The 72,089-nt window shown below is 33.9% G+C and overlaps 3 protein-coding genes across 17 annotated transcripts; 1 reads left to right on the plus strand and 2 right to left on the minus strand.

Annotated features, from left to right (window-relative positions):
• Positions 1 to 8,891: 8,891 nt before the first annotated feature.
• LOC112273935 (uridine/cytidine kinase UKL1, chloroplastic) lies at positions 8,892 to 13,818 on the minus strand. Of its 5 annotated transcripts, XM_090245804.1 has the most exons (15): positions 13,674 to 13,818; positions 13,268 to 13,473; positions 13,005 to 13,150; positions 12,820 to 12,889; positions 12,576 to 12,694; positions 12,363 to 12,459; positions 12,136 to 12,215; positions 11,541 to 11,735; positions 10,922 to 11,005; positions 10,708 to 10,768; positions 10,499 to 10,559; positions 10,178 to 10,271; positions 9,934 to 10,006; positions 9,527 to 9,609; positions 8,892 to 9,416 (listed from the first exon to the last, which is right to left on the minus strand). In XM_090245804.1, the coding sequence occupies exons 2-15, from the start codon at positions 13,392 to 13,394 to the stop codon at positions 9,144 to 9,146; spliced, it is 1,563 nt and encodes a 520-aa protein (XP_090101930.1). In that variant the 5' UTR covers positions 13,395 to 13,473; positions 13,674 to 13,818; the 3' UTR covers positions 8,892 to 9,143. The 5 variants fall into 5 exon arrangements, with proteins under 5 accessions (XP_090101930.1, XP_024358775.1, XP_024358777.1 ...); XM_024503007.3 differs by having other exon boundaries at positions 9,934 to 10,271; positions 13,674 to 13,806; XM_024503009.3 differs by having other exon boundaries at positions 8,892 to 9,437; positions 13,268 to 13,737.
• A 1,040-nt stretch (positions 13,819 to 14,858) lies between these two features.
• On the minus strand, positions 14,859 to 18,669 carry LOC112273964 (SAGA-associated factor 29 homolog A). 2 transcript variants are annotated; one of them, XM_024503070.3, is made up of 9 exons: positions 18,333 to 18,669; positions 17,705 to 17,798; positions 17,481 to 17,554; positions 17,162 to 17,274; positions 16,789 to 16,874; positions 16,481 to 16,528; positions 16,070 to 16,223; positions 15,696 to 15,709; positions 14,859 to 15,335 (listed from the first exon to the last, which is right to left on the minus strand). In XM_024503070.3, the coding sequence occupies exons 1-9, from the start codon at positions 18,493 to 18,495 to the stop codon at positions 15,227 to 15,229; spliced, it is 855 nt and encodes a 284-aa protein (XP_024358838.1). In that variant the 5' UTR covers positions 18,496 to 18,669; the 3' UTR covers positions 14,859 to 15,226. The 2 variants fall into 2 exon arrangements, with proteins under 2 accessions (XP_024358838.1, XP_024358837.1); XM_024503069.3 differs by having other exon boundaries at positions 16,070 to 16,232; positions 18,333 to 18,645.
• Positions 18,670 to 21,118: 2,449 nt separating this feature from the next.
• On the plus strand, positions 21,119 to 27,241 carry LOC141044692 (uncharacterized). 10 transcript variants are annotated; one of them, XM_073529883.2, is made up of 8 exons: positions 21,281 to 21,633; positions 22,678 to 22,761; positions 23,150 to 23,233; positions 23,830 to 24,122; positions 24,370 to 24,515; positions 24,781 to 24,891; positions 25,063 to 25,147; positions 25,412 to 27,241. In XM_073529883.2, the coding sequence occupies exon 8, from the start codon at positions 26,039 to 26,041 to the stop codon at positions 26,747 to 26,749; it is 711 nt and encodes a 236-aa protein (XP_073385984.2). In that variant the 5' UTR covers positions 21,281 to 21,633; positions 22,678 to 22,761; positions 23,150 to 23,233; positions 23,830 to 24,122; positions 24,370 to 24,515; positions 24,781 to 24,891; positions 25,063 to 25,147; positions 25,412 to 26,038; the 3' UTR covers positions 26,750 to 27,241. The 10 variants fall into 9 exon arrangements, with proteins under 10 accessions (XP_090101816.1, XP_073385984.2, XP_090101818.1 ...); XM_090245692.1 differs by having other exon boundaries at positions 21,281 to 22,761; XM_090245690.1 differs by lacking the exon at positions 23,150 to 23,233 and adding an exon at positions 21,119 to 21,274 and having other exon boundaries at positions 21,460 to 22,761.
• The last annotated feature ends 44,848 nt before the right edge of the window (positions 27,242 to 72,089 follow it).

Genomic DNA, 72,089 nt, shown 5'->3' on the forward strand with positions numbered 1-72,089 from the left:
TTTAGCTTTTGCTTCTTGTTGCCTTGCTAAAACAACCACTACTTCCTTCAACCTCTCCCAATTATTAATATAATCACTCTCCGTAGACTCATCTTCAAGAAGCATGAAAACCTCATCTTCCCATGCATCATCAAGACCATTTAAAAACAAATCTACCTTTAAAGCACCTAATGATCATCTCTCTAAGGATGAGAGTTGATAAAATCTCCTATCAAATTCTTCTAAGAATTCATAAAGATCCATATGCTTGCCTGATTGAAACTCTATCCAATTCAAAAACGTTCGCTTGATAATCCTATCTTCATATCCATCAATAAATTCTTTCTTAAAAAACTCTTGAAATTTTGACCAGGTTTCTATACCCCCTTCAAGCAATCCCTTCACCTTTATCTGAAATCTAAGTTCAATAGCCAAATGTAAGCTTGAAATCATCTTTGCCTCAGGGATTTGGCATGTCTCTATCTCACATTTATAAACTTACAAAACTTAGTGATGTTGCATCCTTCAAACCTTCCAAATATTTTGATGACTCCTTGCAATGCCCTTGTGATATCTTCTTCAATTGCTTGCATTCTTTCTTGCTCCTCCATGAATATATAGAAAGCCTTACAAAACTCACTAATATTTGATCCATCCATAATATTTAACATATCCAAAAACCTTGATGACACATCTTCCATTTTATTCTACAATGATCAAAAATGTTCCTTGGAATACTCCAATAAATACCTTATGATACTTCAAAATGCTCCAACATATCTATAAAGCCTTATAATACTCTATGATAATCCAAATATTGCCATTGTATATTAAGATAGTTTCCAAAGCTCCAAGAATTCAAAAGCTCCAATTCACATATCATCCAAAGCTCTTCTTCCAACTTTCTTGTATTTCTTCTCAAAAATTCAAATAATCCAAGAAAACTAAATTACTTCCACCTTAAGCGTTTTACCTCGGGTTCACCATATATGTCGTAATACGTGAAGTCTTGCTTAACAATGCACCGAGTACTTGGCTGTGGAAGGTAAAAGAAAATTACAACAAAAGATCCTAACAATCCAATAGGATTATAGAAAAATTACAATTAAACGTTAAAAATCATAATCAAACATTAAGCAAGCTCAATTAAATTTTATTAAAGTTATAAAAGAAACACAAGGAAATCCTAAAGAAATAAAAAAGAATATTAAAAAAAACTTAGTCAAATCCTAACAAAAATCTAAATAAATCTTAAATTCTAATCAAATCCTAATTCTAATTCAACCTTAATCAAACCCTAGATAAATCCTAAATCTTGAACATACACTAGTCAAATCTTAGACAAATCATAACCCTAATAAATCCTAATCAATTCCAAACCCTAGACAAATCTTAGTCAAATTCTAAATAAATCCTAGTCAAATTCTAATTCTAAATCCTAACCAAATCCTAACCCTAACCAAACCCTAAACCCTAAATCAAATCCTAATCAAATCCTAATCCTAAACTCTAATCAAATCCTAATCCAAACCAAACCCTAATCACATAATTGAAATTTAAATAACTAAAGATTGAACCGTTGATTCTAATTCAAAATTTGAACACTTCTTGAAATTTAAGTTAGCAACTAGCACACAAATTTTGAAGAAAATCGCACTTACTAATAAATTTATGACCTCAAAATTACGCTCAAATATCAGTCGGCCTCTCCTTTTCTAATCTAATGCTAAACTTCCAGTACCAATATCTCCTTTTTTCACCATTCGATTGCTTCCAAATTTTACTTACACATAGGAAATCAAGTCTTCTACTGATAAAACCAAAAATCTCTCCAATCCAACTAGCAAATTGCTAGATATCTAAGAAAACCTTACTGATCCTCAAAACCCTAAATCTTGAGACCTTAGCCCATAAAAACCTTCATATGTATCAATCTAGCCATTCGATTGACCTCAAATCTCTTGTACACATTTACAACAAGCATACCAATAAGTTTCTAAATTTTCATCTATAAAAATGCTACAAAAGTCACGAAATCCAAAAATTTGTAATCCAAATATATTTCTCAAAGATCTAAATTCATAGAAAACATCACTCGCTTTGAAAATCCCTCAAAAATCCAATACTAATTCAAACACACGAAATTACCTTTAAAAAATCCTTCTACAAGTTTGCTCCCTAATTCAGCTCTCCGATCTCCTAAAGAACCCTTGAGTCGCCGTCAGAGCGCAGTTTTGTGCCTAAGGGTCTGATTTCGACCCAGGTTCATAACCGGTCTTCTTCGGATATCAACTTTCGTCTTCTTGAGGTAATTTTTATTAATTTGCACTCCTAACTCCTCCCTACATATGTCTATATCCTTTATTTTTCTAATCTACCTTGTTTTGCCTTATTTATGGCCTTATAAAGTAAATAGAAGCATAATTTGCAAATAGGCAGCATTAGCACCTTTAATTTTTTTATCCTTTGACTAATATCTATTTTTCCAAGATAATTTGCTATAATATTTTTGAAGTGAGATTCTCAAAACATGATATTTTCTTCACTCTTTTACTTGTTATTTGTGTTACATCACAACAACGTAGAAATCATAGATGGTCATCAGTTATCATCTGGAGATGTTACTGATGAAACACTTTCTATAGATGTAGTAATAAATGGTTATAATAGTTGCATAATTTTTAATATAATTAAATCTCCTTCTAAACCAATCATTTTAGGTTTGTTGTGGTTAGAAAAATATAATCCTGTGATAGATTGGATTTTTTGTAAACTTCACTTTTCTTTGAACATTATTAAGAGTTTTTCTAATCCAGTAAAAAGCCATGAGTCTAGTATAGCCAAACTTGTACTTATAGGTGCAAAAGCTTTTTTGCATGCTACAAAAAAAGGATTGTCTTTTGTTATTTTTGCCACACCTACTTTAAATAATGAAAAGATTTCAAGTAAAATTCCAAGTCAATATCAAGATTTTCAAGATATTTTTGAGAAGAAAAATGCAGTTATTCACCCGGAGCATCTCTATATGATTGCTCAATTGATCTTAAAGAAGGAACTCAATAGCTACTTGGTCTAATCTATAGTTTATCACAAAATGAGTTGGCTGAACTCAAGAAATACATTGATGAGAACTTAGCCAAGAATTTCATATGTCATTCAAAATCTCCTACATGAGCTCTTATCTTATTTGTGAAGAAAAAGGATGTATTATTGCGAATGTGCATAGATTATCAAGGACTCAACAAGATTACCATTAAGAATAAATATCCTCCACCTTTAATATTTGGACTTCTTAATCAATTAAATCAAGCTAAAATCTATACAAAAATAGATCTACGAGGAACGTATAATTTGATGTACATTAAGAAGGAGATGAATAAAAGACTGCATTTCAAACAAGGTATGGACACTTTGAATATAACATCATGCCTTTTAGACTCATGAATGCACCAACTACTTTCTAACATCTTATGAATGATGTTTTTCATGAGTTTTTAGATGATTTTGTTGTCTGTTACTTAGATGACATTTTAATCTACTCTAAGAATACAAAACAACATGAAGTTTATTTTTGTTGAGTATTACAAAAACTTAGAGATGCGAGATTATATGCCAAGATGAAAAAGTGTGTATTCTATAATATCCAAGTTGATTTTTTAGGATATATCATTTCAAACAATGGTCTAATGATGGATCCTAAAAAAATTCAGACAATCGTGGATTAAAAGATTTTAAAAACAGTAAAAGATATACAATGATTTTTAGAATTTATTAATTACTATTGGATCTTCATTAAGAATTTTTCTCAAGTTGCAGTGCCACTTACATGCTTAATTTGTAAAGAAAAGCTCGAGTGGAGTAAAGAAGTAGAAGCATGATTTGAAGTTTTGAAGAAAGCTTTTATTCTTGCACCAATCTTATATTGCGTCGACTTCTTCAAAGCATTTTTTATGGAAACAGATGCATCTGACTTTGCCTTGTGTATAGTCTTATTTTAAATAAGAGTAGATCGCAAACTTCATCCAGTAGCTTTTTATCCAAGAAATTTTTTAGTAACCGAGATTAATTATGACATCCATAACAAGGAACTTCTTGCAATTGTGGATTCTTTTCAAGAATAGTATCATTATTTAGAAGGCACTTCAAGTCTAGTCACCATTTATACGGATCATAAGAATCTTAAATATTTTATGTCAACATGTATTTTGAATTGTCGTTGTCATATTGTAAAAGCTTACAGTATGTAAAAATTAGTTAAAATATATTATATGTTAATAAATCTAGATGTATATTAGAATGATTAATAGATTAATTTAAAGAGAGAAGATTTAAGAAACTTTATTTTTAATTTTATCTTTTTTGATTATAACATTATAAACAATCGTAAGACCTAAATATTTAGTATAAAGCCTTGAGAGGAGATTAGAGCCTAAAGAAGAAAATCTTAACTAATACGGGACTTATTAGGAGGGATGAAAGTAAGGCATGGTTGGATGAAGGCAAGGAATGGGAATTTTCATTCCTATTGGCCGAAGGCCATGCCCAATGGGCTTCAAGGAGGCTACTTGAGGCCTTATTAAGGATTAAGATTTCTCTTTTGAAGTCATTCGAGCTTTAGAGGCTAAGATCAAGAAGTTCAAGGTTTTGGGTATAATTTGGGTGAAGAGTTTGTGTGATTTCAAGTTTTTGTGAAGGAGATATAGATGTTCAAAGTTAAGGTGTTAAATTTGTACCTACTTTCACTCTTTGAAGCATAACATATGCGTACAGAGAGCAATGAAAGATCAGCGATTAAAGTTGAAGAGGACACTTTTTTAGCTACACTTTACATATATTTTTTGACAAATTCTAAATTTGGATGAAGGAATTATAGGACATTGAAGACAGCACATATAATTCAAAGGCAATAAGTGAGTCATTTTGTTGATAGTAATGGTTGGCGCCATATCTTGAGTTTCTCGACGAATTTTTAGCTCAAATTTCTTTAAGTGAAAGTTATTAAGTTAAAAAGCTATAGATCAAAGTTTCATGGTATTTGAATACTTATTTTGTGAGATATGAAGAAATTAGCATACATGTATATGTAAGCTAGGATTTAAAGCTACTATTAGAGTTTTGGCAATATCTCAAGTTTTGTAACGAATTTACAATTGAATTTTTTTGCGGATGTTTTTGAAAGTATATTAATACTTTGTATAAATTTTTAGGTTGTTTGGATGGTCCGATCATGAGATATGAGCTATTGAAGTTCGGAAAACATTTATCATAAGAATATATAAGGTTTTAAGATATTTTATCATACATTTGGATGTTTTCTTGGTACTTGGACTTATATTTTTATGTAATTGCCTAAAAAAAGAAATATTATATATATAAACTTGATATTTTTATTTCTTAGACTTGATTGAGTATTTAGTGGCATCCAAAAGCCCAACGCTTTCTTGAGGCAAAACCTCTCTACCACAACATCGTCAAGCTCGTTAGAGTATATCTTTGTCAAGATTTGAGTTTAATATTATTTATCAGCCAAAAAAACAACAAGGTTTCTCTGATGCCTTTTCTAAATGTTCTTATTTTATACCAAAAGAAAGAAAAGTAGCTTTTAATCAACAAAAGATAATTTTATTGAAGCCAAAACAATTTCATCTCTAAGCAACCAAATCAACATTGGTTGTTGATTTGACTTTTTTCAAGCAGATCCAAGCAAGTATGTTCTTAGACCTTCTTATTCATGATATTAAAAATAATTCTTCTTAATCTCAAGATACTTTCAAATATGAGTTTAAGGAGAATCTATTCTATTTTGAAGGATGCTTATATGTTCCAAAAGAAGTAGCATAATTATGTGCTCTTGAAGCTCATCATAATTTCCCTACATTAGGATATTTTGGATATAATAAGACTTTAGGGCTTATTTCTTGAAATTTTTGGTGGCCTCAAATGTGGAAGGTTGTTAAAGAATTTGTACAGACATGTGATGTTTGTTCAAGACTAAAAACTCCTCGTCATTGACCTTATGGACTCCTCCAACCATTACCTATACCAGAACAACCATAGTCTTCTGTCTCTATGGATTTTATCGTAGATCTTTTAAATAGATCTATTAATAGTAAAAAAGTTGTCCAATCATCTTATTGATAGTTGATAGTATACCTCAAATACTGTTCTAAAACTTAATTTACTTATTCTGTTTGTCCATCAATTTGAGGGTGAAAAGTTGAAGATAGTTTTATATCTATCTTTAATTTCTTGAAAAGAGTTTTCCAAAAACTTGATAAAAATTGTGTTCCTTTGTCTGATATAATATTTCTTGTCAGAGCTACATACAACAATGAAGGCATAATTAAAAGAAGTTCAAGAACGACAAAAAGCCAACACAGTTGTCTATCACAAGGAACAACATCAATTCCATGTAGGGGATAAGGTATGGTTACTTGTCATAATATTAAAAATATATATCCTTGTGATAAGCTGGATTATCATAGGCTTGGACCATTTTCCATTTGTAAAAATATTAATCCAGTTGCTTATCAATCATACCTATTGGAGTCTATGAAAATCCATCTTGTATTCCATGTATCTTTACTTAAGTCATACAAGACAATGGATATACAAAGAATAACACAAAATGCCACCACCTCTTATAGAAGTGGACAATAATGAAGAATTTGAAGTAGAAGAAGCCTTAGATTCAAGGTGGCATCAAAATAGATTAGAATATCTAGTATATTGGCATGGATATGACATTAATGAACGCACATGGGAGTCATCTAAAAATCTAATAAATACATCAACCAAAATTAAAACTTTTCATCAATGACATCCATCAAAAGCAAGATGAAGAGTTAAGAAATTCTTTGCTATTAAACAAAGCAAGTTCAATGAAGATTTCATTCTATCTAATATGATTATTTCTTTGGATTTTTTAGTGCTTAGGAGATGGAGAATCAACAACTAGCAGATTCAATTCAAGAGCTATCATTTGCTGAGCTATCAGATAAGACATTGTGACTATCACAACCTTCAAGATGGCAAAATCGAGATGAAGACCCTCAAGAATGTCATGTTCTTCCTGGAATAGATGGCGAGATACAATGCGTTTGGTACCACGACCTTGGAAGGAACTCTCAGTGTTTAGTGATACTTTTGGAGATATAAACCACTCTTGATGGTATTACTAATGTTTTGTTTGAAGAAAGTTGTGAAGGCCTCAATAATGATCAAATATCAAGGTGGTCTTTTTGCCCTAGTATGGAACATTATTAATGGTTGAAGGGACCAATCAACTACCTTTGAAGAAAATAAAGATCAAAGTATGTAGCAAATATAGTTCAATGCATCTTAGACTTCATCTACATATAATCATTGCTCCTTATGGAACTCGTCCCTAAAAGAGGGGATAATGTCACAGACATACATATTTATCCTGATAATTATCTAGATAATAAAAATAGGTAGAATTAAGTCAAAGTAGATAAATATGATAATATCTTATGGAAAGCTTCCTAGAAGCTTTATAGATGCTGTTTTGCCTTTATACATGTCTATAGGTGATTGGTAGATTGAAAACTTGGCCAACAAGGAGGCCACGTGTCGACATATTTTCACTTGTAGTACAAGTTGGACATATGGCACACACCTAGGAAACTTGCCTTGCAAATTAGACATATGTCTTGTAAGTTGGACGTATATTAGAGGTCCTATAGCATGTTGCCACGTATTTCTTAGTTAAATAGTATATATAGAAGCAAGAGCAAGGCCTTCTTCACTCTTATCAATTCATTTTTTTCTTTTTAGTCTAATTTCAAGAGTCTTATGTTTTCTAGTATTTGGCAATAGCTATTCTAGTTCTTCCTTGAATATACATACTTTCTTCTATTTTGTCACTTTCCTTTTGACACAGATACTATGACTTTATGCATCTTCTTCGAATTTGTGTCCTTGACAAATAAATATAAAGTTAAAATACTAAAACATGGAAATTATAAAAAAAAAGACAACAATTTATTATTTGAAAAATTGTAGACTTTTTTATCCAATCTAAAAATATTTAAAAAATTTAGACAAATATAAGCTTGTATTTAGTAGATATTCAAATATTAGATTAATAAAGTAAAAATAGAATATATTATAAATTAATGATTGCCTTAGATTAGGATTTTTTTACTTATCAATCAAGATTTATAAAATACCACAATTAATATTATATTATATATTATATTATAACAAGGATTAGAAAACAAATAATAGTTATATAGAAATAGTACCATTTGTATTTGTCTTTAATATTGTTCATAGTAAATTATGTAATTAGAATATTTAAAGATGTCAATTACATCATTATATTTTAATAAATTATGAAGAAAAAAGAGATGGTCATATTTTTTTAAAAAATGTGTAAAAGATAATACAACTTATATACTTAGATTACAAATATATCTACTAAAAATTTAAAATTTGACCTTTACAAATAATTTTTTCTATATTAATTTTTTTTTATTATCTTAAGTATTACAAACCATTCTATAATCTTAAAATAACAATCAATTTTTTTTATAGCATTTCATTAACCAATCAAAAAAAGACTTTAATCTTTTATTTTCATCACTCTTTAGTATTTTAATATAATAAACTATATTATAGTAATAATAATGATAAATTCAAATTAAAAATTAAAAACTTATTAACAGCATTTAATTTTTTAAATTCAACAACAAAAAAATACAAAGAATTTATGAGTTTTCTTCAAATATGATTATTATGTAATTATTATGCTTAAATTATCATCATAAAAAAAATGTGTTATATATATATATATATATGTTTTGCATTATGGTGTATTGAATTCTCTTCTTGAAAAAAATATTAATTTTAAAGAACAAACAGAACCTTGCTAACTTGAATATACTCCGTAGTGAAATGGGTTTGCTTTCAAGCATGCAATGGAATTGAAGATGATGCTTAAATTAGCTTTAGACCTTCGTGTGAGCTTCTCAAACAGAAATAGAGTTCCTGGAGGTGATCAGAATTTGAAGGTGGGCAGTTCTCTACAAACTGGTCAGAGGAAAGGCAGGTGAATCAAAGGCCCAGAGAAACAACAGGAAACTGAAACCCACCCAGTGAAACATGTGAGTGAGTGACTGACCTTGTCTGTGAGACTCATCCTAAGCAATAGAAGAGGGAAAAGGACCATCTTGGGCATCACCAACATGACTAAGTCTCTTAAAAGGCGTGTAAAGGCCTTGCTGAAGTTTGGGTTCTATGGGAGCCTTGAACACCTGTTCAGGCCCATCATCATCTGTTCCAAAGTAACGGTCTCCGAACTCACCCATCCCGGGAACAACACGGTACTCCTCGTTCAGTCCTGCGTCGATCTCGGATGTCACAATCTTCAAAAGTGGGAAGCGCTTGCAGACTTTGTGAATACCCTCAGGCGCCTGGATGTACGTTCACCAGCACTATCGTCACGAATCAGCAATGCAAAGTGAAGCACCATTGAAGTTGAAACTGACGTTGTTGAATCGGCTTTGACAATGATAACACTTACCGAGATAAGATTTAAGAATATGATGTGAGACTCTGGGACTCCTTTTCGAATTAACAATTCAATAGCCTGGACAGCAGAATTTCCTGCAATAATTCAAGGACACATATCTCTGTCACTCCACGGGAATCGACCTCTTCTTAACCTCCAGGGTTGAATAGGGTTGTCGTCCATGTACAAGAGCAGGAACTTTGTCATGCGCAGTAGTAACATTCGCAAATAATTACATTCAAGGTACGTCTGGCAAGATGATTCGATAACTTAATATAATTCAAAAGTAAGTGGAAAATATGTCCAACCACAGAGAAATGGAGTAGATACATAAACAGACAGCTAACGTAATTCGGGTTCCCGAAGCTACATTTATCGCAAATGTAGATCAGCAAAGTGAACAAAAGACTGATGGATACCTGTCCCAAGGATGGGATCCATCAGCAAAACGTGTCCGTCTGCGATGTTAATAGGCAACTTCTCATATATCAGCTGCATTATAATCAACCACATTTTATAGATGAGCACAAACACTATCAACCTCTTTGACATTGTGCAGCCTTGAATTAACTCAACACCTCGGGACAGAGATTCATTGAAAACAACTAGAAGATAAAGAGAAATAAGCGTGACATTTAACCAAGGGCATCTCACAAGTAGTACCTGCTTTCCATCATCTCCCTCCCTATGAATCAAAATTTTTCCAACCTTAATGCCTTTGCAACACGCACGCAAAGCATTCTCCATGCTCTCTCCACTGGGAAACATTTGCTTAACGAATAAGTTTACCCATCTTTTTTAACTGAAAGCTTTCAGAAAACCTCCAGACACACATGGAGGTAAAATGCAAACCTCACATAATGGTACTATATTTTGCGCTAAAATCTGCTACGTGAATACCAACACACCAAAAGACTAATGATTTCATGGCTCTCCAAATAAACTATAAAAAAATAAAAAATAAAAATAAAAATGAAAAATTACCTGCGGATGATGGAAACTCCACAAAGCTGCTTACAGAAGTCCACTCCAACATATATTGAACCTGCATGAAAATTCCTTTCGATGTGGAAAAGGGAAAAAGTAACTTCCTAAGAGACCAGGACTAAGATAGATATGTACATACCAACAGCAGGATTCCTGTATAGATCACAAGCTAGCGATGAAAAAGCCTAAATCATTCTTAATCATACCTGTCGGTGTGATAACCTGCTTCTCAGTGAAGGGCATATGTCCTAGTCCATTTTCCACAATCTGCACAATGACACCTGCTACGTTATTCCTCTGCTATTCCACTTCCACAAAGTCATTCCCTCACAACTGGTTTCAATACTACAACTCAACAATAACAAGTGTCTCAGACCGTTAACACTTTTACCCGTACTGCCTAGGATGACGCTAGCTCACCAAGCGGATAAGACGGTCGGCATAAAAGACGAAGTCATGCTTGTTAGTTTCTTGATCGCGAATAAGAGTATGCATTCCACGAATCTGCAATCATCAGCGGGTATGTCGCATGTGTCAATGTAAAAGTATTATTAATATTCAAGGGTGGATTCTAACTATACACTCAATGAAGAGCTGTGCCACTTGTGATATTTAGCATTAAAAGAGTACTGAAATCATGTACACTTAACTTCAATCATGACACGACATAGCGGCCCAACCTAATTATTCTAAACTTATTTACTAAAAGAACTTGAAGGCCACTTGGTAGCGGAAGAGAGAGGTGTTGAAAAGGGAAAAGAAGAGAGAGACCATAACATGCATTAATGCTACCATCCCAATGATGGACATAATTATTGAGCGGCCTACATCTTTCTGAGGTAAATGTTCTCGTTCATTCACACAATTCACCTCAAGCAATTTAAATGATTGAGGAATCCGCGTCCACGCCAACTTCGTTGATCAACGAAGTATTGCGGACACATGAACATGACTTACAACAATGACAAACAATAACTGCAGAATTTTGTATGCCTAAAGAGATTCAGATGAAATTGTTAATACAAAGACTAGACTATACCTGAAATGTAGATTGTATGACAAAAACATTCGGATATATCGTGCGGAGATCATGTTGACCAAGTTTCATACGAATGTGCTGGACCATAAGATCAATTGCCACATGATTGTCTCCACCACGGGGTAAGATGACATCCGCATACTTCTTTGTTGGCAAAATAAAATCATCAAATGCTGGCTTCACAAACTTTGCATACTGCACAAATCCAAAATACAATTCGTTTCTCTTCAATATGCGACAACGCTACATGATCCAAAAGTACTCATTACGCTGCCACGGATAGGATTCAGATGGCAAAATGCTATTACTCCGACCACACGAGATTAAATCAAAGGAAATCTACGGAAATATCGTGATTATCTAGAACCTACTCGAAGACCCTGCACTTCACTTAAAACAGAATTGCACATCACTGCATACGACAAACAGAAATAACTAAATAATTAAATAATCGAAATTTCTCAAAAACGAAGCTTACATTAAAATAAAGCAACCGCAAAAGATATTGCAGAAACAATCCCACATCACTTTTGCCCATTTTATTTTTAGAAGCGCTTCTATTCCAAAACCAATCAAACTACCTCTAAGAACTCACCTGATCAATCACACCGTTAACGTCTCTGCCTCTCTCCAGAGTGTCCCTCGTTATCCGTCGTGCTAACCTGACATCCGCATCTGTATTGCAAAGAAAAATATGAGTCCCTATGAAGGAGGTCTGACCTTTGAACATATCCAGAATGAATATATCTACATTCACGAGTTGGGTGCTAATTGATAACAAAAGCCAAAGGGCGGCAAGCGAAATGCATAGAGAGGGCTAACCTGTATCAACAAAGATTTTCATGTTCATAAGCTCCCGAACACGAGCATCATGGAAGACCAAAATGCCCTCCAAGATGACCACGTCAGATGCATTCACCTACACAGACATCAACTTATTCCATAAAAATGCCAACCGAACACTGAACATTTTGCATGATTCTGAAGAGTAAGCACAAAGACATGAAATATCCCACTGATGGATGAAGCAACTACCTTCCGAAACCTATCACTGCAGCGTTGATGGTTCTTAAAATCGTACACGGGTATCTGAACAGGTTGATTGGCTTTCAAATTCCCAAGGCACTCCAATAGTTGCTCCGTATCTAAAGCATCTGAAAATGATTGCACAATCTTTCAGATTGAATTCAATTTTATTGTCTCCAGATGATTGCCATTAGTTATAAACAACCTCAAAGTTGACAAAGACTTACGCAATTGAATCGAAGGAAGAACTCACCAGGGTGATCAAAGTTATACTCTCCCACATTAGCCATCTCTTCAGGTGTCAACCCACGGTAGAAGGAATCCTGTAAGGGGCAATGTGGGTCAAAGAGCTACACTCTCAAGATGAACCATACAAGAATCTGCCAACTGAAACCATGCAGACTCATATTGATCTACAATTTCATTATAAAAACTCACAGCCGGAATCTGAGAGTCAGCGAAGGTGGAAAAGAGCGAGAGCGAGAGAGAGTCTTGATTGACAAGCACAGCAAGGTGATCATGCAGCTGTTGAATGATCATATCACACACAGTCGTCTTCCCCGACGCAGTACCTCCTGCCACTCCTACACACACAAATCTATGCCTTAGACCATCTGCAAAAAGCCAACCGGAGTACACACGCAAGGAAATTTCTCACCAAACCAATAAACAAATAAGCAAGACGAGTCCTCGCCACGAACCTATTACGAAGGGGACCTTGTTAGAGCCCTTGTAATTTGGCACCGGATACTGATCATCAAAGTGCAGCCCAGAGAAATGAGCTGCCGCCGTAGCTTCCATGATGGTATCTGGGTCCGATTTCACCATCTCACACTGAACAAGCACCTCAGTTCCATAAAATCACCCCACCTACGCAATCCGTCAAACAATCCTGCACCTCTCAACCCTGGTTCTCCCACCACCAGAAACCCCAAAACCCCTCACCAAAAATCCCAAACGCACTTCAACCTCCCCTGTAACGCAGACTTCATCTCAAAACCACCACATCCCCTGGCCACAAAATACCGAACACACCCACAGAACAGAGCAAAACAAAATCAAAAGTCAGGGTTCAGACACGATCCAGGCTTAAACCAAATTCCTGACCACTTCTTCTTCTTCATCATCATCGTCAGAAGTCTCAGAATTTACGAAGAATTCGAAACACCTGAAGCACAGTGTTTTTGTAGTGTAAGCTCCGATTGACAATCTAACATGATCCAAGATTCCTTCCGAAGATGTCAGTCAGTCAGTCAATCAACTGCAGCCCTGATGAGAGCAATGCAAACATGCTAATCACGACGGATCCTGCTCTGCCAGAGTGCAGTTCGGCGCTCTCCACAGTTCGGAACACAGACAGGCAAGACAGACAGTGCCTCCTGTGAATATTCTGAGGAATCTTTTACCGGGCCCTGTATCCCCTGCCTGCATTACACAGTGCCGAGTCTCGGGCCCGCACAATGTATTACTTTCTTTTAATAGTTGTGGGGAATGCTGTTGTGTTGGTTTGGATTTTGTTGCTATTTTTGTGGAGATCCGTATTGCTGTTGTTTTGCTTGAGCTTTTGCCACTTCAGTTTGGGATTATATCTTGCTAGTTTTGATTTGAGTTTAGGTTTGTGTTCACATGCTTATATTTTGTTGGTTTGAGGTCTTGATTGTGGTATTAATTGTTCATGTGTTAATATCTTCATATTTTCTGTTTTAGGCCTTGAAAAGGTGATCTTCATCGTTTTTTTTTTTTTTTTTTTTTGTGCATAGAATTAAATCAAATTATCTTGAATTACAAAATGATACACATTATAATTTAGATACTTTTGAAGTTCAATATCTTTGTTTTTTGTACATTAAAATATATTTCATACTATTTGACTATTTCTGCATGTGACATGCAAATATTTGATTTTATATATATATATATATATATATGTATGTATCTTTATAAATATTCAGGCCTATAAATAAAATATATATTGTATTATGCATATATGAAATATACAATTTTCTAAAAATTACACTTTAAAACACACCATAGATAGAAAATAACCCTGCATTAATTGTTTTGAAACTCTCTTCTTGGTCCCACTCATTAAGCAGCGGTTGGGCAGGTTGGGGCAGCTGGCGGGTGGTTGGCTGGCAGGGACCCGCTGCCCGAACGGCCCGTGGATGAACGACGCGCATGGACATACATCCATCCAGGGAGGCATTGCAGGGGATGGATTACCTGCTATCGCCGGTAGAGCGCACTGAGACACAAAACAAAACGAACAATACAAACCCAGAAGCGAAGCCCTTCGCAAAAACAGTAGGACACGCATGGCTTTCAATTTTCACGTAAGTGGGGTTATGTACAAGTGTCCATCATAATCAGATGGATGGCCGGAAAGTCCTTGTAAGCCTGTGCTACTTTGATACTGACCATGGTTATAATAGGAAGCTCCGAAGCTAGTGTGGGGTCTTCAGTGTTCTACATCTGTACGTTTAGGTGGTGGAGGATGAGAGCAAGCGAGGGACCCCAGTTCTATCTAATATGGTTCTACGTAACATCGTACAATGGTTGGTTTTACAACATGCACATGGAAGTGAAGTACCACAAAAAAAAGAAGAGAAAAAAGAACAAAAAATCAGGTCTGGGAATGTTTCTTCAAGTAGTTGCTGTTGTCATTGCCGGTGCCCACTTGGTAATTGCACAACGTGGTAGAAGGGGACGATCTTTGTTGGGAGGCCAGCTACTCCTTCTTCTTCATCGCCATCAAACTCCAGAGAATACCTGCACCCACGTCGTAAATGTGATGTTAGGTGAATCACCATGGGAGGAGTTTTCTCATCTACGAGACGTGTCAAAGTGTCGCTCTTTGACAACCAATTGGAAGTACTGTATTTTGCATGTGACAGAACTAAGAGTAATGCTTGTGGAATGTCAAGCACATGCCGATCAATATTTAAAATTTAAGGAATTTTATTTTTGTGAAAAAATAAAAGTCTTCTAGATGGTAGTAATAGTAGTAATAATAATAATAATAATAATAATAACGAGGTCAAAAACGAAATGCATCGACCGCTAAACTAAGAATAGTTTAGAAATAGAAAGGTGGTAAAATATAATATTGATGAATGTGAGGAGACTCACTCGTCACTTCGTTTCTGTCATTTGAGGTGCAATGCAACGTAGCCACCATCCACACAGAGTCAGACTCAAATTTCGAACAAAGTATAAGTTGCTAAAAACCTGAGATACACTATTCAATAAGCGACTAGAAACACGACACAATTGATTTATTTATAACACATGGTGAATCCTCCATTCCCTACTACAGCCATTCAAGTGTTGATTATACTAAGTTAAGGATCACTGATTTTATCACACAAGAACAATTATTTTGCAAGTTAATCAAGCGAAGGCTTAAAAGCGATTAACGATGCTTGGGACCTACTATGTAAATTGCATTTGAACAATGTCAGTAACAGAAAGACAATGTCTCAAAGCGATCAAGGAGTCCTTACCTTGCGTTGAGGACCAACAACCGATGCTTTGTATAGTGCAGTTGTACCAGGGTAAACAGCCAGCACTTGGCTTCCTACAGGAAAATCTGGTGCGTTGGACACATCTGACCTCTTCGTAAAAGGGATAATCTGTGAAGGAGGCAGCTTGTACTTCCTGAGTATGCTACACAGACACCTGGAGTCAATATAGAATACTTGGACATGATATATCAAAGAAGTGAATGCATGCTTCGCGACATACATGGAAATCCAATATTTCTGAAAGAGCGACCAGCACTTCTGAAAAATAATCTCCGCTATTCCACACCACACAAACTATAAAGTTCATCCCAGGATACTACACACATCTCAAGTGCATCGAAATGGCTTGACGAAGTGAACGCAAACGACAAACTAGTTAAGTTCAGGCACCTTTGGCCATTTCCTTCATCGTCAGGCTCTTCGTCAATCACTTCAAACCTGAACACATTCAATTAGATTAATAGAAATTTTGTTATTCTCTTGCATACATAGCTATGTCACTTGACTTTCCAAAGCACTGCAAGAACAAAGCCATCTACAACTAGCTAATTATGTTGTTGCATGATATCACGCATACAAAAAAATTGTACACATTCAGATATTGAGCTTTCAAATTGGCTTACACTCACGTCAAGGCCATCGATGCATCAACTTATTAGTCACAATCACTTTTACACAGATAAGTGAGTCCAACTTACCTGTTTGCTTCCCGGTCATGCTTCGTCAATTTCACCACGATCCACTCATCATTTTCTGCACCATCGCTTGAGATACGAGCTGCTACCTGTCACACTTAAAACCAAATGTTACAATTTGGAGCTCCTCGACCCTATCTTACATCGAACATCCTCAACCATAAAATTCTGTTTGATATTAACAATCACAATGTCCTGGCTCGATTACTGAACACCTCATCAAAATCAATATTGCATTCCACTTAGATCACAACCTTAGTTTCAACAATACAGGAAAAATAAAATAACAAAAAATAAACATAATTCTCATACGGAACATCCTGAATTAGTTAATGTTACATTGAAGCACTGCGTAACCACCTAAAAGAAGCCAAACCTGGTCTCCAGGTACTAAATTAGCATATGCAGCACTCGTACTTCGTTGAGTGGGAGACGACAGTCGTGTAGAATCATCTGCTCTAACCCGCTTTCGTTTCTTCTCATTAGAATCTGTTGGTGATATGAAGCGGCCATAGATCAATACAAATGATCCCTTTAAAAGATTAATAACAATGGACCCGTAACACTTATCAAAGATATGCGGGGTATTATTCCTGTCCTAGACGACATTGAATGATTAAATTGAACCGAGTTTAAAGACCAGATCCGATCAACGTCTAAAGCTACACCGAAAATACAATCTACAACAGCTGTACCTGGTTTCTTGCGGTTGGATGCCGCTTGACCAGGTAATAGACCGGCAAGATGCTCCACGCAATTAGAGGAAACACTGCCAGTTTGATATCTCATTGTTAAACCGGCATCGAAAGGCTGAAGCAGCTCATTTAAAGGTAAACGTTGATTTCAAATTGAAAGGCAGAGAGAAAAACCATTACGAACAGCAAATCCAAGGCATGAGTAGAAATTAAATTGAACCCACGTTGCTTCTTCCTCAGCCAAGCTCTTCGCCTTCATGTAGTATTGTCGTAGCTTAAACCAGGAATCCTCCTTCATATTGTCCGCTTGTTCAGGAGCTGATAATTTTCAAATGCCCACCAATTTACTCACACTTCAAGTCATTCTCGTACAAACTCAAAACCCCGGAAAAAAAAAAAAAAAAAAAAAAAATTGCACAGACACACAGATAAACTCACCCATAATCCAACATCAACATCCTCACAATCCACAACAACCAAGAAGCACCAACGATTAGCTAAAATTCACCGCAAGGGTTCTTACTCCACAACCCACTTCAACAAACACACTAACCAAAATCCACCGCAAGGGTTTCGACTCCAAAACCCTCCTCCACACACACGAACATGAAAACAATCCATCTGAACAAGACAATACCGTCAAAACACAATTGACAAAACTCAAAACAAAACAAAACAAAACAAAACTAAACAAAACAAATAAATAAATAACACACACATACACACACACACAGCAAAAAACGAATAAAAAAGAGAGAGAAGAAGACATAACGAAGCAGATCAAGAGACTGATATCTCTCTCTCTCTCTCTCTCTCTCTCTCTCTCGCACAGTGTGCGCCGCTCACACTCACACTGCTGGAGCTTGGAATGATAATTGTTAATTTTGCGTATGACTTGCTCCTGTTCTTTGCGAAGCCTCTCGATTTCCTTCAAGGCCGCATTGGCCAACTCTAGTGCGGCCATCACCCCCTTTGGCTGCTGCAGCTCCCGATCACCACCAGCGCTGTCGCACATGCATGGTGATGACGGAGCGAATCAACAACAACAACAAACGAAACCTGGGACACACTCCACTCCACTCCAGTACTCCGGGAAGAGGATTGTTCGATGCTCGCAGTCTGAGTTGTCACTCATTCACTCACTCAACAATTTGCTATTGCCCTTGTCGACCGAATTTTGGCCTCATTTTCCTGGTCCTCCGACAACCCCCGCCCCGCCCCCACGCGACTCCTCAACGTTCCCATCTCGCTGCCACCATCGCCGCTCTTGTCGTTTCCCCCGTCTTGTCCTGGAGCTTGTGCCGGCCCCGGGACAATTTGCCGGTATGAGAGTATCTCCACCGTGGCCCTGTATGTTTCTGGCCCGTATGCACCCATCCCTCAGTCCACTATCGTTTTGAGACTAAATATGCCAGGAATACTATTTTTGTTTATATATATATATATATATCCCTTGCTTTGGTTACCCCCTCAGCATTATACTACAGTGGGTGGTTCCTTAAGAAGGATTCCTTGATATTGTAAAAAAATCTCATTAGTGGGTGTGTAATTTGATTTAATGTGTCAGTAGGCTAGGCTCATTGTACATGTGGGTGCATTTTATTAGTTCTTAATTTGATGAGCACTTGGGAAAAAAATAATATGTGAGGGTTGTTAGGTAGGCTATGGTATTAGCTTGGATATGTAAACAACTAAGATTAGTGGTATTTAAGATCATGTTGGTGGTGAAGATGTGTGGTTGATGTACATATTGCAAAGAAATACAAGTGAAGAGGAGGTGTGGACTTGAATTGTGTTTATATCTTAAGTATTTTATTTTTCTCATTAGTATCAATGTCGATTTTTGTGATTCTGTAAAAATTATCAATGTTAAAGTTTTCTTGTTGAATGATAATTCTAAAATTAGAAAACCCATCAATTTCTTTGTCTTATTGATATGCATATTATTATAGTCAATTTATGTTTTCTTTTTTTAATAATATATTGCCTACAACTATTAAAAACTCACTTTGAAATGTTAACTTGTTTTTATCTAGTCATTTTTTATACATTTTCTTAGTAATAGTTTGTGCCATGAAATTTATTTTTTACATCATCAAAAAAAAACAAAAAAAAATCATATAAATAAATTGCATGCAAGAGTTTACTTCTTTGGCTTATTGAAAACTACTTGTATTGAAAATTTAAGAAGAAAGTCATCCACCAATATATCATTCTTGTTAAAAAATGTCTAATAATGTGAAATTTTAATCCACAAAATTTGGAAGGCCATTTTTTATTTGACATTTCATTTTGCAAGCATTTAGTTGTGGATTGTAAGTGATATTCAATATGCTACAATGGAGTTTTATATGATTGCAATTACATCACTTGCCAACAAATTTTATCACCAAATGAATTTTAGCATATGTATTCTTTAGTTATCGAACATAAAAAAAATATATTATCTTTCACATGTACTCAAATGATTACTCTCTTTGCATTGTAAACAATTAGTGCAATTATTTGATGAACTGTATAAGTATTATTGTTTTGTTAGACAAGACATAAGACTGCAAACAATCACTTGCAACTCCAAATACTTTATAACATGTTACTTCTTGTGACTTTCAAATGTTACAACTTTAAATAAGGTTATTAACATAATACATAATAAATTTTAAAAATGAAAAAGAAAAAGAAAAAGGCATGCCTTGGCACTGTACATGGCTTATCAAAAAATTAGACAAAACTGAGTACGAAATCCATACAGAACCACATTGTCTGGACCCAGTCTTGCAAAATGACTAAAAATGTTGCGTTTTGATCCTATTTGTTATAATGTAATATCCTGAAGATAAAACATTCTATGATATCTAAAAATAACAACATAAAATCCTATCAAGATGGTGTATGCCTTTTCATGACAATGAATGCAAGGATGTGAGTGTGTATGAGTTTTAATGTCCTGATTTAAAAAAATAATTGGATCTGATTATTTAAAATGCCAACAAACTTAAGTTACATGGGTATCTCCATTAAGACCAACCCAACAACCTTTTTCTTACCACCCACTTGACTAAAATTCAAATACACACATTTATTTTTCTCAATGTTCACTGTGGTGCCAAACTTTATGGACATGATAAGTTCCATTAGCTAGAAAAACTACAAAATATAATGACATATATATATATATATATATATATATATATATGTATTTATCATTACTTATTTTTGTAGTAAGATAGTTTTGTTTACTTGGAAGAAACCATGTCATTTTATGAGAACACATGTCATGTTCATATGGATATTACAATGAGAACATCTTTATTTAATAACCAATTATATATTTTTTCATCTCAACCTTGGTGCAATTAAATAATTTTATCTTATTTAGCACACACAAAGATAGTTATGGACATATTAACATGACTCTCATCTAATGTTACTAGAGTTGGATATTACATATACTTGGTCCAACATGACTATTTTTTTGGTGAAAAATGACACCATTATAAATTAGCTTAATTAAATTCCATTGTTAGACCTTCTTGTCTTTTTATCACTTTTTATTTTTATATTTTTACTTTATTTTTGTAAAGACAATTTTTTGTTACAAAGGAAGAATCTTCTCCTTCCACAATTCCCATGTGTAATGAAGTAGAGGCCTGCAGTCAATTCTCGGTTCTCGTTTGCTTGATCGATCGCACACCAACATCATCGTCGATTCCATTTCCCCACACTCGGATGCGCGGAACCCACTCTTTTGTATTCGACTCTCTTCGAAGCGCTCACGGATTTTAAAGCATTGAGTATATATACCCATGACAAACTCACAGTCCATGAGTCACGCGCAAAGTCTCTCTCGCTTCATGCTGTTGTAATATAGGATGATGATAGCTTGTGTTTCGATGATGCAACGGTGACCCAGGTAGACGACGTAGCGGAGGGGATTTCCTGATGACTTTGTGTGACTTAGTCCGATGCTGGAGTGCAGAGGAGGAAACTGGAAGAGTTCGGGTGTTGTGAGACGACGAAGCGAGCGACGGGGGTGCAACGATGATGGTGAAGAGCCGGTGGAGTAACAATGGTTGAAGGGGATGATGATGTGTTGAGTTGGAAGACAGCTGGGATACATCGCAGTGCTGTGGCGTTTTGGGGCTAAAAGAGGGTTCGAGTTGATTTTCATCCGCCATGTGTTTTTTCGTTTGGTGTGATTGTGAGTGTTGGGTCTTGTTGCATGATTCTTCCTGTGTTGGCTGTGATTGCGCATCCCATTCGTATCGCTTTCATTCTGTGTAGTCATTGAGGATGAGAAGATAGGGATAGGAGTAGACTTTAAGCAGTGTCATGTTAGCGTAATTACAGTGATTGCGGATGTGTTGTTGTTGTTGTTGTACTTCGCTAGAATTCTTATTTGGTAGCCTGAACTAGTTCCTTCATTTCTGAATTTTTTTATGGATTATTTCCATTAGCCTATAAGGGAGTCAAAGATGTGTGGTTAGGAGCGTCCTAGGTTTTTTGGCCTTCGCGCAAATTTGCCGTTGTAAATTGACTTTGAAGATACCTGAAGCTCAGATCTTATTTGGAGTTTATATAATTCCCTTTTCGTTGGTGCTTATGCGTTGTTACCAAGACGCTAGTACGCATTTGTCAAATTGAATAAAAATGTTGAGAATCAATATCACCGTACTGGTTTAGGTTTTACAGATTCTGTAATTTCTCTGGTTCGCGTTCCTAGTCGTGCATCCCACTTGTTAAAGCTGACTTGCCTTCAGCTCATCACCTTCGAGCTTCACCCTTTTGGTACCATTCCAAGCATTTGATTTAATCCCATCCCTGAAACAAGATGCAGAATCGCCATCAGCGATCGGCCCTATAACATATGGATTTAGGTTTCATAAACATCAGTGATGTACATAGCTGAAGATGCGAGATCATGCTGTAGATATTCGCTTAAATTGTGAGAGAATTATGGGGAAGTTTTCAGTTGTAGCTTTTTCTTAAGGAGTTGAGGCTGGACTTCTGTATGATCAGAGACGATGTTCTAGGAGGATGCCCTGACCATGGCTTGTAGTACTTGATTGTATTGCCCTGAATCAAACAGTTTCAGCTATTGTAGATATATTAGGCACATAGTGCTGTGCTGGGTTGCGTATGTGGTTTCAATCAACCGTGCGCACGTATAAAAAATGACTACCAAGATGATGTACAGATATACGAAGAACACTCTGTTGGCTTTTGCCAAGTTGCCTTGCTGCCAGTCACGTCCGGATGGAATAGACCCTGTTCTATGGAGGTATATTGCCTTGCCCTTGTTCCGTTTTGTTCAAGCTCATCGTGAGTGAGCTGCATGACGTCAAATAGGAAACTGGGACATTGAGTTTAGGCATGTCTGGCAAGGTTGTGGAATTCTTTTGTGTTTTCCTGTATTCTGCGAAGCTGATGCTGGGATAGCACGGACTCATTAGGAGATCTATTGACTTCTTGCGATCCCCTGAGTGTGCTTGAATCATCAAGTATCTTGTTATTGATGGGTTGCAAATCTAGGTATCGAGTAGGTTTGGATCACCTCAGCGTTCAAAACCTGCCGTGGCCCTTGTGCTTGATGGTTTTGATCCTTAGCCCATCATTCTTTGACATTTTCGCGTCTTCATTTGTCTTACCATGAGTGCCGATGTTCACAGTGATTCATCCAATTCCGATGTGGTGGAGGGCAACATTGCAATTCCTGTGGTACCGTCTGGCCGAGGTTTCGCACGTAGAGATAGGTGACGATTTCTATCTTAAGTTGCGTATAGCGTGCAGCCTGCGTTAGAAGGGTTATGTGGGCTTCTTGACGAGATATTCCAAGGATCCAGCCAACGATCGTGTGCTTTTACTTCGTATTTGCACACTGGTTTGAACGAAACATTACATAGTTCTCGGTTTTTGCGTGTAGGGAATGCCGTGCAGGATTATTATTGGATGCGATGAGTAAAATTTGCTGCATGATTTGAATAATGTTAGGTCGCCACCAACGTGTAGTGAATGTGTTACGAAGCGAGGTCTTTAGGGGTTTGTGATCGACTTTTCTTCGAGGAGGCTTCATCATCATCATCATCATCAACTGTTTACAAAGTTCGCAATGACGCTTACGTTACGCATTAAGAACAGTGGAGATAGCTTTTTAAAGAAGAAATTACTGTGAAGTTGAATGCCGTCAATGACACGATCTTGTAGGAATGTATAAATGAACTAAGATTTAATTTCGACGTTTATGCAAGGTCGCTCTGGAATGTTCTTGCAGTGCCGCTATGAGAGCTATCTGATAACCACATAATGTGAGTATATTAGATTCTGATTATTGCGTGGTTTGATTGGGTAGTGACTTGGCTTACAGTAAGTCACCTCTTGATGACCTCCCGGAGTGGAGTAGACCCATTTTCGGCGGTGCTACATTACAGTCTTGTCCTCGTCGCAAATCCGATGAAGAAGAACCACTGAGCAATGCCTTTTCCATCAGTTACCCACCTCGACTTTCTGGTCCTTGAGTTGAGCATAATGGTACTCAGATGCCACTATATGATCGGCCTGGTCCTCTGGGTTGATGGGATCACAATGGAGACAGGGATCGTGAACGAGGGCGCCTACCACAAAATCGGGATACTGACAAACGAGGTAACTATGACTGGTTTTTTTTACCGATTTTGTGACGCTTGTGTATCCGTATTTTAATTTCCATGGTTCTCAATGTATATTTCTCCTGCTTTTGTCTTTCATGTCTGACAGATAGCAGTGCAATGTCAGGTTTTTGATAACCCAGTTAGGTTTCATTGTGAGGTGCCAAACACCTTTTTTTTACGCATGCTTTTAGTGACTTAAGTGTAGCATATGTTCTAGATCCTGATGTTTTTTTATCCGTCAGGGTCCGTCAGTACAGGTGGCGCAGGACAACGCCCCTGGGTTGAGCGTGATGGTCTATTAGGAAGCGGTAATCGACCAGTTCCTCCAGCTCAGGATCGAATGGGCCGATCAGCTGACAGTCACCATCCTTCCCGTCCGCATATTAAGGTTGGTGTCGGAATTATAGATGCCGCTACCATACTTGATCGTTCGATTTCTGGTGTCAAAGTTTGTGAAGTGCATGTGGCCTCGTTAACAACATTTGACAAAAGGTTCTTGTTCTGTCAAGATAAATATGGCGACATACACATATCATGCATCTGATTTGATGGACCTTGTAATTCTAATTCAATTTAAAGTTTCCTGAATGCAATTTGAAGACGTTGTTGCTCGCTGACTTGTAGTGAATATTTTGTAATTACTATTATACTAGTGTTCCACGACCAGCAATATTCGGAAAGAGTCATTGCTTGACAAGCTATTCGCAAATATCACGCCAACCATCGTTGATGTTGTCCTTCCCTCTGTTCGGCTAAGAGACGAGGTACAGGATTTGTTTACGATGTTTCTCTGATGCTCATGAATTGAAGTTATGTGATTGTGTGACAGTGTACCTCATGTTGTAGGTTGCACCTCAAATCTGGTTTGTAATGCTGCTGTCAAGGAATCCGTAGTGTCAGTATTTGCATCCTGATTTTTAAATGTGACGTGGCAGCCTCTAATTGCAGCTCCAGAGGAATACAATCGGGCAGAAAGCATCTCAAAAACATCTAAATTCGCTCACTGATTTCCTGGAGAAGGTATGAACTGTTCCATCTAAATTACTCTTTAATTGCTATACTCATAGTATTTCATAGATTCTTCTGTTCTACTCGCATTTTTATTGTAACCAACACAATATATAGTACCCCTGTTTTGATTATTGAGCTCTGAAATTTGGCGGTGGTTTGTTGGTTAATATGGTATTGATTGGTTCGGGTACAACTTACTAATCTCGTACTCTTGAATATTGCGTGGGAGGGATTTAGACTAATTTTTCACTAAGTGCCCATTGGAAATTGCAGAAGATAAATTCTTAATTAGTCAATCGAGCAGCTTGAAAAATTTCTCTTCACTTGGAAATTGTGAGCAAACGATTTATTCAACTTCATTGAAGAAAGACTTTCAGAATTCTGTCGGGCTTACTCCTGTCGTCAAGGTCGGATGCAGTGTAGGACTTCCTATACCTGTCGCTCCTCCCTCAGAGGACGTTGGGAAAGGTTTTGCAGGCATGGGAGAAGTTCCCCACACAAGAGAATTTACTTTTTTCAGGAATGATTGCATGGGAAAGTCAAATGCTCCGAGTAAACAGCCTTTTGCTTCAGTCCGGTGTTCATGACTTGTGAAGATATTGAGCAGGTATTGCTGGCTGAAGCCGCTCAAACAGACTCTCAGCTTTTGAACGGCAGAGCTACCCCGTTACTTGCAGCAGTAGAGACCCCGACTGATGATGCCAAAGTGCTTCCCAACATCTTCGTTCACTTCTTCTGAAGCGATCTCCTAGTGGAGGAGCTGGGCTGTCTAGTAAAGCCTTAGATGTGGAGTTTGGTAGTCAAAACCTGAGTACCGAATTTGTTGGGGAGAAGTCAGAGCCCAGCAACAATAAAGCTAGTGAAGTACATACGTTAGAATCGTTGTTTGGTAAAGCGTTTATGAACGAGTTGCAATCATCCGAAGAATCGTCCTCAGCCAGGATACTGCCAGATGAAGCCTCTACAAGGCAGGGGAGTGAGCAAGCAAAGACCTCGTTCTCGATGCAAAATGGGAACTTAAATCACAAACTAAGGTCGAATGGCATTGATGTTCCTCGTTATTGGATTGCAAATTCTGGGCCCGAATGGAGCAGTCTGTGGCCGAATAGTGTGGAGGTGGAAGCGGGTGGTTACGAGAACGGAGGTCACTCTGTAAAAGAATCATACTTGAACCAGGTTATGTCTGGAGACTCTGAAGCACGGGCGTCCAGCACACCTCTTATTCCAGGATTATTGGGAAAAACTGAGGCCATCAAAACCCACAATAATTTGTTTATAGATGGTTCTAATGGAGCAACGCCCAATCTAGAAAGGGCTTCTTTCAAACAGATTCATGATAACGGAGTGGTCAAAAGCAAGGAAGTCCACCCAGGATCACTAGTCCAACACTTTGGTGCATCTTTTACGCAGCGGAACCATCAGCGGACACCACTTAATGCTGTCAATACCAGCTTTCTGCACTCTGCACTCCGGCCGCTAGCACAGGTTCCAATGTTCAACAGCAACGGATTGGATATGGGGTTCGATGGGTTTTCAGCACTGCAACATATTCAAACCCCCCCCCCCCCCTCGGTTTTAGTGGTCTCTTTTCACACCCACAAGCTCCTGTAATGGCCCAACAACAGGTTTTTCAGCGTCCCCAATCATATTATGGAATGGTATTGCCAGAGCACGACGCAATGAAACCTCAGCCTCCTGAGTGGACTGGCTCTGTACATGTATCGTCTGGTCATCACATGTATGGGCAACATCAACAAAGTCAAAAACCTCCAAAATATTTTATGTCGGAAGTTCAGAGCACAAACAACAATAGTACTGCGGGTGGCGAGCATAATGGTATTGGGATTATCGAAAGATGGTTTGAAAATGGTGGTCATTTCGGACCTAGTAACATATTGCCTCAGGCGCCAGGAGGATTGCAAGGTGACTTGAAACGGATGTATTGATAGCAACTACTACTTGTTACTTGGCACTCAATGACATCTCTGGTACTTTGAGGTCCCATAATTATCGTCTGTAAGACGTAATATTCTGTTTTTGATTTTTTTCCAAATACTTTTGGGGGTTCTTAAGTCGGGACTACGCCACCTATCTTTTTGTTGACGCTCTTTCTACATTCCATGGTTTGGATATTAGTTCATAATTTTTGCAAGAATATCTTAATGCGCACTGCAAAGGTCCCTGTCAAGACAGGTACGTTCTATGTACTTTCTACAGGGTCTTTGCATCTCTGTGAGGTCGTCTGTATGTATCCAGATAAAATATAGTTGCCAGACATACGGTCTCTCTGTAGACTTAGCTCTTAGATAGCTGTATGCAGCAATACTTCATTGACCTCTCCAGCATCTTGTGCACCCATATCACTTGGGGTAACCTGTAAATGTAAACCCAGCTTGTGCCAAGCTACAGTCTGTTAATATTCGCTCTGTTTCTAGACCGCAATTCTCGATTTGTCAAGTTCCTCGATCGCTGCACATCTGTCAAGTAGTTACTGATGGATCGCTGTCTTCTGGTTTTGTGGTAGCTGAGGTCCCACGTTTTCCTGGGTTTGGCATTCAATCTGACAGAGATTGGGGATTCGTGCAGGTTCATCTCAGATTTCTTCCCGGAAGCTGCGCCCGAATGAACGGAACCATTTCTGATCATGCACAGTACCCGTTCATTTCACATTCTCATCACGTAGGAGAGATAATTTGCTGCCTGTTCTAGTCATATCACTGATTTCCCATATTTAGCACGTGCATTAACACATATAATTCCCTTGCTGTGATGGTGTTCAGTTTGGGGGTGCTGAGCATGTCCGAGCACTGTTTCGCTCATTTGAGCACAACCACCAGGGGGGTATTCGAGAAGAATTGCCCGCCTCCCTCAATATCAGTCACCGCCCCTGATCACAATGAAAATAATTAACAATGGTTTCGGTCCAATTTACTTGAGTTTTAAATTGGAATATGCGATTTGGGCACAGTTGGTCTGATAAAAGAAGGTACGCTCTGTCCGGGCACTATTCTAGCGGCATATGAGCGGGATGTAGTTACTGGATCAGTCCTCTTATTTAATGCATATCCCAGTCTCCCCTGCATCGACGGAAATATTTCAGGCTGGACTGTGCGTGCGTGAAGGAGGACTCGTAAGGTATTTAGACAATAATAGCGCCTTGAGTGTCCAGAACTGTTGCTTTTCAGTAGCGACTGCACTGCTTTCCTGAAATAGCAACTAACCCCACACAGACCAAGGACATTGAGATCTACACCGAACACATGCAATATGCATAATGTGATCAGTACATGTAGCAATCAAACACCCTAAGTCTAAACGAGACCCACCGACCGGGGTTATCTACACAGGTACACTGATAGCAGGCACCGCGGACCCGTGCTTGTTCCTGGTGGCCGGCATTGTGGCAGGAAACTCTGACATCGTGTACCTCATCTTTTTCGTCTGCACCTGAAAGGTCGATTCTTTTCCCTGATGGAGCACCACGATATCCCCTAATCACTTCAAAAGTTCATGTCCAGTGGTTTTTGTACAGAGGCAACGCCGAGCTAGGCCAGATGTTTTTATCGATTTTAGCATTATTCTCATGGACAAAGCGTCAGTTTCCAATTTATGTATAAGGATCTGCAATAATTCGACGTTGTCGCTTTTTCTCAACATTATGCAGAATGAGTGCACCCAAATGGGGTACATATACAGCATTAACAGATTAGTAAGGTAGAAGGCACAATTTGGGCTTTAGGTGGTTGTTGAAACTGGCATTCTGATCACGAATTTGTGCGTCATGAGCTGGTGGTTCCATTTATGCATAGCATGGTTGTCCATGATTTGTGACAACGTACTTTCCAGAGGAAACCGGTCTATCTGTGGCACGTGATCAACAGCTCGTAAAGAGTTCGTTGTGGTAGCAAGGACCGTTCCTGAGTCATTCTCCTCTTCCCAATCTGTACATACCCCTCCTCTTCTGATGCTTATTCGATTCTTGTATGTGAAATGACTTGGCAAAGCAATCTTACTCTCGGAAGGTGCTTCAAATTTCACTTATCATTGACTGCATGCGCCGGCTTCCAAGTCTAGTCAAGTGTTTCAGTCCCTGGCAATGATCCCGTCTGAAGGGAAGGGCACCATCGGAGAGTGGTACAGTGCTACCAGTGTGTTTGGATATGTCTCACCCTACGTTGGAGTCGAGATTCCATGACAACCTGCAGAGTTGTGTTGATCTGGATTATGATGTAGATTCTTCATCTATGAGTGAAGCTCAATCAAAGATGGAGGATCTGCATCGTAAACTGGATTATCACGACTATCGAACAACGGAAGCGGCTCCAGTTTCCAGTGGGGTCTTCAAGGTTTAGAGGACTTGATATCATGATCAGTTGCACGAAGTGACTGTGTCTGGACCATCCTGCTCGCAAACAATGTTTCACGTTTTTCATACACAGGATCACACAGTCTCGAATCAGAATAACGTTCCTACTCTAGACCGACCTGTCCCTGGAACGGTTCAATCACGGTAGTAGCTGAAAGGCATGAAAAGAGCAACTGAGTGTTCTACAAGATCTGCATGACTTTGCTGCCCGATGGAGTTTTTCACTAAGCTCATGTGGTTTCACACGACTAGTCTATCGTTACCCAGCTCCTCGATTGAACGAAAACTCTAACCTCATTCCTCGAACTTGTCACGGTAGAAAACTTTGTGACAGTGCAGAAGTCATTGACTGCAGGTAGTGTGCTGGATCAGAAAACTCAGGTGAGCAGAAATGTCCGTAATGTTGTGCAACTAATTCAAGTTTCTAAACCACACTTCGGATCTCAGTTTATTTGAGTACATGATGTGAATTGTGCATGTACCAGACTAAATCCATCATTCCAGTGGCTTCTGAGAACTCCCCAGGAACAAGCAAATATGATCCAGAATGTTGAGATTTACGTTCATCACAACTTCTTACTGAAAAGTTACATTGAATGTATAGTTTTGATTATTTTAAGAACCATTTCTGCAGTCAGATACATAAGCAATTTGTTTGACGTTTATAAGTTTTGAATGATTCTCTCTGCTGACTAGCAATGTTTTTTAATATTGCATATTGTGCTAGGAAAACAAGTCTAGGTAACTTTATGTTTACTTTTTGTATAATTCAAAATTTCATTATAAAATATTAATAAAACCTATTCCTGTTATGAATTTTTCTAAAGATTATAAGAACTTCTTAAATTTTTATGTTTTAAGGTTGAGATTTGATATAGTTTTATTATTAAAAAAATTTATTATCTAATATTTACATTGCTTTTCAACCTTAAAACTCCTAATAAAATATTTAAATGAAATTATTTTTACTTCAATCATTTTAGTAGTTAGTTTGAGATTTATTTAATTTAATTTTTGATTTTAAAAATTAGTCATACAACCATTCCAAAAAAAGAATTTAATATTCAAGTATAAGATGGAAAATAAATAGTATTGTAAAAGCATTATTTTACAAATTTTAAAATTTATTTTTTTTATTTTTCTTCAAATTTGACACCTCAAATTAATTCTTTAGCTGATTAAAAATAAAAAAATATGTTTAACAAATGTGAGACTTAAAGTCAACTCAAGTCCTTTAAAAGTTAATTTTAAGAGGTAATGATAAAGCCTCCAACAATATGATGCAAAGTATAATATTTAGTTAATAGTAAAGTCAATTTGATAAAGTAAGGAAATCATAAAATATATGTGTCATAAAGTCAATTCTTTAATATTCTATATAAAGCTATCATTATTTTATTTCTCCAATTATATAGTCTGATGATGTGTAGCACTATAACTTATCAATCATTATTCTACTCCTCCAACCATGTACTCTGATCATGTATAGGACTATAATTTGTCAATAATTATTCCATTTCTTCAATCATATAGTTTGATTATGTATAGTACTATAACTTGTCAATCATTATTCTACTTCCCTTACCATGTAATGTGATCATATATAACACTATTACTTGTCAATCATTATTCCACTTCTTCAACCATGTAATCTAATCATATGCAGCATTATGACTTGTCAACCATTATTCCACTTCTCCAACCATGTAGTTTCATCATGTATAATACTTTAATTTGTCAAAGAAAGAGTATTCATGTATAAGGAATAAAAAATATTAGAACTCTTCTAGATCTTCATTAGTCACTATTGGATCTACTCATTTATTTGATGATTCCAATTTAGTAAGCTTTGACAACAACCTTTGAATATGTATGGTTGCATCATTTGAGAATGCACAACAATGGATAAGAAATGCTTTAGATACCATTATAGTATACTATAAAATATAATGTAATTAAAAGAGGTTAGTATGATACTACTAAAGTAACAACAAAATACCTTAAACTGTGTCACAGTCCTCAATCAATAACAAGTAGTAGGAAGAAATTGCACAATTAAGTTTCATAATCAGAGAATGTCACACTATTGCACAGAAATCATGGAAGGGATTGTGTGGTATTGAGTCATGTGCATGGCAGGTGGAAATATTGAGAAGACAATATTTGTAAATATGATCTCAAGCAATCGGCAGCTTCATTTTTTGTAGATTCAATGGTTTTTTTTTTTGGATATTTTTATATAAATCCCTTATGGCCTTTGATGCAATTAGGTACAATTGACTACAAACTATAAATATAAAATTAAAAAAGAATATATATGATTAACTAATTTAGTAATGGATAAAAATAAAAATAAAAATTTGTGGTTCATAAAGTAACCATGAATGGTTTCAAGGTAGCATCTGTACATACTCTTAAGTCTAAATGCATGTAGTTTTAAATTTGGCAATAAGCGTGTAGGCAATTAAGTGGTTTGGTGCATACTTTGGAATTGATCAATATGATGGTACAAAATTATTGAGCAACCAAATGCTCATTTAATCAGTATAAAAGTGAGACCTAGTATTTTTATAAATATTCTTATATGTTGCTTGTTAATATGCTTGTGTAAGTTATCGTGAATATACTAAGGTATAAAAAAGAAGTTGAATGTAATATGGAGATGGAATTTTCATGAAGATTTGATGAAGAAAATATATAGTTGGAGGTACAATGTTTGAATCAGCTATCTGATAAATTAATTGAAGCAAATTATATGTACCTAAGTTGCACCAATGTAAATTAATTGTATTATCATGAATTCATAATAATTCATGCAAGTACATTAAACTTGATCAAAGTATGTAGATAGAATTTTTATGCTTGCAAGGTTTCATCAAAATCTCAAAATATGAAAGATGGCCTTGATTTAGTGGATTGTGTATAAGTTTTAATATAGAGCATGTCATGGATCTTATTAGCTACAAAAGATTCTTCAACATTCAAGTTAGTAAGAAAGATGGCAACTATTGTTCTAATGATAAATTATTTGAAAATAGCTTCGACAATTATCAACACCAATTGCATGCTTAAATAGATTATATTAAATTCAAGAAGGTATAGGATGTGAATTGGCAAATATATATCAGAAGAAATTTTTTGAATAATGTGGATTATATTCTAAAGTCACTACTTACTTCTCAACTACATGTACATGCTTTAAGACAACAAATCTTGTAGCTACTTGATTGAATAAGTTGCCACTTGAAGAATTCCATAATTAGTCACAAATAAAGAGTATGGACTTTTTGCAACCTCTTACATTTTTTCCTCCCTCCTTCTTTATCATTGACCACTAATTTCCTTGAGATTTCCCTCTATTGAAGACCACCTTCTTTTTTTACAATTTGACTAGAATAGAATAGAGCAAAGATAACTTTGATTGAGTAGAACAAGACAACTATTAAGAATTGGTTGGAGAAGGATATACAAGAATGATAATTAAAGCAATGAAGACCTTCAACATGCTCTTAATGACATTGACATAAAAATCTCAATGAAAGTTACGGGAGAGAAGAATAACATCTTGTCCTCCAATTTGTAAGTTTGATACTATAGGGATAAGAAAAGCTAAGCTCATGGTATAAGGAATGTATTAATGGTTGACGAAGAAGCACAACTAGTAGACTATTTCATAAAGATATATGACATTAGGTATGGCCTCTCACCTTCTATTCTATAGCTTAAAATTTATAAGATTACTAAATCTCAATAGATTAGATTTTGTGATAGAATTCCAAGTAGCGGTGTCATGTTGTAACACGACTATATGGTGAAAATGTAAATGAAAAAGATTTTATTAATATTTAGTCATCTTGGATGTTAGAAATAGTGGCCAATTCCAGTGCCAATATTCACGGGCCAGTTAATGTCATCCCATTGTAAGCTATACCACCGTACGTAACATCAGCAATATGCTCCACTGACGTCATCAAACCAAGTATCCTCCGTACCAACGAGGCAACTAAGATCATTTTCTAACCCTACATGGAACAAGCTTAGTAGGTATATATCAATGGAGACACCCAATATGCCTGATGGGAGTACAAGAAGACCACTTCGTTGTTTCCATTGCAGATAGATTGATCATTATGCTAGTGAATATCCTAATTCCAGAGCGAATGACGATTATACACTAGTGTGTGGAAATTACAAGCAGTCGAGGCATACTTATCAGCAATATAATGCTCCGTTCAATTTCAATAATCAGGATCAACAGATCCAAAGTCAAGGAAAAATTGAGGAGATAAATCAAGGCCCTCAAGTTACTTCGATAAATCGGGTGGAATATGTCCAAACCGTTCTTATCATGAGTCAGTAAAAGGAGAAAGGACCAATTCAACATTTGGGTGAGCCTGATGCAAAGGGCCAATTTGATCCAATTACGGGAGCATTCAATCTAGGTCCTGTTACCCAGTATGAGACCTGACTTGGTTGGACAACCCAATGAGGTCCCGATTACGGAGGCTTCTATTCCATTTCAAGCTGTTTCGTTCTCTATGTCATTTCAGAGAAATGTCCTTTCCATGGAAAGTTCCTCTTAGAGGCGAGAATTCCATGGAAGCGCAGTCGGCTGTTCCAATTCTGAGTCTAGGGCGGAAGAATAAGGGACCTCACGGAGTTAAAGAAAAAGAGAAGAAAAGAAAGAAGGCATTTGGAGAGATCGTGGGATTTTGGGATCGAAGAGCTAGCTTCAAGCTTCTTTGAAAGGTGTAAGACTTGGTTTTCATAGGATTTGGGAGGACTTTGCAATCGTTGTTCAAAGTTAGTGTTTGTATTGGTGATTTGGATTTTTTGCAATAAAGTTAAGAATAGTACTCTTGACTGTTTTGTAAAATTAGAAAAACATCTATAGTTGATATTTTAGAGATGTCTAGACGGTTGAATATGCCAAGTGCATGCAAAAATTTGTATTAATCTAATGGTACGGATAGAGGATATTTGATCATTAGTGTAAAGAGGTATCAGAAGTCAGCATATTGGGGTTGTTTAGGATTTCTGTAATATCTGGAGATCTATCAATTGAAATAAGGTGAATTTTAACGTGGTAAGTCGGGGACTTAAAGACGGAGCTGCATACAAAGTTGAATGAGAATTAATGGTTTGAGAAGGAGAAATTACAATTCAAAATTCATCATCAACTTTCTAAGCGGCGGTCAAGGAATATCAGTGTGGATTTATGGCATTTTCTTGCAATCTATAAGTTGGATTGGATTGAAACTTCTTGAGCATTTAGAAGACTTGCAAAGATACTAGTGGTAGAAGTTTTATAACAATCTGATGGTCAGATTGAGAATTACAGCTTGCCAAAGCTCATTGTCTAGGATCAGGGTTTAAAAATTTAAAATTTAAAATTTAAAATAAAATAAAAAAATAATAATACTAATAAAAATAAAATAAAATAAAAATAACAAATAAAAAAAGAATTTTTGCTTATAAAATCTTGAAGTTATTAAAAATAGTATTTCTAAGCACTTTGTATTGGGATTAAGCTTTTACATTGAAATCCAAAATAGTTTGTATTTAGATGGTTGAAACCCACTAGACTACTTGAATACTTGCAAAATATTGTTTTATCTTCCACAGCTAGATGCCCAGTGCGTTTTCAAGCAAGGTAGAACGTAATATGACAGCGAGTTGATACGATGGTTTTGCATTTGCCATCTAAAATTCACTATACTCACATTTAATGCACTAAAATTCATTTGAGCTCATGCCCTATGTGAAAAAAAATTTAGTAATATTATACAACAACTTGGAAACTTTTTTCAACTTATATCACTATCCAACTTAATATATTTGAAATAGCAATAAAATGGGTATACAATCAAGTAATTTATCACATATTTTTTTTCTATTTATCCTTCAAGTTTATTTTTATTTATTTTTAATTTCTTTGTATTAAATTTTTTAATTAAATTTTAATATCTTTTATTTATTTTTTCAATTTCTTTTAATTTTGTGACTTTATTTTTTGTTTTTTTGTTTTTTTGTTTTTTTAAATTTTTACTCTTTTTTCTTAACACTGTAATGAATTTAGTTTATAATGGCTATCCATGGAACCATGGAGCCATGGCCATGCCTAACATGTATATTGCATTGGAAGATGTAATTGGCTACTTGTCACAAGATCTAATTTCAAGTTCATAGATAAGCTTTTGATTCAAAGTATGAAGTCATGATGCTTCCATCAAGTCCCAAACAAACTTACAAAATATAGATTATTATTGAATTGATTTAGCTTCTTTTAATAGAAAAAAACTTTAAATTAATTCTCATAAAAAAAGATTTTAATTTTTAAAAACAAAAAAATTAAACGTTGTCGAGGTAGAGAGAGTTTGCCTCAAGAAAGCGCTGGGCTTCTGGCTGTCACTAAATACTCAATCAAGTTTGAAATATAAGGGTAATAATTTTATATATATAAACTCCTCTCCTTTGGAGCAATTACATCAATATACAAGCCTTAAAATCCAAAGAACACCAAAATACTTGATAAAGTGTTATAAAAAACTTATATATCCTTATGAGGAATTTTTTCCGAAATTCAACAGCTCATAACTTACGATCTAACCGTCTAAACAACTCCAAATTTTACATGGAGTACTGATATATCTTTAGAAACTACCACACCAAAATTCAACCGTAAATTCGTCTTGGATCTTGTGATATCTTGAAAACCCTAACTGTAGCTTCAAACCCTAGCTTTTTTACACCCGTGTACAACTTCCTTCATATCTCACAAATTAATTATTCAAATACTATGAAACTTTGATTTAAATCTTCTTAACCCAATTACACACACTTGTGAAAATTTTGAGCCAAAAAATCGTTCAAAAACTCAAGATATGGCTTCATCCATAACTAGCAACAAAACGATATACTTACTGCCTTCAAATTACAAGTGCTGTCTTCAACGCCTCATAACTTCTTCATCCAATCTTAGAATTCATTATATAGTAAGTAGAATGTGTAGCCGAGAAAATGCTCCCTCCAAATCCAGTCGCCGATCTTCCGTTGCTCTCCGTATTCGTATGTGATGCCCAAAAGAAGTGACAGTAGGTATGAAATTGACATCTTATCTTTGAACATTCATATCTTTTCCATAAAAACTCGAAATCACACAAAATCTTCACCCAAATTATACCCAAAACCCTAAACCTTCTGTCCCTAGCCTCAAAAGCTCGAATGGCCTCGAAAGAGGAACCCTAATTCCTAATATGGCCTCGGGCAGCCTCCTCAAAGCCCATTGGGCATAGTATTCGACCAATAGGGATGAAGTTCTTCACCCCTTGCCTTCATCCAACCATGCCTTACTTTCATCCTTCCCAATAAGCCTCCTTCTAGTTATATTTTCATCTTTTAACTCCTCCCTTCCCTTAATCTTTATACTAACTATCTAAATCCTATATAATATAAACTCTATGATCAAACTAGATTAACTTCCAAATAATTTTTCTTATTTCAATTCATTTTAAATTAACATACTAACTATTCTAACTCACATTAAGACTTTTAAACATATTACATGTTTTCACTAATTTTTACATACTGTAAGTATTTACAGTACGACAACGTGTATATATACAAGAGGTGGAATATTTAGGAAATAGTGGCAGCAAGGTGGTCATTGTAAAATTTGGCATGTGCCATGTATAATCCATGGTGCCTCCAATAGAAGTGGTTGTCATATCTTATTTTAGTAAATTCTTTATATAGAGCCATATATATATATATATATATATTTTGTAGAAAGTAATTTTGTATAAATTTTATAAAGAAGTCTAAATCTATAGTAATCATATCTTTGCAATTTTTGGCTTGGATGACCTCATATTTATTTTCAACATGGATTATTCATTTTGTATAGTGCATGTGCTAAAATAATGAGATTTTATAGGAGTAAACCACTTATTAGTATTTGATGGATACAACAACCACATTATGTTCTAACTTACCCAATTTACTTACACTATTGATTTGGATGTTGTGAGTTTGTCCTCTCACACCTCCTATTGCTTATAGCCTTTAATTATATTTATTTTTAAAATTTTAAGTAATTCTTCTATCTATACAAAGACTATCAGATATTATGTAATTCAAATAAGTTTACAACAAAAGACGTGCTAACATAATGAATCTCTTGTATTGAAAAAGACAATAATTTCTTTAAATATTTAGAATAACTTTCTTCATATAGAAATTTATCTATTGGACATAGAAGTCATGAAGAAGTACAAGAAATTATTAAGAAACTTATTAAAGGTATGTATTTATTGTAATTATTATCTAAAAAATATAAATAAGTAGAAGTAGATAAAATTATATTAATTTTATAATATTTTTTAGAAAATCTTTCTAGAAGCTTCATAGATGCTATTTTGACTTTATATGTATTTGTAGTTAATTGATAGATTAGAAACTTGATCAACAAGTTTATTATGTTGTCATAACACGTGCTATCTTGTTTGGAAATACATCAAGCACTTGGCTAAGGAAGGTGAAATTATATTTTATAAATATTCAAGAAATCCTAATAGGTTTCATCTATATAAAAAGAATATAATTCAAATTTCAATTCAAAAGTGCTTAAAGCCAATACAAAGTACTCAAAAATACTCTTATTAATAACTTCAATCATATGTAAACTCCAATTGCCTTATTACTTTCATAATTAGTTAATTTTGATTTCTCTTTGTAAGTCCTAATTCTAGTTAGTGAACTTTGGTGACCTATAACTCCTAATCTGATCTTCTACTTAGTAAATATTTTTTCATAAAAATGCCACTATAAGTCTTTTATATACTTAGCATAGTTCAACCTAATCCAACTTATAGATTGTGAAAAAAAGTCCAAAAACCACACTGATGTCACTTGACTACTAACTTAAAAATTGATATAGATATTTCAATAGCAATCTTTTCTTCTCCAACTATTAACTTCAATTCAAAATCAATATATAGCTTGATTTTAAATCTTCTAAGACTATGCTAAATTTCACCTTGATTCGACTAGTATAACTTTAGATGTTACAGAAAGCCTTTATGATCCTAAATTGCCAACTTTTGATATCTTCTTGTATCAAAATCTAAATATCTTTCAATTGAATTATTAGATTAATATAAAATTTTATACACACTTAATACACTCAATTAACTAGGTATTATCAAATTTATAATTTTAGATGCAATACCAATTAGACAAACAGGCTGAGAGTACTAGCCCTATTTTTTTTATATAAATTCTAAGTCACTAATATAAACCTTAATTTTGGACAAAAATTACACAATTATTTCAAATAATATGAAAAAAAACCTTATACTTTTGAAATAAGCTTAAAGCTAGATTCCAAATTCCAATTGCCAATCTTTAAATGAATTCTTACTTTGTCCATGACGACCATTATAGTAGTGAGAAGTCTGATTTTGATCCTGTCTCACAAATGGTTGATCCTTGGGTATTAATCCAAGCTATCATAGGGATTTTTTAGTACGATTCTATCTTCAACTTAAACATATTATCAACCATAATAATTATTTATCTCTTTTATTCTATTTTTATTAATTTATGGTCTTTCTAAGGAACTAAAAAAAATTCTATAATTTAGAAGATAAAATTATAAACCAACCTTTAATTTACTAGCCATTAAGACAAAAAAATAAACTAAGAATCTTTTATAAAAATCTTGTTTAAATATCTTGAATTAATATTGAATCAAGAAGATTAAATATTAATTAAAAATTTATTTTTGATTATATTTTCACCATATACTTATGTTACAATATGACATCTATTTTCTTTGAACTCATGCATCTTTTGGTATGTAGCAAATGAACCATATGTCATAATTGGTATCACACCATCTCTTCATTTTTGCATCAATTCCTTCATTATTATTTTCACCATCTATTTTAGTATTATTATCTTCTTCAAAAATATTGATATCTTTAGCATAATCTTGTACATTGATTTTTCTATCTTATCTTTTGAAAATCTTCATTCACATCCCAATAATAAGTATCTTCAATCTTATACCATGAAATTCCTTCAATGAATATGTGGCATTATTATAAATTGTTACCACTACATATGGTGTTGTGGTAGAAAAAATTTACCTTAAGAAAGTGCTAGGCTTTTGGCTATCACTAAATGCTCAACTAAGCCTCTATATAAATAAAATACTAAGTCTATATATAAAATTATTCCTATAGGAACAATTACATCAATACATAAGTCTTAAGTACCAAAGATCACCAAAAATGTAATAAAAATATTATAAAACCTTATATATCCTTGAAGTGAATTTTTTCCAAATTTCAACAACTCATATTTCAGGATTGGACCATCCAAATAAATCCAAATTTTACATGAAGTACAAATTTACTTTTAAAAACTACTACAACAAATTTCAATTGCAAATCCATTATGATTCTTGAGATATTGCCAAAATCTTAATAATAGCTTCAAACCCTTGCTTACATATACCCATTTGCAAATTTCTTTATGTTTCACAAACTAAATATTCAAATACCATTAAACTTTGATAATCATCTTTTTAACTTAACAACATACACTTTTAAAAATGATGAGCCAAAAATTTACCTAAAACCTCAAGATATGGCTCCAACCATTACTATCAACAAAAGAACTCACTTATTACCTCTGAATTATATGTATTATCTTCAACGTTGTCTTACTATAAAAGCTTAAAATATATAAAAATTAATTAAAATATATTATATATTAATAAATCTAGATTTATTATTAGAATGATTAATAGATTAATTTAAAGAGAGTGGATTTAAGAAACTTGATTTTGAGTTTTATCTTTTTTGATTATAGCATTTAAAATAATTATAAGACCTAAATATTTAGTATAAAGCCTTGAGAGGAGATTAGAGCCTAAAGAAGAAAATCTTAACTAATAGGAGGCTTATTGGGAGGGATGAAAGCAAGGCATGGTTGGATGAAGGCAAGGAATGGGAAACTTCATTCATATTGGTCGAAGGCCATGCCCAATGGGCTTCAAGGAGGCTGCCTGAGGCCTTATTAGGGATTAGGGTTTCTCTTTCGAATTCATTCGAGTTTTTGAGGCTAGGGTCATCAAGTTCAGGATTATGGATATAATTTGGATAAAGAGTTTGTGTGATTTCAAGTTTTTGTAAAGGAGATATAGGTGTTCAAATTTAAGGTGTCAAATTTGTACCTACTGTACTCTTTGAAGCATAACATATGCGTACGGAGAGCAATGAAAGATCGGCTACTGAAGTTGGAGAGGAAACTTTCTTGGCTACACTTTATATTTACTTTTTGACGAATTTCAAGTTTGGATGAAGGAGTTTTAGGGCATTGAAGACAGCATATGTAATTCAAAGGCAGTAAGTGAGACATTTTGTTGATAGTAATGTTTGGAGCCATATCTTGAGCTTGTAGGCGAATTTTTGGCTCAAAATTTCTATAAGTGTGAGTGATTAAGTTAAAAAGCTATAGATCAAAGTTTCATGGTAGTTGAATACTTATTTTGTGAGATATGAAGAAATTAGCACACGAATGTATGTAAGCTTGGGTTTAAAGCTACTATTAGGGTTTTAGCAATATCTCAAGATCTGTAACGAATTTGTAGTTGAATTTTTTTGTGGAAGTTTTTGAAAGTATATCAATACTTTATAGAAAATTTAGGATTGTTTGAACGGTCCGATCATGAGATATGAGCTTTTGAAATTCAAGAAACATCTCTCATAAGGATATATAAGGTTTTAAAATCTTTATCATATATTTGGGTGTTTTCTTGGTACTTGGATTTGTGTTTTGATGTAATTGTCCAAAAAGAGAAAATATTATATATATAAACTTGGTATTTTATATCTTAGACTTGATTGAGTATTTGGTGGCAGCTAGAAGCCCAACGCTTTCTTGAGACAAATTCTCTCTACCCCTACAACGTCTTATAACTTCTTCATAAAAAATATTAGGGACCATATAAAAGACAAGGATTTAAGAATAAGAAATAGAATTAGTTTGATATTAAAACAAAAATTGAATACAAGGCAAGAAGATCCTAATTAAACTACAAGAAGTGAGTTGTTGAGAGTAAGGATCTTCTCAACCTCGACTCCTATATATACTAGGTCCTACAAAACTTCTTAAGAAGTTTTTATGAAACTTGGGAACAAAGCAAGCCTAAGATCCTTCTTTAGCAACTTCTTAAATCATCCAAAGCCTCCTAAAACTTTCTAGGATCTCCTATGATCCTCTAGAACTTTCTTAAAATCTATTGGAACCTTCTAGAATCTTCTTAGAACCTACTAAAATCTTTTAGAGCCTTCTTAGATTGTATTGGAATCTTCTAGAACCTTCTAAAATCTTTTAGAACTTTCTCAAATCTTCTTCAATTGTATGCCCATGATATCACCTCTTCTTTTAGCTTTGAGATCTCCGAGAAGCAATATTACAGTAAGTCAATATATGCGTAAGAAATTGAAGATCTGTCGCATAATGTCCACTATATATTCCAGTTGTTTTTTGTGAGGTAAATGGTTCATAGGCCCTTGTAGCCATCGATAGTGTCCCAAGCCTTCCACTTATGACCAAGCATGAACTTTGGTATCTTCATTGTAAAATTGTCCTATAAACATTCATTCTGGACATCCTTCATAGGCAGTTTCTACCTCAAACATAATTATTAGTAACCTATTAGTAGGTATCTTTTGACGTCTTCATGGTTCATGCGATTCTTCATTTCAAGGTCATCTCTGCAAGCTACTTGGTTGAGATGGTATGAAGGACAAGACGTCTATCTCTTCACTATCTATATCATATAAAGTAGATAAATCCAAAAGAATATAAATAAGCTATGGTAGTGAACTTAAACTACTAACTTATAATATTCTAAACATTTAATAATAATTGCCTCTTTAGAAGTTACTTTCTTTCCTTCTTTATGAAGCCAAGACTAAGAATCTTCATAGTGAAGCCATCTTACCAAATTATTATTCTTTATTTTGTCACTTTTGGTCTGGATAGATGTCATTGATGGAACCTTCGAATCTTTATTTGTGCATTATTGATTTATTTCTGAATCACAAATGGTTCCAATCTTTGGTAGTCCAACTTATCACATGGCCTTTTGGTTTTTATATTGGATTGAAGAAGCCACACTTTGTCACCAACTTAGAATGGAGGATGTTCGTTCCTCAATTCATGTGCCGATAGCTTATAATATTGTTGAGTCATTTTTAGGTGAGTTTTCATAGTTGCTTTAAGTTCGGCCATCTTTGTAGTAAACCCCTCTGCTGCTAGATTTGCCAACTTTGAAGGCTCTATCATATCCAATTTTGAATGATAATTGTAGTTTGAGTAGAATGGCATTTGTTGTGTAGATACATGGATTGTGTTGTTATATGCAAACTCTACCAATAACAAGTAAGAAGTCTAATCGTCTTGTTGATAGTTGATGGTGCACTTCAAATATTACTTAAGAATTTGATTGACCCACTCCGTTTGGTCATTAGTTTGAAGGCGGAAGGTAGAAGAAAAGTTAATATCAACCTTAAGAATCTTGAAGAGTGCCTTCCAAAACCTTGATACAAATTGTGGCTCATGATCTGACACAATGTCCTTTAGTAACCCGTGGTAACAATAGACATTGTCAATAAAGAGTCTTGCAATCTCTTCACTAGTAATTGATTTCTTGCAAGATATAAAATATGCTATTTTAGTCAATCGATCAACAACTATGAAGATAGTATCAAATGAACTTGATGGTGGAAGATCTGTAATGAAATCTATAGAAATAGATGACCATGGTTATCTTGGAATAAGAAGAGGTTGAAAAATTTCATATGGTTGATATCAAAGATTCTTTGACCTTGAACAAGTATCACATAATAGTACAAATTTCTTGATGTCCTTCCACATTTTAGGCCACTAAAAATCTCTAGATAGAAGTTTTAAGGTCTTATTGAATCCAAAATATCCAGCTGCAAGAAAATTATGGCATATTTGAAGAACATGTAGGTGAATTGGCCCTTCAAGAATGAACTAATGTTCTTCAAAGAATAAGAGGTTATCTTCATACTTCAATTTTGAAGATTCTTTAAGAAGATTCTTGATAAGACGCTTAATATTAAGAACAAAAAGGTTCATGTTTGATGCTTTATGAACTTGATTAAAAAATGATAAATCCACATGCATTGATATATTAGTTGCTCAAAGATGAAATTATTTAGGTTTTAACAAGGTTATTTATTATTAATTACATACTACCTCGTCTTCTTTTGGTTCAAGATAGGAACATCTTGATAATGTATTTGATAACTCTTGTTCGCTCCCAGGTTGATATCTAATGCAAAAGTCAAATTATAATAAAGATATACTCTAATATGCTTGGTGACAATTCAAGACTCAAGCTGATATGAAATATTCAAGGTTCTTATGATCAATATATATAGTCACCTGATGAGAGGCACTTCAAGAAAATGACACCTTTCTTCAAAAGAATCTACAATAATAAGTAGCTTTTCATCATGGATTTTATAATTAATTTTTGTTGCTGAATTTTTTTTAGAATGGAATGCAATTAGATGAAATTTTCCATCTTTTTCATATTGTGACAAAACTGCTTTCGATGCAAATTCTGAGGCATTAGTCTCCATAAAATAGGGCTTATTGAAGTTTAGATATATCAAAATTGGAGCTGTTGTAAAAGCATCTTTCAAGCTTTGAAAAGCTATCCCTGCTTCGAGGCCCAATCTAGTTTATCCTTGTATATCAACCGTGTAAGTGGAGCAATAATTTTGGAATAATTCTTAACAAAAATCTTATAGAAGTTTGCAAATGCAAGAAAGCATTGGACATCACATACAATTTTTGGCTTTGTCCAATCGATGATTGCTTATACCTTCTTTAGATCCATAAAAAGGCCTTTGTTGGAAATAATATATCCAACAAATTCGACTTGAGGTGCATGAAATACAGACTTCTCTAATTTTGCATATAGTCCAGTACTTCATAACTTTTCTAGCACAAGACGGATATGTTTTTTATGGTCTTTCAGATTCTTCAAATAGATCAGAATATCATCTAAATAGATCATCATAAAGTCATCAAGATGATCGAGAAATATGTTATACATTAAGTGTTGGAATATGGCTCATGCATTGATAAGTCTAAAAGGCATGACATTGTATTCAAAATTTCCATACCACGTGCAAAATGTTGTCTTCCATTCATCTCCCTCTTTAATGCATACCAAATTATAAGCACCTTGTAGATCAATTTTTGTAAAGATCTTTGCTTGGCTAAGTTGATCGAGAAGTCTGAATATCAATGGCAATGGATATCAATTATTTACCATGATTTTATTAAGACCATAATAATTGATATGCATTTGAAAAGATCCATCTAACGACTTGGAATATCAAATAAAATTCTTAGCCAAATTTTTTTCAATATATTCTTTTAAAGCCATAAGCTCATTTTGGAATAAATTGTAGATGGGTCCAAATAGAGATTGAGCACCTTCTTAAAGGTCAATCACACAATCGTAAGGGCGATGCTTTGGTAAGATGTCCACTTTTGTCTTTTCAAATACATTTATAAAATCCTTATACATCTTTGGAATTATTGTTTTAGCAACCACATGTTCCAATTGTGGATTTGCATAGACAGCAAAAATAATATTTTGTTTGGTGGGCCTCATAAATGCTATAGTTCTAATAAGTGAATGCTCTTTAAGTTTTGGCTTGTTAAGAGTTGAAAGCTTTTTGATAGATCTAGGAATTCTATGATCTACTAGAAGAAATTCTAACTTTTGGAATATCCAATCTACCTATGGATTGAATTTTTCAAGCCACGAGAATCCTAAAATGACTAGACTTGATGGTGATCTAATGATGTTATCATATTGTAAGATTTGCTATTTAAGAATACACTGAGTATCTAGCTGTAGAGAGTTTAGCTTAAACTTTTATATGTATCTTATCTTAGCTTCTAAAACTCCTTTAATTTGTATAAAATTAAAAATATAGCAAAATCCCTTTAAAACATATTTTTTCTACAAATGGTTTTCTCTTCTTGAACTTTAGAAATTCATAACTCTTGATCTAGCCATTTAGTTTGTCTCAAATTTATAAGGTATTTAGAACTCATTGTTAAGTTTTATTACAAAAAAACCAACTACAAATTCACTCCCGATCTTTTGGCATCTAAAAAATCCTAGCAGATGCTCTAAACCCTAATTTATAAGCACCTAAGCACTATTTTCTTAATATCTCAAGAATCCAATATTCAAATATCATCAAAATTATGTAAAAAGTTTATTAACATGAATATACACATTTTTTGAAATTTTGAACCAAAACCTTGTCAAATTGCGCAAGATATAACTCAAGACACAACCACTAGTAAATCAGGTTACTTACTACCCTTAAATTTCATGCACTGACTTCAAAATCTAATATCTCCTTCATTCCAACTTAAAATCTAGTTAATAGTATACAAAAAGTATAGCCGCAAAAGTGCTCTCTCCAATCACGGTCATCGATTTTCAATTTCTTTTTGTACGGATGCGTTATATTGAAAAGAGTGACTATAGTTACCAAATCAATACCTTAACTTTGAGTGCCTATATCTCCTTCATATAAACTCCAAATCATATAAGATTTATACCAAAAACATAGCCAAAAATCTAAACTTATTGATCTTAGCCTTCAAAACTCAAATGGCCCCGAAAGCTAACCGTAATCTCTAATATGGCCTTGGGCAACCTCCTCAAAGCCTATTGGTCATGATTTTTGACCAATAGGAATAGAGATTTTCATCATCCATCTCCATTACCATCTATATGGATATCATAAACTCTCTTTGCTACTAAAATCCTTCTTCAATTCTTTTTCTTATAATATTTATATAATTTATGCTCTAAATATCAAATAAGAGAACTAAAATAAGTTTCCAAAGGTCACCAATGTCTAACAAAGGTGACTCAAAATATTTAGAAGTTACTATCAATTAAAATCAATCTTAAAAGCCACTATCAAAAGAAATTAAAGTTATACAAATTCTATAGTAATCTTTTTAAACAACCTCTTTTCAAGGTTATAATCAAATTATATTCTACAACCAACTAAAATCTAGTAACATGGCTCTCAAAATATTATTTAATAAATTATATATTAAGTACATAGTTACATTATTTTCATGTAGTAGCCGAATCACAATATGACATCCACCCCCTCTAAACTAGTCCATTTCTCGATATGCACCAAGAAGAACTAAAATTGTAGTTGGTATCATATTACTTCCTCAATAATATCTTCTTCAAAATCCAATTCTTCTTCTTCATACCTAGATAGATCAAACTCTTTTTCAACATCTTCAAGGACTAGCTCTTGATCCTATTGTTTGAAAAGTTTTATACGTTTTCTTATAATTAAAATTTTGAATCTTGTTCCATCTAATTTTCTTAATACATATGTAGCATTATTCAAAACATGTACAATCACAGAAGGTCTAAATCAATGCTTACAGAACTTTTTAAGAGTAATATGTTGGTTATCCAAGCTATTGTCATATACCAAAATCCAATCACCTTCTTGAATATCTTTTGGCCTCAACTTATGTCGCTTATCAAATCTATCTTTATTCTTCAAGTATGACTCCTTCAGTCTTATAATTACTTTTTTCACATCTTTAAGTCTTCTCTCTAGTTGACAAATTCAAAGTACAAGAAGTTCTTCTTTAGATATATTGTCTTACCAAGGCAAGATACTCTAAGTGGATATTTGCTCTTCAATTGGCATAATGGGCTTCTATTCTTGCATTAATTCTACTGGCATATATCCTATCACTGAACAATGAGTAATATGATTAGTCCAAAGAGCAAATGGTAATAATCTTAGCCATTTTCTTGCTCTTCTTTTGCAAGCTTTAATAATGGCCCTTACAATAGGAGGATGACCTCGCTCACTTTTAGTATTGCCTTCTAAATTATAAGATGTAGTAAGTGCTGGCTTGACTCTGTATCTCTCAAAGAAATGTCTAACCTCATGTGTATCCAATTCTCTATGATCAGCAGTAATTTTTCCAATACATCGATATCTACAAATTACATCTTCCAGTAAAAATCTACAAACTCCTTCTGTAAAATTTATTCATAGAGCTCTTTCTTCTACTTGATTAGATAAATCTTCTCATGCCAAAGCTAAATACCGCATTTGTTATATCTCTATAAGCATAGTAACTAGGTCTACAATCCATTTATAATGTATTACAAGTGAATATATAGAATACAATCGATTTCTATGTAGAATCTCTAAGTATATCTGACAAGTCTCGCATGATTCTATAAACTTCACTACATCTCTATACATATTATGCCACCAATATTTTTCTTTGAGCTTGTTAAAGGTGGCATAAATACCTCTATGTCCAATCCACAAACTATCATGGAATTCATGAATTAATTGTTCTCACGTCTCTTTCTTACAAACTACTCTCTGTGGCATTCCATTATCCCATTTGCATCGCTTCCATAAGTAACTACCTTGTAAGAGGTAGTTGTAAGTCTTCTATCTAATCTATTTGAAATCAGTATCATTCCATCTTCATTGTCTTGATAATGTGCTAAAATAGCCTTAATATCAATCCATTCTTCTTCATATAATTCTTCTATAAATGATCTTGGATATTCATCCTTTTCTTATTGTATCCTAAAATAGAAGGTAGTACCTATATCTTCAGTATCTTCAATCAAATCTTCTTCTTGTTCATATCTAGATCGGGATAACATATCTGCTACAAGATTATCCTTGCTTATTATATGCCTGAATTCAAGATTCAAAGATTTAATATATACAATCCATCTTAGCATAGCAATATCAAGGGTGTTACAATTAGTAATCATTTCCAATAGTGACAAGCAATCTGTTTCGACTATCACTAGTGTCCCAATTAAATAATCTCTTTTATTTTTCATAGCTATATCTATTCTCTATAGCTCTCGCTTCACCTATGGATAGTTTTTTTGTCATTTACTTAATACTTTAGCTCCAAATCTAATAAAAAATCTATTACCTTCTTCATCATTTTGTCCTAAAGTCCAATCAATAGCTATTGAATTAGTATTAACTACCAATTTTCCATCCTCATAACTTATCCTTTGTAATACAGGTATGAAAGATATTAATTGCTTTAGCTTTTGAATTGTTTTTGTGTGCTTCTTCTTCCATTTAAATTTTTTTTCTTTTCATAGCAAACTATAAAAAAGATTAGCTACATGTGCATAATGAAGAATCTACATACAATAAAATATGCAAGCTCCTAAAATTCTCCGTACTTCTATTTGTAAGCTACAAATATCCTTCATCCGTTGTATGACATCCACCTTATTAGAATCAGGTTTGCAACCAAACCATCTACACAAATGTCCCACAATAACAACTTCTCGAACTCCAAAGGTAGATTTAGCTCTTGATAGTATCAAGTGAACCTCCTCAAGTTGAGATAAAATTTGTCACAGTCTAAAATATGATTAGATACAAATTTATGGTACCCCTTTTGATCCATTGTTTCATTTTTCTCTTCTTCCACACACCTTTTTATTGAAACATCATCCAAAAAGGGCATAGTCTTTTTTGGAATGAAATCACAAAGAACCTTATTCATCCCATTCATCATGTGAGCTACCAAGTTTATTGCTTCTTATGGCAATGTACACATCTTAACCAACCCTAAAGGTGTCCTCATAATAGTGATATCTTTGCTTTCTTCAAATAGTTGAAATTAATCATATCTAGAAAAGAGATCTCCAATAGAGTAAATAGCTCTATTGACAAATGTCTAAGCAAATTCTCCAACAATTGGTCCAAGTCTGATATTTCTAATGGTCACTTGATTCACTAGTTGCATATCTTGAATGAACTGTAGTGTTCCATTTTTCTTTGGTACTATAAATCAATGACTGGAATATAGTGCAAATGATGGTTCTATGATCTTCATTTGCATCTTTTCTTTCAAAAGCTTGATAAGTTTAGGTAGATGCGCTTTAGGTACTAAAATTGGTCTTAAATCCCAAGGAACATACAGAATTATAAATATAATCATTGGTGCCACAACACTTGGATCGACACATCTAATTTTTGAAGGTTCAAATGTAAAAACCTTTTCATGTGTACTTAACATATTTCTAAATTCTATTTCTTCAAGAGGTAATAGAAAATTTGTAGATCCTACTTTCAACTTATCGAGTATAATCTTAGTAAACTTATAGCCAATTTTTTTAGGATCCCATAAGCCTTTCTCCTTCAAAACTTATTGAACTTGATGATTAGAATCACTAGATGTCAGCACTCAATTATACTCTAAAATTTAAATTTTTGTTATTTTCCTATTTTACGATAATTAAACATGTTAGATTAGAATTTATATAAGAAGAATTCAGTTTTATAGAAATTTTAGGATTACAACCCCTCATGGTATAAATCATAGCCTAATTCCTTGAATTAGATTAATTAGGACTAAAGTGACAAGAGTTAAAAAATTAGAATAGCAACTTAGTTAGTTTAATAATTTAGAGGTTGTTAGTCATTACTATAAGGGTTGACTAAAAGCCAATGAGTACATCTATAATCATTCACATGATTTAGAGGTTGGAATTATAATTCTCTAAAAGATTTAGGGAAGTTAGCAATGGTAATTTTGGATTTTTTCCTCTAAATTTGGTAAATTTAAGCGGCATGGTGGTTCTTCTACTTAATGGGAGTCTCTTTAATGCAATGGTGGCACCGGATTTACCTTGTGGAGGGAAGAAAACAAGATCAGCAACCTCTCCTTCAAAATACAAGAGAAGCAATGAAATTCTCATTTTGAAGAATTTCACAAAAAAATTGCCAAGATCCTTGTAAGTAAAAACTTCCATGGAAATTATAATTGAGCATGGATTGGGGCATGTGAGTAGTCGATCTTAGCTTAAAAAGGTGTTTTGAATGCAATAGTGAAGTTAGATTTACAAAAAAAATACCTTCTTGACCACTTACAAGGGCCATCAGCCTTGATAACGAGATTGGCTCTTGGATGAATGAAGGCCATAGATCTAGATTAGGGATCTGAAAAATCAAGGGTGGAGATGTAGCCACCCTTCTACAAGCCTCCACTCAATTATATAAGAGAGGCTTGGTTTTCCAAGTCCTCTCTCTCTCCTCTTTTGGTGAAGGGCGAAGCCATGCTAAAATTTGGCCAAAAACCCTAATTTTAATTTCATTTAGATTTAAAATTTTATTGTGAATTTTGTAAGTGGGTGTGCATGGATTTTGAGTTGTGAATGATAGTCATTGGGTCTTAAAAAACGTTTCATTGTGGTGAATAGTTCCCTTGGCCTCCCAATTACTCTAAGGGTTTCAAGAGCCTCAGATTTCCCTCGATCAGTCATTCAATTTTTTTAGTTCCAATGTGATTTTTTTTGTGGTTTTCTATTTTGTTGTTAGCTTTCTAATAAGATAAGGCTCGCTCCATTTGGAGTTGAACTGAATTTTTGGTGAAATTTTGAGTGTGAGGGGGTATACAACCTTCGCAGTTTGAATTAATCGAGTTTTGGAAGGCATTTCTCAGTGCTTGATAACTGGATTCGTTTGAAATTTTGGGAACATCAAGATTTGTAAGCTAAGCTTTGAAGGGCACAAGTTTCGCTGGATTTGAAGACAATTTGAATTTTTAGCGAATTTCTAAGTGAAGGGGGTTGGTCGCCACGGCAGTTTGGATCACTCAACTTCAAAGGAGAAATTCTCACGACTGGGTCACTAGATTGCAATGAGATTTGTTGGAGCAGGAGCGTATTTAAGTTGACCTTGCAAAAACCTAAAAATCATTTAATTTGGAGCTAATTAAAAAAAATTTGGAAAATTTTGGGGTAGAAGGGGGTCGCTGCCTTCAATTCTTGGCGTTGTCAAGGTACCTTCGCTTTTACCCCTCTTATTTTATTTTTACTTTTATCTTCATAGTAACTCGTAATCTCCACATTTCAACTTTTGACTAATAAATTTTAACTTTTAACTTTTAACCTTTAATATTCTCACTTAAATTTTTAAACTTTGAACTTTAACTTTTGAATTTAATATTTAACTTTAATTTTTAACTTTTAACTTAAAATTTTAACTTAACTTTTAATGTTAACTTTTAACTTTTAATTTAAACTTAATTTTTTATTCTTATTGTGAATTAATAAGAAAAAATTAATTAATTACTTTTATCATTTTTTTGTGTGGTGAATTTCATCTGATATTTTAATTTAATATCGGCAATCATTGCTTGGAAGGCATTAATTTTAATTGAATTACAAACATCCATATTTTAATTAATCTAACAATTTCACAATTAGAAGTTCTTCCATTCTATCTCTTGAGCTTGTTGTGTAGTATTAAATCCATAGAGTGGTGGATTTTAGGCTCAAATTAGGCAATGTTGTAGCTATAGGTTTTATTTTCCTTTCTATGATTTTATACCTAGTTTCAATTTTAACTTCATAATCTTGAAATGCTTTTATAGCTGAGTAGAGCTCTCTTGAATGTACTTGCACCACTTGATCTTCATTCCCTTGTTCAACCTCTAAAAGTTCTTCCATAAAATCTTCTAAACCAATTTCCATATATATTCCTACTATCTTGTCATCTCCATCAAGCATACCCACTCTTTTTAGGTCTTTTTTTGTTCTTCGTACAACTTTTTTCTTCTACTTTGATAGATCATTACATTGTATATAGATAGCAAGTTTATTCTTAGATAATTTTACAACACATGTACAAAAGGTACTTTCTTTTTCATGCGAGAGTACCTTCTTTGATATACCACTACATTCCCGCTCTATAGTGGTACCCCGAAAAAATCTATAAATTCCTCATTGATCCTTGGTAATAAATCACTTTTTAAATAATCCCAATTGCACTCATGGTTTCCAGGTACTGTTAAAAATTGCACTGTCTTTTTTCCATCTTGACTTTTAATATGGGCACATATTAATCTGTCATCCAAAATCTTAATCTCTATCCTCACGGCTATAATATATGGTTGACCAAGAATCATTGGATATGCAATAGTGTCTTGAGCAAAAAAAATTTGTTCTATGGTGACATCTCCAACTTTTACCTTCACATTTGGACAAGCACCATAAAGATCTTCTTGTGTATTATTTGCTACCTAAATCATCCAACCATGGTTAATATAAATGGGCTACTTTTTACATTTATAGACTTCTTTTGACATAATATTAATTTCAGATCTAGGGTCAATGAGAGTAATTACTGGTTCTACTAAGTCTTCTATTTTTACTTAAGTCTCTATAGTGGCTTTGGCCCAATATTCCTTAGTATAGTATCCAAGGCCCTTATCATCATCCTTATATTTATCCAAATCAAATTGTCCCTTTTAATTAGTATAACATTTTACCAATTCATGTTCCTCTTTTTTAGTCAAGATTGTATCCAAAGCATTAAATACAACAGATTCTCCTCTCGACTGCTTCTTTTGCTTAATGGTATCAATGATGACATCATGAAACTCTCTCTTTGCAATGTCCAAAGTTTCTTGTAAAGTAAATTCAATTTTGACATTTAATATTCTTTCTTCTAACATTCTTTTCAAATTTGTCGCTGCCTCAATATTCAATTGTAGCTTATAAGTAACATGCTTATTCTTCCTTTTGTCTTTATCAACTTCCATCTTTTCTTCCCATTTTTCTTTTAGTAGTGGTGCATTTCTAGGGTGCGATGCCAATGGCCCAACCTTGGATGGTCTAATAGTCTATGATGTAGGTACTTTTTTATTTTATATTTTTTCTGCATACCTTTGAGATCTCCTCTTGTTGATTGGCTCTTCAAAATTTTCTTCTATTTCATATCTCCATTAGAGCTTCATGTTGGAATTTTGCCAAATAAGCATGTACAGACATAATATCTATAGGGTCATTCCATCTTGTGGCATTCCTAATCATTATGGCTATCTTGAGTAATTCTTTCCTTGTTATTTTTTCTTTATCCATATGATTCATAGCATGGCTCCACAAATCCCCTGTATCTACATGCTTATCAAAAACATCCTCTTTCTTCCTTATAGCCTCAATACCATAAATAATAGTCTTCCTTGATGCCATAGCCTATTGAAATAAATGCTCTTCCAAAACCTTCTTCATTCCTCCCTTTCCAAAATTGGTTTGGAGAAACTCATCTATTTCTCATAGTGCAATTTTTCCATCTTTCCATAAAATTATTCCTTATTATAGAATATCAATAAAATCTCTACATTCTTTGTGAGGATACTCAATATTATTACATCAAATATATCATTGTATATATCCTTTTTTTGATGGAGGTTTGATCTCAAGTAATCCTTCTTTCTCTTCTAGCTTTGCCAGTTTGATTTGTAATTCTTTCATTCTTTTTACCAACTCATCAATTACATCTTTCTGTGATACAACTGTAGATATAGGAATTAGAATAGTACTTACTGATATAGTAAGTTCTGATAGTTGCCTACGAGATATTATAGTTGGTGGAGGTCTAGTTTCTTGCCTTACTACCACCTTACCCCGCCAATACTCTCTTTTAGCAAGTATGTCTACTACTTCAGAGACTTTTTTTCAATCAATAGTAAGTCTATTGTCCTCTATATTATCCTCCAATAGTAATTCCAACTCCTTTTGTAAATCATTGCTAGCTAATTGAAGAAATAACTCTACCTTATCATTTTCAAGTGTAAGCTTTTTCACTCGAGACAATTGAAGAAGTTGTCTTTCAAATTCTTGGAATAACTCTATTATAATCAATCCCTTGTTGGATTTATTGGCCCATTCCATAAATGATTTTCTAGTTATCTTTTCAACATCTTCTAAAGAATACTCTTCTTTTAGTTAAAGGATAAAATCCTCCCATTTTTCTCCATGAGTTTGAATAATCCCCCTTATATATTCACGAAGCTCTAATACAACCGCAAGCTCAAATGTTAGGATCATATCTTTCTCCAGCACTTTATTAAGCTCCATCTCTTAAGAATAATACTTAAGATACTTGGAAATATTTCTTCCATCGAATTGATTTAATAAACCAACAATAAATTACAAGGCTTTAGTAGCCATTGCTTCCTTGTGTTCCACTACTTCTTGTTCTTGCATAAAAAGTACAAATGCTTAAAACATTTGAATTATGGCAAGATTAAGTTGCAATGGAGATACTCCACTATAATTCCTACTACCACTTCCTTCTATCCCTTCTATAATAAAAAGCCAAAAATATTTCTTTGAAAATTTTCTACTCCAAAAATATTCATGTCGGATTCACCTGGTCTGTTATATCGTGTGATTTGCTATCTGAAAATATACTGAGTATCTAGCTGTAGAAAGTTTAGCTTAAACTTTTATATGTATCTTATCTTAGCTTCTAAAACTCCTTTAATTTGTATAAAATTAAAAATATAGCAAAATCCCTTTAAAACATATTTTTTCCACAAATGGTTTTCTCTTCTTGAACTTTAGAAATTCATAACTCTTGATCTAGCCATTTAATTTGTCTCAAATTTATAAGGTATTTAGAACTCATTATTAAGTTTTATTACAAAAAAACCAACTACAAATTCACTCCCGATCTTTTGGCATCTAAAAAATCCTAGCAGATGCTCTAAACCCTAATTTATAAGCACCTAAACACTATTTTCTTAATATCTCAAGAATCCAATATTCAAATATCATCAAAATTATGTAAAAAGTTTATTAACATGAATATACACATTTTTTGAAATTTTGAACCAAAACCTTGTCAAATTGCGCAAGATATAACTCAAGACACAACCACTAGTAAATCAGGTTACTTACTACCCTTAAATTTCATGCACTGACTTCAAAATCTAATATCTCCTTCATTCCAACTTAAAATCTAGTTAATAGTATACAAAAAGTATAGCCGCAAAAGTGCTCTCTCCAATCACGGTCATCGATTTTCAATTTCTTTTTGTACGGATGCGTTATATTGAAAAGAGTGACTATTATTACCAAATCAATACCTTAACTTTGAGTGCCTATAACTCCTTCATATAAACTCCAAATCATATAAGATTTATACCAAAACCATAGCCAAAAATCTAAACTTATTGATCTTAGCCTTCAAAACTCAAATGGCCCTGAAAGCTAACCGTAATCTCTAATATGGCCTTGGGCAACCTCCTCAAAGCCTATTGGTCATGATTTTTGACCAATAGGAATAGAGATTTTCATCATCCATCTCCATTACCATCTATATGGATATCATAAACTCTCTTTGCTACTAAAATCCTTCTTCAATCCTTTTTCTTATAATATTTATATAATTTATGCTCTAAATATCAAATAAAAGAACTAAAATAAGTTTTCAAAGGTCACCAATGTCTAACAAAGGTGACTCAAAATATTTAGAAGTTACTATCAATTAAAATCAATCTTAAAAGCCACTATCAAAAGAAATTAAAGTTATACAAATTCTATAGTAATCTTTTTAAACAACCTCTTCTCAAAGTAATAATCAAATTATATCCTACAATCAACTAAAATCTAGTAACATGGCTTTCAAAATATTATTTAATAAATTATATATTAAGTACATAGTTACATTATTTTCATATAGTAGCTGAACCACAACACAAGAATGTTGAATATTTCTTGGCTTCTATGGTTGTCAAAGGTTATTTTTAATGAAATTGTTTTATGAGTGATGTCTCTAGAGGATAAAGGTTGACCATCTATTACTTCTACATGTACAACTTTAGATTTTTTGACTGTACAAATTTTATGTTATCTAAAAAATTCTTTGTCAATAAAACATGCAAAGGCTCTTGAGTTAAGTAATGCATGATACTCTAGTGTTATGACTCCTAACCGTACAAGTATAATAAAACAACAGGAAAGGTTGGCAAAAAATACATGATCTTTTTTGGTTTGTGATAGTAAAGAATCCAGCTGCATGCTCTTTACTATGGCTGGATGCCCTCATTTTTCTACAATGCTTTTGATAATGTGGCACCATTCCTCATTTGATATGTATTTTGGCATTTCTTTGAACAATTATTAATCTTATACCTAGATTTTTTATAATATAAGCATAGGCTAAGTTCTCGTTGACATTTTTTTCTTGCTCAGAAAGAGGTTTGAAGCGAACTATATCAATCTATATGTAACAATAGTATGTCTTAAAAAGACATCTTAACTTCAAACGGCTATAACTTCATCATCTTAACTTCAAATCTTTTAAAATTTGCATACAAATTGTAGTCCAAATCCTTACAATTCTTGTTTTGATTTTCAAAATTTTCTTTTGAAGTTGCTAAAATTCTTGTTATAGTTGCAGACAGCTTGCTAAGTGTATATTGGGTATGGCCTTTCACCAATCTTTATCTTTTTCTTTCATATAACTGTGCCTTAATTTTATCTCTCCCGATAAGTCTCTTCATAGTTTAAATTTTTATTCTTAGGCTTCTATCATTTCTTAAAGCTCTATATTAAATATATTAATCTTATATAATTTAAATAATATATTAAAAATAAATAAAATTTAATATAAAGTCTCTTATATCCAATCTTTTTAAATTAATTTATTAACCATTTTAACACATATCAAGACTTATAAATATTAAATATTTTTTAACTAATTTTTAAATATTATAAGCATTTATAATATGACAATAGTCTAAATCACTATTTTAAAAACTTCTCCAAAGTACTATGTTGGTTATCCAAACTATTGTCATAAATTAATATCCAATTATATTCTTTAATTGCTCTATATTTCAATTGATGTTGTTTATCAAATCAAGCCTTATTTTTAGCATAGCCTTTATAATCTTCTCAATGTTAGCTCTATATCTTTTGATCTTTACTCAATTTGTAAAATTCTAATAGCCAACAATTGTTTTCTTGTCAACCCATCTTTCTAAGGTAGCATACTCTAAGTTGATACATGTTCTTCAATCGACATAATAGGTTTTTGACTTGTCATAAGTTTTATTAGCATATATCCTTTCATTAAAGTATTTGTTGTTTAATTAGCTTATAATGCATAAAGTAAAAGTTAAGACCATTCCTTCACTCTTCTATTGCAAGCTTTAACTAAGGCTTTTATAATTGATAGATATCTATGTTCACCTTTTGTATTTTCTTTTGAATTATAAGCAATAGTTAATGATAATTTAATTCCACATCTCTTAAAGAATTCATGAGCTTTATGTGCATCTAAATTCTCATAATTTGCAATAATCTTTCTCATACATCTATAGAAACAAATAACATCTTCAAACAAAAACCAAAAAATTCCCCCCATAGACTTTATTCTTAGTGCCTTGCCTTTTACTTGATTTAATTAATCTTCTTGAGCCAAAATTAAATACCTCATTTTCTATAATTCTATTGGCATAATAACAAAATCAAAAATCCACTTAAAATGAATAGCCAAAGGATATATTGAATATAAATCATCTCAATGTCATATATTTGAATACATTTGACAAGTTATATAAGATTCTATAAATAAAGTTGTATCTCAATACATATTCTTTTGTCAATATTATTTTTTCAATTTAGAAAAAGTAACCCAAATTCATTTATATCCTATCCATAGACTATTATAAAACTCCTTGAATAGTTTTTGTTGATCTTCTTTAGTACCTACTACTTGTTGTGGTATTCTAATGTTTGATTTTGGTCTCTTCCAAAGAAATATTCCTTATAATATAAACCTGTATGTATTTTTTTTTATTTGTTAAATTTTTCAATCAATTAATTAGTATACTTAATTAATAAACTTAAATAGTATTTAATATCTAATACCTCTATTTTATAAATATTTTCATGAAATGGCTTATTTTCCTTATTTAATTGTGAAATAAAATAAAATTTTGTATCCACATCATCAATATCTTCAATTATCTCTGTAGAATAAGTAGTTATTTGCTGATTTGTAGATACTTAGTTTATAGTGTAAATAGGGATAGATGACTGTTAGAAAGGTAGTTCAGTAGTTAAAATGGATGAATAGTTAAGAAAAGCAGTTTTCATTAGAGATGTAGCAGTTGGTATCTTGTGATAGGATAAGGAGGATGAGAGAGAGGAAGAAACCGCCATTACTGTGATAGTGTGAGCCGGGGTAAGCTTGGTGCTACCTCTTTTCTTTTGTTGTTATGTTCTTTGAAATAAGAGTATTGAGAGTTTCTGAATATTGTGAAGTGAATCATGGAATGAAAGTGTGAATGGAATTATATGTTATTGAATGAGAAGAAGAGAGATTGAATGCTGAAATCTGAATGTAGTTCAGCAGAAAGAGTGAATCTGTGGTTGTGTGAAACACTGTAATGTGAATGGTAGTTTTGTGTGAAGAATTCCAGTAATTGGAATGAGGGTAATTGTGTGCTGAAGCTGTGATGTTGAGGTATTACAGTTGGAGATTATAAGAGTGAAGATATATTGGTGGAAATAACAGTTATTAGTATGACTGAATTGTTGCAAGGAAGAGAGTGATAAGGTGAAAGGAGAGATTATCATTTTTCTATGTGCTTAGACAATAGAAATAGTGACGATACATTGGAGGTAATTAATTATATGACCCTAACGTGAACGCTCAAGCAACTAGTCACTCCCCATGTTCGAATTCCCCTATATGGGTTTATTCTGGGAAGTTTCTTCCGAAATAAGTAAAACGAGAAATCACATTTTGGCGCCGCTGCCGGAGAGTGATAATAGCTTTGAGCGTTAGGAATTAATTACAAACGTGTGAGAAAATGGGCAATGGAAGACGATTTCAGTAGTGTTTGAAGAAAGATTATGGTTAATAAGAACGAGAGCATTGCATAGAGGAAAATAAATCAGTTGAGAGAAAGACAGGGAAGAGCGCAAGGAAGGAACTTGCGTAGAGAGGAGCAAGAATGTAATCTTAAAAGGAAGCATCGACAGAATTGGATTAAACCATGGTTGCAAGCTTGTCGGCACATCCGAACATATCAAGAACCGGACAGACTATTAATTCTGCAGTCTTATGTACCATTAAAAAAACTGCCAAGAGCACTCGCGGGAAATTTTGTCAACATTCCAGTGGAAATCTTGAGGCCATTAACTGAAAGAGAAGGAGGCATAGAAGTATTTGGTACTCCATTGGGTAATTTTTCAGTAGGGGGTACCGCTGAAACGAGCAATAGGGGCTCTGCAGATTGGCATGAATTGGTCGCCAATAAAGGCAACTATATTGTATTTCAAAATCCGACGTTTTCACCTGCAAGTCAACCAATAAAACTATTTGTGGGAAATAACAGTAAAGCAAGGACCGCTGAGAGCTCGGTAATTAGAGTAAGGGAAAGCAGAGATTATTTTAAAACAAATTTCAGAGGAACAGAAAATTCAATGGCGGCAGGAGGACTAGCCGTTCCGATTGCAGTTCAAATGGGTACCTTGGGCGATCGTACGACTAGCGTCGCACCATTACCTACTTTTCGTGGTTTGCCAGGTGCGGACCCAGATTAACATTTGTCTCAATTCTTGACGGTGTGTGTAGCGAATAATGGAAGGACATAAGACATTTGGCTGAGATAGTTGCCAGCGACACTAAAAGACACAGCATTCGAGTGATATAACCGCCAACCTGTAGGTCAATTTATCAATTGGGAGGCATTGAAAATGGTATTTTTAGCCCATTTCCGACTAATTGGTTTTGAAGAACGTCTTCGAGAAAGATTAATGAACAGCAGAATGGTACTAGGAGAAGCGGTACAGTCATATTATGGTCGTATAGCAGATATACTTCGGAAATGGCCAAACAACCAAATGCCGGAATCGTTTGTGTTGTCCATATTGGTTAATGGATTACACCCACCAGAATTGAAGATGTTTGTAAAGGAGGCCCAATCAGCTACCATTGCAGCATCTCTTGAGCGAGCAAAAGTATGGGAGGAATGTCATTACGACCAGCACTTAACCATTGGCGCCACGATGATTCCATCGCAAGGCGGTTATCAAATGACAAATTGGAATGACGCATCGGAAAGTTATCCGGGAAGGAGTGATTATGGTACAATTCCACAGGGAATAGTGAATGCCGTTCCATTGCAGGCTGTACTACCATCATCGTCACAACCATATGTGCCTTATTCCGCGTATCAAAAACCAATACCTACGAAGGAATTGACCAATGAATTGGTATCAAGGAATCCCAATGAGTCATTGCTGTTAATATTAACGAAGAAAATGGATGAATTGGCTGTGAATCTGGCCAAAAATAAAGAGAAAAGGCATAAACCGACCAATATGCGATCCAATGTTTGGTGTAGCAATTGTAAGGAACAAGGTCATTTGGTAACCGAATGTTCTTCACCACCCCAAATGATGGTTCAATGTACCTTTTGTGGGGGTAAGCATACCACTGCCAATTGTTGGAACTTAAGGAAACAACAACAAGTCGGACAACAGACCATGAGTCAACCAACTTCGTGGGATGTAAATCAAGTACAAACGAATAATAAGTTCGGCTGGAATGGAAATCGAGCGAATAGACAAAACAGGAATTATTCCAATTTCCAAAACTCTGAATTTTACCAAGAAGGTATATCCAATACCTCTGGCTTGGGGGTGAATCAGCAAGGATATCATCAATATTCACCCATGCAGAAGCCAATGCCAGAATCTACAGTACCAATGGGTCAACCAGGATCCTTTACTCAACCGACATGGAATAGACCAACAATCGATGTATCAATCGATGGAATTTTAATTCCAGGGGTACAAGTCGATGGTGGCTCCAGTGTGAATTTAATGAACGCTGATACAATGGAAGACTTGGATCTAAAGCAATTGCTCCCTACGACATTAGTTTTGCGAATGGCAGATCATAGTCGAGTTAAGCCGATGAGAATCTTACGCGATATTGCCACTGTAATCGCAGGATTGACATACAAAATCGATTATGTTGTATTTAGGTTATAGAGTTCTACGTTATCGTATCCCATTTTATTGGGCAGACCTTGGTTGTATCAAGCCAAGGCTAAGAACGACTGGGGCCGCGGTACATTGACAATTGGTAAAGGCAGTGACCAGATTGTTCTACAAATGTACCCGGTACAATATCACGGAGAAACCCAATTGCCCGAATCAGAATTTACATCGGATAACAAGAGTCACTCGATTGAGGAAGATGACGATGTTATAGTTTCACCGCAATTTGGAGTAGGTCAAACCCCTTCTACAACCAAGGGAGGAGTCTACCAATGTGGTGGCCCTGGTGAATATTTACTCCATCAGGAGGATGCCTCTAACTCGGATCATGTTATTACCGAATGGATGACCCGATATGATGTCAATCATGTGAGTGCAATGCGGTCAGACATGAGTCACCAGCAGTTGCAGTCTCCTTCGCACGACGACGGGCCAACAGGCGATTTTAAATCGGAGGCTGTGGAAGAAACTGTTTTCCAGACTCTGAACTTAAGCACCCCTGACGCGCCCCAGAATATAAAGATATACAAAGGTATTCAAGGTAACGAATTGAGTCAGTGGAAAGCATTCTTCCTCCGGCATAAATCATCCTTTGCTTGGACGTATGCAGATCTGAAGGGTATTCCAGAAACGGTGTGTGAACATCGTATTACATTGGTTCCGGATGCTACACCAGTTCGTCAAAGACAACACTGTCTCAACCCAAAATATTCCTTGATCGTAAAGGAGGAATTGGACAAATTATTGCGCATGGGTTTCATTTATCCGATTTCGTATAGCGAATGGGTCTCACCAATGGTAATGGTACCTAAGAAAAATGGCAAGATTAGAATCTGTCAAGATTTTCGAAAACTCAATGCTGCTACGAAGAAGGACTATTTTCCTCTACATTTTACGGACAGTATATTGGATGCCGTAGCAGGACACGAATGTTATTCATTTCTGGATGGTTTTTCAGGTTACAATCAAGTAAAAATTGCCAAGGAAGACCAGCTCAAGACGACCTTTACGACAGATTGGGGTACATTTGCATATAAAATGATGCCATTTGGATTATGCAATGCACCAGCCACATTTCAAAGAGTGATGACACAGGCCTTTCAAGATTATTTACGAGTGTCAATGGAAATATTCTTAGATGATTTTTGCACGTTCAGTACGACAGTCGATCATTTGAACTACCTGGGACGATGTCTGGACCAATGCAATAAGTACGGTATATCATTGAATTAAGAGAAGTGTCAATTTGGGATCCCCTTTGGAAGACTCTTGGGCCACATAGTGTCTAGCCGCGATATTGCTACGGACCCAGATAAAGTAACTCGAATATTGGCTTTACCAAAGCCAGAAACGGTATCAGAAGTACGTGGCTTTGTGGGCCATGTCAACTATTATCGGCGTTTTATTCACTCCTTTGCGGTACTTTGTCAGCCATTGACAAATTTGCTAAAAAAACCACTATTGGATGGATCTAGTCCCGTATGGACGACAGAATGCAGTGTTGCCTTTGAGGCCTTAAAGCAAAAATTGGTGTCTGCACCAATACTGGTTGCCCCATGCTGGACGAAACCATTTCAGGTTTATGTCGATGCATCCAACGTCACGATTGGATCAATATTGAGTCAAAAGGATGACAATAACCGTGATCATCCAATATATTTTGCGAGTCGACAATTGGTTATGGCTGAATGTAATTATAATACTACCGAGCGAGAAGCCCTCGGCATGATTTATTCTATACAAAAATTCTGCCATTATCTACTGGGCTACCCGTTTGTGTTCCACGTTGATCATGATGTGCTTAAGTATATGATAAATAAACCCCAATTGAGCGGACGAATTGCTCGCTGGTTGTTACTTCTCTAGGAATTCAATTTTACAATTAATGTTCGCCCTGGCAAGACACATGCCAATGCAGATCACTTGTTCCGTTTATCGAATATACTGGGTAATGAGCCGATAAAGGACGCCCTTCCGGATGCACAATTATTCGTTGTAGAGGTTATTACACCCAAATATAGTGACCTGATCCAATATCTCACATTTCAGACTTTTCCAATTTCTTATAATGAAAAATTAAAGAAGCGTTTGATTATAAGAAGTACGCCGTATACCATGATTGGAGCCGCATTATACAAACAAGGACGGGATGGTATTTTATGATGTTGCATATTTCCAAGTGAAGTGTGTACCATATTGGAAGGATGTCATTTGGATAGCTGTGGAGGACATTTTGCGGGTGATAGCACCGCGCGTAAAGCTTTAATGGCTGGTTATTGGTGGCCAACAATGTTTTCGGATGCTCACAAATATGTTCGTCATTGTGACCCCTGTCAACGAATTGGTCGACCTATTGGAACTTTTGCCATGCCCTTGGTACCAGTTTTGGCGCAAGCACCATTCGAAAAATGAGGTATTGATTTCGTCGGACCAATTGCACCTGCTTCTCGGAATGGACAGAAACGTTATATTTTAGTAGCCATCGATTATGTCACCAAATGGGCGGAGGCTACGGCAACAAAAACTGATAATGCCACTACTGTAGCAACATTTTTATATGAGAACATTATCACTCGTTTTGGTTGTCCGAAAGAATTGGTTAGTGATCGAGGAACCCATTTTATTAATGCAACCATTGAAGCATTGACAACGAAGTATGAGATCAAACATCGAAAAACTACCCCTTATCATTCACGTGCCAATGGGCAGACCGAAAAGACCAACGGTATCCTTTGTAAAATCTTAACAAAGACTATTTCAGGAGCGGGAACCGACTGGGATACTAAATTATTTGCAGCATTGTGGGCATATCGAACTGCGTATAAAGTAATGACCAATTCCACACCTTTTCAATTGCTTTACGGGCAGGAGGCCATCTTACCAATAGAATTGGAGGTTCCCAGTTTAAGAATTGTATTAGAAGAACAGTTGGATAACAAAGAATCTCTCCAATATCGGTTAACAGAATTGGAAAAATTGGACGAGATTAGGGCTTCGGCTTTGATGACCATGGAAGCTATTCAGCGCCGCCGAAAGAGTTATTACGATAGTAAACTCCGCACAAAATCATTTATGCCCAATGATCTTGTCCTACTGTACGATAGCCGTTTTCACAATTTTCTAAGAAAATTTCAAATTCGGTGGCATGGACCCTATCGCATATTGGCTGCTTTTCCCAATGGTTCCGTTCAATTGGAAGATTTCACGGGAACCAAATTCACAACCCATATCAATGGAAACCGACTACGCTTGTATTACACATAAACCCGGGGGCGGGTTTATCAAGATTGGAGGGGGCAGACATGCCGTTCATGATGACTTGCCTGCCATCATAAGTGTCTAATCGGAGGCAAATGACGGCGGTTGATTAGTGTATTAGAACATCAGCAATCAAGATTAGGGATTCTTGTTTCATAACTGGGTAAACAGTTAGGAGAGGGACACTCTGTGTAGCTGTCTTCAGTATTTTGTCTAAAATTGTTGAAGCATAGTTCGTTAGTGGAGAGTTCACGGCAAATCATAGTATTAGTACGAATATGCAGAGATTTATAATGTCGAGGGAGAAGGTGAAGAGAGCCTCGGAGAAGGAGGAAGAGGGTAGAAGGGTGAGGTCAAGGAGTAATATGGATGAGCTTTCTCTTTGTATACTCACAAATACGGAACCCATGCAGTTAGAAATTTGCTGGAATGCAACGCGGCAGAAGGACTTTAGAAGTGCGCAGCTTTATCCTTTTCTGCGAGCGACAGACAATTTACAATCAATCGAAACTGGAAGTTGAGAAAATGAAGCAACAATTGGAATTGAACCAGACGAAGATGGCAACTTTGGAACAGAAAAAGAAGACGATGAGTGACCAATTCAGAGTGAAAACAGAGGAAATGCAAGGGGAGATCAACACTCTGAAGGAGGTTACAAAGAAATTGGAGGAAGAATTGGTCAGCGTTCGACGGCCACAAGGGTCAATTGAAGGTTCAATTGTCGAATTGGAACAGAAGGTGAAGCAACAACAATACCAATTAGAGGCGAAAGACACCCAAATTCTGCAATTGGAAAGTCAAGTCCGTGAATTGGGAGCACTTAATGAAGATTTAACGGCCAGATTGAACATAGTCCCAATAAATGTATGAGACGGGGAAGACGAAGAAGTGACTTTAGAATTATAATCAGTAGCAATGAGTATGGAAAATGCTAAGGACTTACCAGTTCAATTTCAAACTGGTTGTTTGCGAGGATGCTGCACAGTTAGGAGTGGGGCTATGTAGAATAAGTAGTTATTTGCTGATTTGTAGATACTTAGTTTATAGTGTAAATAGGGATAGATGACTGTTAGAAAGGTAGTTCAGTAGTTAAAATGGATGAATAGTTAAGAAAAGCAGTTTTCATTAGAGATGTAGCAGTTGGTATCTTGTGATAGGATAAGGAGGATGAGAGAGAGGAAGAAACCGCCATTACTGTGATAGTGTGAGCCGGGGTAAGCTTGGTGCTACCTCTTTTCTTTTGTTGTTATGTTCTTTGAAATAAGAGTATTGAGAGTTTCTGAATATTGTGAAGTGAATCATGGAATGAAAGTGTGAATGGAATTATATGTTATTGAATGAGAAGAAGAGAGATTGAATGCTGAAATCTGAATGTAGTTCAGCAGAAAGAGTGAATCTGTGGTTGTGTGAAACACTGTAATGTGAATGGTAGTTTTGTGTGAAGAATTCCAGTAATTGGAATGAGGGTAATTGTGTGCTGAAGCTGTGATGTTGAGGTATTACAGTTGGAGATTATAAGAGTGAAGATATATTGGTGGAAATAACAGTTATTAGTATGACTGAATTGTTGCAAGGAAGAGAGTGATAAGGTGAAAGGAGAGATTATCATTTTTCTATGTGCTTAGACAATAGAAATAGTGACGATACATTGGAGGTAATTAATTACATGACCCTAACGTGAACGCTCAAGCAACTAGTCACTCCCCGTGTTCGAATTCCCCTATATGGGTTTATTCTGGGAAGTTTCTTCTGGAATAAGTAAAACGAGAAATCACAATCTCATATTTTCTATCATATTTTGCTTGAGATAATATATTTGCTATCAGATTGTATTTTTATGCAACATGTCTAAGCTCTAGATTTAATGACTTAATATAAGTAATCTATCTTAATATTACAATATATAATATTGTATAATTAATAATCATTTCAAGTAAAGGCAAACAATTTGTTTTAATCACCACTATTGCCCTTATGAAATAATCTATTTCAACTTTTATAGCTGAAATAATTCTCCATAATTCTCTTTTCACTTGTGAATATGCATGTTGGCCAGTACTTAAAACCTTAGCTCTAAATTGAACTACAAATCTATGTCTATTCAAATTATCTTGACTTATAATCCATCCAATGGCTATTAGACTAGTATCCACTATAAAAATCATTAGTCTATTGTATTTATAATCAATTTTTTTCAATACTAGAAGTGATGTTAATAATTTCTTTAATCTTTGTACTACTTTATTATGTATTTTTTTTTCATTTAAATCAATAATTATTACATAATAGCTCATATAATGGATCTACTATGTAAATATAGTGAAGAATTTAAATATGAAAAAATACACATGGAATAAAAAATCTATGCATCTTTGTTAAAAAATTACAATCTTCTTTCATTCTTTTAATTACATCAACATTGGTTGGATTTGATTTTCTTCCATAAAATCCACATAAATGTATAACAATTATAATCTCTTGTACTCCAAATGTAGATTTTATACCTGATAATGTAAGATGAACTTCTTCAAATTGATTTAATATTTTTTTATAATCTTGTATATGATTAAAAACATACTTGAGACATCCCTTCTTATCTAAAGTCTCATCTTTATCTTCTTCTTTATATTCTTTAATAGGAACATCATTCAGAAAAAACATAGTTTTTTAAAAATAAAATCCCTCAACACCTTGTGCATCCTGTTCATCATATGCATAGTTGAATTAGCAGCACCTTGAAGAGGAATACACATTCTAACCAACTCAAGTGATATTTTCATTTTTGTCATATTTCTACTCCTTTCTACAAATTAAAATTGATCATAATATGAATACAAATCATTCATTGAATAGATTGATCTTCTTAAAAATGCTGTAGCAAATTCATCCACTATTGATTTAATTCTTACATTCATCATAGTCATTATATTCACTGACTATATATCTTCAATAAATTATAATTATCCATTTTTCTTACATATTATAAACCATTGACTAGAATATAGTACAAAAAAAAGCTTCAAAATCTTCATCTTCATCTTTTTTTTAATAATTCCACCAAGATTGGTAATTGTGCTCTTAGTACTAGAATTGGATTCAAATTCCAAGGTACATATTTTATATTAAAAATATCTATAAGCATTAGAATATTTGGATCTATACATCTAATTCTATGAAATTCAAAGGCAAATGATTGATCTAATTTTGCCAATATTTCTTTGAAGTATATAATTTCTTCTAACAACAAAGAACCTTCAAAATCAATCTTCAATTCTTCAAAAGTCTCTTTAATTAACTTGTGCCCAATATTCTTTGGATACTTTAAGCTCTTTTCTTGTGATTCTTATTCCATCTATTTTTTAGAATCTTTTAGCAAAGGTCCAGAAATGAATTTTACTTTTTTATTTTTTTTTCTTATATTTTGTTATAACCATGATTCTTTGTCCTTGAAAAGATTCAATCATATCATAAACTTTTCTCAAATGAATTTATATAACTTTATCATCATCACTTAATCTAATAGATGCAATCAATTCTAAAAGATATTCTAATCTATTTTCTCTATAAATATCAATAATCTTTTTGTTATCTTCTAATATTCCTAATTTACATATTTTTTTTAATAACACACAATTTTTTTCTTTTTTTTTTAAAAAAAACTTCAATTTTCTCATACATAATACTTCTATTTTTAAAAATGTCAACAAATCTTACATCAAAGGCACCTATATCTTGCAAGAGTATTTCTCCTTTAGTACCTTTATAATCTTGCTTTATAGTAATACTTTCCAAAAATCCTTGAATTTTTCAACAACTCTTGGCAATGGACTTTTATTCAATTTGTCTCGATTCCATTCATGATTTGGAGGCACAATCAAAAATTGTATTGTCTTTTTCTCATCTTCACTATAAATTTGTACATAAGCTGAACCATCATTAAATACTTTTGTTTCCATCCAAGTTGCAATAATATATGGTTGCCTCAAAATAAGAGGATAAGATATTGCATCTTAAATAAAAAAAAATTCTATTTTAATATCATCAATTCAAATTTTTACATCTAGATAAGTACCATATAAATCACTTCATGTATTATTAGTTATTTTTATTATCCATATTTCATATCAATTAGCCACCTTTGCTTCATGTAAAGATCCTTCAATATAAGATTTATTTTTGAACCGTGGTCAATCAAAGCAACAACCGGTTCAACCATATCTCCAACTTTTACTAATGTCTTTGTAGTTACTTTAGTCCAATGCTTTCAAATATAATGACTTAAAATTCCTTTATCCTTACTTCTTTGATTATCAAAATGTATTCTTTGATTTTGATTCTTTCCTTTACTTGGTGATTATTTGTAACAATTACCAAATTAATTTTCTTTATCTTTACATATGCATGCATCAATAGCATAATTAAATCCAATTTCTCCCATTAATTGCTTCTTTTATTTAATAATCTCAATAATAATATCATAGAATTCTTTCTTTGCAATTTCTAAAATCTCTTTTAATATGAATTCAACCTTAGTATTGAACACACATTCCTCAAGCACCTCCTTTAAATCTATTGCTACCTCAATATCAGAGAGTAGTTTGTGTGTTGATGACTTACCTTTATTTCTTGTGACTTTTGATTTTTCCTTCAATATTATCAAAGGATATTCCATCAATAATTCTTGTGAAGTCAACTCATAAGCATTGTTTCTTTTATTTTGTCTTTTGAAAGTTTTTTTTTTTTTTTTTTTTTTGTTCTCAAAATCTTGTATCTTCTTTATTTCTATTATAGCCTCACGTTGGTTTTTAGTAATACAAGCATGCATTGATAAAGCTTCTTTAAGATCTTCTCAATCTATAGTTTTACAAATTATAGAAGCAATCTTGAACATTGGTTTTTATGGTATCTTTTTTTTTTTTTCATTGTAGAAATAATAGAAGATCAAAGTCCACTTGATCCAATATTTCCAAAAAATTCTTGTTTTTCATCATCATCCACCCTTGTATTATAACTTACAATTTCCATTGCCACAACTCCATATATAGTCGAATAATCTTTAATCAATGCTTTCATATCTCCCTTATCAAAGTTGATTTGAAGAAAATTACCAATATCCTTTAACGCCACCTTTCCATCTTTCTAAAAAATTATACCTTGTTGTATCATTTTATTGAATTTATCACAATCTTTTTGAGAATGAAAATCATCATCATACTAAATACATCTTTGCATATATCCTTCTTTCGAAATAGCCTTTGAATTTGTTGTAGAAGTCTTCTCTTTAAGCCTTGTAAGTTTGATTTGAAGATCTTGCATTCCGTGTATAATCTTTTTAAGTCTTATATCTTTGTTTTTTAATGTTGTCTTTAGAGGTTGGATAATAGGTATTATTGATCGTGAAGTAAGTACTTGAATTTTAGGTACTTATCCAACTTCTTGAATTTCAATCTTAACTTTTCTCTTTTCCTTCTTTATACATAACCTTACTATAACTTCAACTTCTTTTTATTGTGTTGTCAATCCTTCATCTTCTTTATCTTTAAGCAGAACTTTTAACTTTTCTTGTAATTCTCTATTAGCTGCATAAAGAAACAATTCAACCTTATTTAGCTCTATAGTTAATTTTTCCATCTTTAAAAATAAAAAATATTTCCTTTCAAACTCTTTCAATAGCTTTGTAGCTTTTAAATTCTTATTAAATCCTTCAATCCATTCCAAAAATATTTTTTTAGTAATTTAATTAATGTCATCTAAAAAATATTTATCCTTTAATGCTTGCAAAAATATTTCCTATAAATCTCTAAAATACTTTATAATTGATTTAATATTTTGTTTATCTTCAATATTATAAGAAATCCAAATAACTCAATCATCTTCTTTTTGGAAATTCAATTCAATTCTATTTTCTATACATAACATCTCAAATACTTTAAAATATTTCTTCCATCAAATTGGTTAATTTTTTTAATTACTGATTGTAATAATCTAGCTACCAAAGTCTCTTTGTAATTATCACTTTTTTACTATTGTATAAATAATATTAATACTTGAAACATATTTATAGTATTTGAATCAAAATACATACCTTATCTACCAATAAAAAATCCACTTAAAGGTCCAATTGAAGATCTACTTGAAGCTCCATCCAAAGCTCCTTCAAAAACTTTAAATTCAACTTTCTTACCTTTATGCACCATCAATTTCAAATAATCAAAAATAAAATCCAATACCTTTTATATCAAACTTTCACATCAAATTCAACAGGTTTTAGAGTTTAGGGTTTAGGGTTCCAAAAAATCCTAATAGGTTTTATCCATACAAGAAGAATGCAATTCAAGTTTCAATTCAAAAGTAATTAAAACCAATAAAAAGTATTCAAAAATACTCTTCTTAATAACCTAAATCATACATAAACTCCAATTGCCTTATTACTTTTATATTTAGGAAATTTTGATTTCTCTTTGTAAGTATTAATTTCTAATTAGTGAGCTTTGGTGAGTTGTAATTCTTAATTTGATCATCCATTTAGTAAAAAAAATTTATACAAATTCCACTATAATCTTCTATATTTTTAAAAAAATTTAGCCCAATCTAACTTACAAATTGTAGGAAAAAGTCCAAAAATTGCACTGATATTGCTTGGCTGCCAATTTGAAAGTTGATATAAATGTTCTAGTAACAATCTTTCTTTTATCAACTATTAACTTTAATTCAAAATCAATATATAGCTTTATCTTGAAGTCTTCTAATACCATACCAAATTTCACCTTGATCCAACTATTAGATCTTTAGATATCATAGAAATCCTACTTGATCTTAAACTATCAACTTTTGATACCTTCTTGTATCAAAATCCAAAATATCTTCCAATTGCACTGCTACATCAACAAAAAATTCTATGCACACTTATGATACCTAATCAAGTAAATATTATCAAATTTTGAATTATAGATATAATACTAATTGCATGAATAATAGTCCTATTTTTATAACATAAATTTTAAGTCACTAATACAAACCTTAAATTTGAACAACAATTGCAAAGTCATTTCAAATCCTTCAAAAATAAGCCTTATATTTTTCAAATAAGCTTAAAACTAGCTTATGAATTTCAATTGCCGATCTTCAAATGAATCCTTATTTTGTCTGAGGGAGCTATTTTAATGGTTAGAGGTCTGATTTTGATCCTATCTTATAAATAGTTGACCTTTAGGTATTAATCTAATCTATTCTAAGAATTTTTTTAGTCCAATCCTATGTTCAATTTAATCTTAGTATCAACAATACTAATTATTTATGTCTTCTATTCTAAT

Source organism: Physcomitrium patens, chromosome 21 (assembly GCF_059467195.1).
Source record: "Physcomitrium patens ecotype Gransden chromosome 21, ASM5946719v1, whole genome shotgun sequence".
NCBI lineage: Eukaryota > Viridiplantae > Streptophyta > Bryopsida > Funariales > Funariaceae > Physcomitrium > Physcomitrium patens.

Coding starts and splice junctions, on each gene's coding strand:
- LOC112273935 (XM_024503007.3), bottom strand. CDS start 13,394: ATGGTGAAATCGGACCCAGATACCATCATGGAAGCTACGGCGGCAGCT. Junction 12,695..12,819: donor GTATAACTTTGATCACCCTG/GTGAGTTCTTCC, acceptor AATCATTTTCAG/ATGCTTTAGATACGGAGCAA. Junction 11,006..11,540: donor TCATACAATCTACATTTCAG/GTATAGTCTAGT, acceptor TGATGATTGCAG/ATTCGTGGAATGCATACTCT.
- LOC141044692 (XM_090245690.1), top strand. CDS start 26,039: ATGAACGAGTTGCAATCATCCGAAGAATCGTCCTCAGCCAGGATACTG.
- LOC112273964 (XM_024503069.3), bottom strand. CDS start 18,495: ATGTGCGACAGCGCTGGTGGTGATCGGGAGCTGCAGCAGCCAAAGGGG. Junction 16,529..16,788: donor CATGACCGGGAAGCAAACAG/GTAAGTTGGACT, acceptor GAATGTGTTCAG/GTTTGAAGTGATTGACGAAG. Junction 16,233..16,480: donor GATGAAGGAAATGGCCAAAG/GTGCCTGAACTT, acceptor GTGTCTGTGTAG/CATACTCAGGAAGTACAAGC.